The sequence below is a fragment of the Strix aluco genome, chromosome 5, assembly GCF_031877795.1.
Source record: "Strix aluco isolate bStrAlu1 chromosome 5, bStrAlu1.hap1, whole genome shotgun sequence".
NCBI lineage: Eukaryota > Metazoa > Chordata > Aves > Strigiformes > Strigidae > Strix > Strix aluco.
Genome location: NC_133935.1, coordinates 30,337,975 through 30,398,922, shown reverse-complemented (window position 1 = coordinate 30,398,922; position 60,948 = coordinate 30,337,975). Strand labels below are relative to the sequence as shown.

At 50.0% G+C, this 60,948-nt stretch overlaps 1 protein-coding gene and 1 long non-coding RNA gene across 2 annotated transcripts; both read left to right on the top strand.

The window, feature by feature from the left end:
* Positions 1 to 1,260: 1,260 nt before the first annotated feature.
* LOC141923747 (uncharacterized) lies at positions 1,261 to 51,513 on the top strand. The gene is made up of 3 exons (XR_012623394.1): positions 1,261 to 1,759; positions 18,368 to 18,548; positions 51,339 to 51,513. It is a non-coding gene; the product is annotated as an uncharacterized LOC141923747 (long non-coding RNA).
* Positions 51,514 to 51,639: 126 nt separating this feature from the next.
* Positions 51,640 to 54,668, top strand: ELFN2 (extracellular leucine rich repeat and fibronectin type III domain containing 2). The gene has a single exon (XM_074826578.1). It carries the CDS (start codon positions 51,978 to 51,980, stop codon positions 54,402 to 54,404), a length of 2,427 nt encoding a protein of 808 aa, XP_074682679.1. The 5' UTR covers positions 51,640 to 51,977; the 3' UTR covers positions 54,405 to 54,668.
* Positions 54,669 to 60,948: the final 6,280 nt, after the last annotated feature.

The following is a 60,948-nucleotide window of genomic DNA, read 5'->3' as shown; positions in this document are numbered from 1 at the left end:
TCTGCAAGTGGAGGTTTCAGAGCATTTCCGTTTGTTCTTGCAACCTCTATGCGTGCCCATGTGAAGGACAGTCAGCTGGTACAAGAACATGTGGGTGTGAATGGGTCATGAGTAAATGTAGGTGTTGGGGCAGGTTTCTAACATCAGAGTGGCCAGGGACCAGGACAGCCTCTGATCAGGGAGCAAATAGTCTCACAGCACCAGGATGGACCTTGAGACATTTCTGAGCAAGAATATATGATGTGGTTGCCTGGAATAGCAGGAGACCGGATTCAACATCCCAGGAAGCCAGCTCCCATCCAATGTCCTACGTTCCTAAGTTTCTTGGCAGCTGTTGCATGTGAGACAGGCAGTCCTTCCAGAGCTGCAGTGAGTGCGAGGGATGCATCGTGTCCCTTTAGTCGTGGTCTGTGCATCCACATGTCTGTGCAGGGATTATTAATGTCTAGCTCTCATGTGTGTGTGTGCTTTCTGTGAAGGGGCTGGGGAGGAACTTCTGAAGAGTCACCGTGTTTGGTAAGGTGGTTTCCTAGCAGGTATTGCCTGTGTGGAATATCTGGGGGCTGAGCTGTGGCTGGCTCCCCAGCACCTGGTGCACATGGATGTTTGTTTCTGACTGTGGGCATCACTCCATCAGCAATGACATGTGTGGCTTTGGGCATAGGGAGGTGGAAGATCTTGCAGGAAACTGTTGCATGTACATGAGGGTATGTAGTTACAGGTGATTTCTGAGGAGATGTTGTATTTCTGTGTGTGGCGATTTGAGGAGGTGTGTGAAAGACAGTCTCCCCAGAGCAGCTGCATGCGTGTGTTTGTATGTGGATGAAAGGTTTCCCCCATCTCCTGTTGCATTTTTATGTGTCAATTTTCTTAGCAAATACTGCAGGGGCATGTATCAAGGTGTAGTTTCCCATGGCTATTGCACATACCTGTGTCAGTAGGTGTATAGCTGTTCCATGTATACGTGTGTGTGTAACTCCTCAGGAGCTGTTGCTTGTACCTGTATCGTTCCTAGAAGCTGTTGTATTTTCATGTAGGTGACTTGCTTTCTGAGAAGCTGTAGCGTGTGTGTGTGTGTGTGTGTGTGTGTGTGATTCCCCAGCAGCTGTTGCTTGTGTGTGTTCCTGGGAAGCTGTTGTATGTTGTGTGTAGCTCTTCAGCAGCTCTTGTAAGGAAATTGTGTGCGTGTGTGCTGTTGCCCAGCAGCTGTTGCATGCGTGCTCATGTCTCCGGTGGAGGCCCACCCCTTTCCGCCTGCACCGGAGCCGTGGCTGTGCAGGCAAGGAGAGCTCGGAGCTGGCTCCATGAGAGAGGGACCTTTGCCTGTCACAGCCTTCCCAGCTGGGAGAAGCAGTGCCGGCTCTGGTCCCAGAGCCCTATCAGCCGAGCCTGTGGTGAATTAATCACTTGCGTTTTAAATGCCACTACAGCCCTTTCTGCCTTCTTCCCCCAGTGATGCGGATGCGGCGAAGGCAGCAAATCCTCCGGCTGTGCGTGCCCTCCCTGGACTGCTGCTCCGTCCCCGCCTGGCGTGCTCGCGTGTGTGCGTGGCTGGGAGCGCTGCCTAGGTGCAGCCGGGAATGAGACAGCTGTGGGGCAGGGGACAGCACAGCTCCAAAGGGTGACACAAGGTGGGGGATACCCCCCCCCACCATCTGCAGGGCTGCAAGTTGCTTGAAGACAGGGGTCTTTTGTGCCTCCACTTCGTCTCTGTCATGCCCCATATGGAAGCTGGGAGCAGTCACCCCTCCAGAAGCAGGTATGTGTGCGTGTGTGGTGTGTCTGCGACACATTTTTGTGTGCAGTCCTTGTGCAGCTGCCTCGCGTGTCCTCGGCTCCCTGTTGTCATCTGTGTCGCCTCTCAGAAAAGCAGCTGAGATTGGAGGGGGAGGACCGAGGTGGGGAGAAGGGCAGGATGGATGGATTGCCTTTCTCCTCCAGCCCGTGCATGCACTCCCTTGGGGGGGGATGTCTCTGATCTGAGGATGAAGGCAAGGGGTGAGTGCAAGGGAGATGGGGAAGTGGAGGGGTGGGGGCGTAAGATGGGGTGATGAGAGGGAGAGAGGCTTGGAGACAGGTCTCCCTTTAAGTGTGTGTGTGTGTGTGTGTACATGCACTTGCTTAGGATCAGGATGCTGAACAGGTCCAGGGCTGGCTGCACGCAGCTGGGTTTGGCTGGTCTGCTTCTATTCAGACCTTGCAAGAAGAGGGGATACATGTACATGTATGTATACATATGTATGTGTCTTTGTGTGAGTATACATATATATGTATAGGTATAGCTATAGGTATATGTACATACCCCCACACATACATACATACAGATAGACATATATGTATATTGCCTGCAGTTATGGGAGAGAGAAGGAGACAGCCTCATCCCACAGCCCCCTGCTCCCTGCCTCTTTGCAAACTTTGTTGGGAAGCCTTTGCAGACAGTGATGTGTGTGTCTGTGTGTGTGTGTGTGTATGTGCGTGTGTGTGTGTCTGTGTGGTGTGTGAACATTCGCCTGGTTTGGATGCAGGGGAGTGAGTAAATCTCTGCTCTGCTTTTACACTGCTCTGCTGGGAGACTGACTGGCTGCAGAAAAGTCATTGCGTGGTGTCTGTCGGGTGTGTGAGTTTGCGTGTGTGGTGGTGGGAGCTGGATATTTATGTAGGGGCCCAGGACAGCTACTCGAATGCATATGTACTTGTATATGCATTGCTTGCAGGGTGTCTGCATGCCCATTTGTTCCACCAGAGAAAGCATGCCCACATTTTTATACATAAGGATCCTCCTGCTTTGGGGCATGGGATGGGGGGAGGAGAAGCTGAATTAATGAATGGGAGCAAGAGGAGGGGGAAGGAGGAGGCATGGGGGTGGGGGAGAGACGAACAGACGCATCCTATTCTCATCCCAGGACAGGCAGGAGTGTACAGCTGCTGCTGTTCCCATTCCAGAGCTTGGATCTGGCTGGGGAAAGGCAGCATAAATCTGCTAATGCTGCAGCAGGCAGCATATTCAGGAGCTGCTGTGTGTAATGCCCTCTTGTGTGTGTGCTGGTGTGGCTCCCCCCCTACCTCTGCGTGCATGCATGTGAGCACACATGTGTGTATTGCATGTAGGTATGTGTGGGGAGGCAGGGGTGGCTATGCAGAAACAATATGCTTACAAACATCCTTGCAAGCACCCAGGGAAGGAGGTGTTGGCGATGGGGAGGAGAGCATCACTTGTGCACTGCGGGCGCGTGCATCTTGCAGCCGTGCACAGCCCGCGGTCCATTGGCACCCACTCTGGACTCACGCAAGCGTCTGCTGCTGAGGGCTGGTGTGTGCACACAAAGTAGGGGCACATGTGCAGGCCAGACTTAGGAGCTGCTTCCTCTCCTTTTCCCCTAAAGGCTGGAGAGCACAACCCTTCTCCCCACCCTGGAAGTAGGGAGCTACAAACCAAGCTATGAAGCACAGAGAGGATTGCTGAGATTGGAGGCGGGGGATGTGTGTGTGTGTAGGGTAAAGATTATGTAGGGAGCGGGGAGGGTCCGTGTCCCTGGAAGGGGCCTAGGGAACTGGGGAGCCTGGCTGCATTGCATGCTGCAAGCCAAGGAATTTGTCATGCACCGGGAGGTGGGAGGGAGTGGGAGTGTATGTGATGTGGGGGAGCTGGGGTGGAGGGGGAGAAAGGGGGCTATACCTGGGTATGAGGGGATTTCTGGTGACATGGATCCCCACCCTGCCTGGTCCCCACAAACACTGTCACTCCTGGGTCCCGGGAAGCGCAGCCTGACAGCATCACTAATATAATATTCAAAGAAAGATTCATTTGCATGGAGCATGCATTATTAATATATTTAAATACAGCCCCCCTCTCCCCTCCCTGCGCTGTGCAGACTGTACCAGCAGCAGTGAGGAAGCTGCCTATGCGGTGCTGGGGGTGAGAAACAGCCACTTTATTCCCACTGATTTCCTGAGCCTAGAAACCTTTCCCATCCTCCAGCCCCTTCCTCACCTGCCACCCTCCTCACCCCATTATTTTCCTTTGGAAAGTGGCTGGCTTTCAGGACATTCAACCCACAAGCATGCAGATTTGTTGTTATGAAGCAAGCTACTTTCATTGCTCTTCCCTTGTCAAAAACTACAACACCAAGGGAAGAATTGTGGATGTGTGGCCTTTCCCTTTCTTCACCCAGCCCCAGGCAAAGTGGGTATTTGGGAATATGCTGTCTGATCCCCTGTGCCAGTGCAAAGCTAAGCTGTGGAGCAGAAGCTGCTAGGAGGGTAGAGAGGGCATTTGGGAAAGGGGGCCATACAGAGGTATAGTTTTTGCTGGGGGGTGGCTTGTGGTTAAAATCAGAAAGGTAAAAACCACAGGCAGTAGGGGAAGGCAGGAGGGAGGCAAGCATAGCTGTGATGATGTCCATGATGTTTGTTCCTACCTGGGCCATGTCAGAAGCCAGATGCAGCTCCAGGCAGAGTGCAGCTGCCTTATCTGACCCTGTTGAAGAGTGGTGGAGAGCACTGCTCAACTGGGAGAAAAGCTAGTAGTCACATCAGGGCCTGTTGAAACCTCCCAAAGCTGTCAACAGCTGTGTCAGAAAATATCAGCACATTTGCTGAGAGAGAGGGAGACGCAGCTGCTCTCTCCTTTATCCCAAATACTGTGTTTTTTCCCTCGGTCCCCTATAAGTGCAGGCCTGGGCTAAGTTGTTTCTTTTATTAGTGTGAGGGAGGGCAGAGAACATGCAGGGAACATCTCTGTCCTCACACTCTTGTGAGCTGATAAGAGGCACCCTGCTCTGGGAAAGGGATGTGATGTCCCCCAAACACACTTGCAGCTGTCACCCGTGCTTGGGCACCAGAGTAGGACAGGAGCAGCTTAGGTGGAGCACAAATGTGCTCCATGGAAATATCCCCTTTTCTGGGAACAGAGGAGCTTTTGCTTTTCTCCTCCATGGAGGAGCAGAGCTGTTCTGCACAGTGAGGGATCCCAGGCTGCCAGTAGTAAAGCTGGAGCTTCCCTGGTAGCACTGTGGGTTCTGCTGGTGGGGATTGTCCAGGCTGGTCCCGATGCTGAGTTACAGGCAGGTGCTTGGGCTCTCTTCAGGGTTCTGTAGGGGCAGATCTCAGTGCCTCCCAATGCCTTTCTGTGTGGGAAGAGGGGTGAAGGAGGACGGGGGGTTGAGCCACTGGAGGGAGGCAGGCTGAATGCATGGGAGCCACCTCCCGTGCTGGGTGGGGGTGAGGTCCTCTTTATGGACTGGAAGCGGAGACTACAAAGCTCAGGTTGAGGACCAAAGGGCTATGACCCACCTTTCTCTCTGCTGGGTCAGGATGGGTTTCCTGCAGCTGTGAACTAGATGAAGGCTGTATTTAAAGCCCCAGATGAGTCAACCTTGGCACTTTGGAGGTGACAATGATTGTGGGACTGCTGTTGTGTTTGCTTCAGTGGTGAGATGGTCTGGCAGCAGTTACAGCTTCACTTTAGCAGACCTGCTTTTGTGCCCTGGCTTTCCTGTGCTCCCCAGCTGGTATTAGTTTTGTGGCTTGCTTTGCTGTCCCCTGACCTTCTCTTTAAGGGATTATAGCAGTTCTTTGGGTCTTCTGGGAGCTCAGGGGTACCTAGTCATTGCCTGAGATGAACTGCTTTCCTCACAGACAGGACTGACCAAATAATTTTCTGTCACTGAGGAGAAATGACCTCATTTGCTCAACACTCGTAAGCCAAGAGGACACCCAGTTCCAGCTGACTGCTGAGGTACAGAAGGAGGGAAGGGCAGTTGTCACTCTTTCCACAGCATTATAAGGGGTGGGAAACAAGCCATTAGGAGCCAGGTTGAGGTGAATGACTTGGTGGGTTTGGTCTCTAGATGCTGCCTCTTGCAGGGAGTCTTTAAGGTTCCCAGGCAGCCCTGGTTTGGGTAGACACAGTGGCTACATGGTGCCTTATAGCATAACACCAGATGCCATGGAGATAGGCACAGGATCAAAACCCTGTAGGAGAATCTGTCTTGCTGTTGAAGGTGAGGCCTATCCATCCTCCTGTGCTGACCCAGCTGATGTGCTGGGGCTGTTCCTTCCCATTTGCAGTCACCCTGGGGAACACATCTCCAGATTTTCAGCCCTTTAGCGTAGAATTTTGTTCCAGGAGACGCTTTGGGGAGCTGATGGTGCATCATGAATTTCACAGAGGTGAGACTTGTCTGGGGTCCAAGAACACATGTTCTTCCCTACCCAGCAGAGACACCCACACACAAGGTTAGCGCTTGTCTGGTTTTGGTAAGCGGTAGGGGAAGGACTGTTTGCAAGAAACTGTAGGTGCTTTTGACTCCTCTGGATGTCAGTTAGTCTGATAGTGGAGAGATGGAGAAAATGTTGTTGTGAGGAAGGATCATCAATAACATGACTTGGAGAGAGGGTCACAGAGTAGCAGGAGAGATCCCCAGCTCTGCCACAACTGGCCTGTGGGGAAGTCCCTTCCTTCCCCTCTATACTCCTCAGCACTCACCTCACTTCTGAATGGCTTGGGTGATAAGATAATCACCATCGAAGGTGCTATAGATGTGCAGACTGTGTCTCAGGATGGTGTACAGGCTACCAGTTGCCTGAAGGCAAGGTGTCATATGTTTGTATTCATTCTTTCCATGGTTCATGCGCTCAATCTGTAGACCAGATGGGTCAGAGCTGCCTGTGTATTTTTAGGTTACTATGAGGACTCCATGAGCTATGCTTCCTCTGGGAACATTGGTTTATGCATGAGAACATGTATGTTTGTGAACAGGGAGATAACCGTTTTCTGCTAGGCTTTGTCTGTCTTATGTCAGGTCACATCTGTGCATGCACAAAATCTGTTTGCACATGTATGTCATTCCATCCTCAGCTTCACCTGTATTATCCATGTATATGTGCTCCTGTGTGCATTTGTATATGTGCCTGTGTGTGATGCAGGCAATTGTATGTGGGTTTATTTGTGGAGTGAGCATATATGTATGTGTGTGTACATGCACCTTTTCCATCTCTTCTCGAGGTGTGTGAGTAAGTAAGTGTTCATAATTGGGTGCCATGTTCAGCTGGAGGACATCCTTCCTGCCTGTCCACGTATCTTCTTCTCCCCACCTTCCATGAAGCTGCTTCTTCATGAAGAAGAAGCTGCTGAGAGGTCCTGTGCTTTAAGAGATAGTCTTGAGTTGTATTACCTAGTGCTCCATGTATGAAATGAGTTAGCTTTCCTGACATCTTTGCACTCAAGTACATCAAGAAACATCCAGGCCCTATTCATGTTATTTCCAAGGCTGTAGTGAGACCAGTCTGGAAAACCTGGCATTCAAACCCGGGTGCTACGCTAGCTGAAGGAGGGTGATAAATTGGAGGCAATTCAGAGAAGAGCAACAAAAATGATGAAAGGGCTGGAGGGACTTATTTATGAGGAAAGATTAAAAGAACTAAATATGTAGAGCTTGGCTAAATGATGATATGATAACAGTTTACAAGTATTTGAGGACTGTAAACACCAAGGAAAAGAAGAGATTATTTAAGGTGGCAAAAGATGGGCAAAGTCAGAGGTATGGGATGAAGCTGAGCAAAAAAGGAGAATATTGGGGTGGCTCTGAGGATACATGGAAGCTTCCTGGTGTGAATGCTCAAACCTACTATGAAATAGTCTGGCAGGTTTATGGAGATGCAGTTGCTTGCAAAGAGGAAACACCTGGTGGTGGAGGGGACAAGCTAGACTTGGCCAGTGGGGGAGGTGGAGTGATCTGCAAGATTTTTTCTTCATATGCAGCATTTCCAGGAAAATTCTGAGAGATGTTTGATTGTCTTTCACTTTTCATTGATTCCTGCTCTGGTGGCTGGGGAGAACCAATAGACACTGTTGCTGAAGGACCAGTGAGGTGGTACAGGAGGAATGAGTAAACAGAGTCTGATGGTGGTGGAGGACATTATTCCCTCCATCTCTCCATCCTCTCTGGCTGGAGAGGTAGTCTAGTAATCAGTCCTGTAGGAAGTGTCTGTCCATGAAAAGGGGTTTTGCCACAACAACTTTCTACGAAGGTACAGGCTGAACCTACCAAAGTGAGCGTTTCCCTCTTTCCAGACAAAGATGGCCTGAGGACAGTGGGCTCAGGAGAATCAGACTTCCCTCCTCTGAATTCCTCGTCACAGATGGTACAGAACTGGGACAACAAGGTCAGAAGGATTAACACCCCTCCTTTTTTTCCCCATTGCACTCATAGGCCAGGAAAATTGAGTCAGATCATAATAAAAGGATTAGTGTGGAGAGGCTGCCGTAAATAGTGTGATAGATAGGTCAGGGAAATGGAATGGAATTCAAGGGGGTTGGCCCTGTTACACATGATCTGCTGAAAAGGCTCTGTGTTTATCAACAGAGAAAGGGGATTTGGTCTTAAAAATTCTGTAACAAGGCATTGAGGGGGTTAGCACTCAAGAACAGATGTTATTCCCAGCAAGGATCTGTACTAGGATGACTGGTTTAAATGACCTCAGACCTCCTTCCAGCTTTAGGGCAGAGGGAAAAAAAATCCTTCTTGATATGAGCTCTGTTGTTTGCTCCCTTGTCCATCCATCTCCAATATAATTTAATGCATCAAAATAATTTTGTTATATAGCTACTATTTGACTCTGATTTCTGGGTCAGCCTGGCTATGGAAAGCCACAGGAATATAAGAAGGACCCTACTGAGCCAGGTCTGAGAATCCTTCCAGTCCAGTATCTCCAACAGTGGCTGAAAGAGGAAAGAGTATAAAGACAGGACAAGTGTGTAGGAGTACTTCCTCTGAACACTCTTTTAGCTTCCAGTGTTGTGAGGCTGAGGGACCTCGTGCTAGAAGATTGGTTGTACACTTCATAGGTGTCTGTGAATTGTTTCTTCCCTGGATTTGTCCAGCCAATTTTTGAAGTCAGGTAGAGGCATCCACAAAATCTCATGGTAAGAAGTTCTGCAGCCTAAACACACAGTGTGCAATGCAAGACCTCCTGTCATTTGTCTTGAACCTGTTCCTTTCTGGTTTAATTTCCTGACCCTTAATTCTTGGGTAGGAAGAGACAGTTAACACCTGTCTCCTCTACCCTTCCTCTGTCATCCATGGTTTTATAGACCTGTCTCATTTTATTGTCTCTATTGTCACTTTTCCAGTAGCCCTTCACCTTTCATCTTTCTGCATCTATCAGCTGCCTTTTTCTTGGCTACAGCAGTGTAGCTTTGTAGTGACAGAAGGACATGGGGCATTGCTAGGTAGGAAGTAGCATTGCAGAGATGAGTTGTGCCAGATCCCACACAGGTGAAGACTGTAGTGGCATGGTCTAGGAGTAGTTGAAGAAGCTGGGAAAAAACTGTGAAACCAGTTGAGGGTGCCCTTGGCCATCAAGACAGGACTGAACAGGGTCCTAGGAGGCTTGAAAAGTATGAAGGGGAATTTTGAAGTGGAGCTCGGGATGTGGGGATAGCTTGTGTGAGCATGGGCAGTGTTGGTCAGCACAGGCAGGAGTTGGGACTGGTCAATACACAGCAAGTGAGGGAATTGAAAGGCCAGAAGTGAAGGAGATCTGATTTGGGCTCTGACTGAAGTATGTTCAGATAAGTAGATTGATGGTGGGACAGTCTGTTGACACAAGGGTCTTGGGAAAATATGGCTTGGATATTCTGCTGGTGTGATGGGCAGTGGAGGAGAGTGGGAGAAGGTAAGAGGACACGGACTTCCTATGAGGAGTCTCTCAGGCCTCAGCACAGGACAGGGACATCTTGACCAACTTGAAAGAGATACCCAGGAGTCAGGTCCCAGGTCAGCACCAGACTCTTCTATGGCAGATTGAGAGATTTAGTGACAAAAACCTTGCTGAAATTAAGATTTTCTCGCTAGCTGAGACCCTCAGCCAGGTGGTGGAGAAAAGATGAATGAAAATGAAACATCAGCCATCTTGTGAGTGGTCTTCAAACAGAATAGGTTCAGAGGGAGGAAATGGGCTCATGCCAGGATGAAAAAGGCCCTGGTGGAGGTGCAACAGCCTTGCAGTATTGGAGGGTACAGGGAAAGAGAAAGGTGATCTCAGTAGCCCTTATGACATTTCCTACAGAGGAAAACTGTTTCGAGTAACCTTTGAATTGAGGGCTATAGGGGACTCAGGTGAATGATGGAAAGTCTGATTGGATGCTGTCAAATGTGACCTGGGCCAGGACAGGCAGTAGGGAGAGTGAGGGACACTACTGTCAGCAAGGGAAGTAGATGAAGGGAGAGGTTTGGTGTGAAGGAAGGGGCAGAAGGCCTGAACAACATCGGAAGGAGAAACAGTGGTGGTGAGATCTCTGTAGCAGCCCTTTATACCTCTAGACTTCAGTTTCTGCTCCCCACTGGGTGCCTCTCACAGAGCAAGGAGCTCTTTTCCAGTCCCAGCAGCCTCTTCCCAGCCTGGTCACACCACGGGACAGTGCAGCTGCCTCGCTCTTCCTTACAGACCAAGGAAGGTGGTGGGACATGTTGTATCACACTATGTGTGTATAAAGCTTTTCTGCCAGTAGTCAAGTGTGGAGATGGAGAGGGAGAAGGTATTTTTTTCTGCCTCCCCTCTCACTTTCTGTCCTTTCCTATCTTCTGTCTCCTCCCCCATGCTGGTTGTAACCTTTCTTCCCTTCCCTGTCTGCTCACCTAACACCAGCTGCATCCTTTTCCTTTAATCCATGCGATGGATCAGTGACAGACCCCCACTGTAATTTTTTAAATCAAAGCCTTTTATCTTGAATTGAGCAAGGTCAGGGGAAGCTTCTTAAGGCATCGATTGTATTTTCTATCTCTGCCTTAGAGCAACTTAAAGGATGGCTCAACAGGATTAGCAGAAAGCGCAAGATTGGACAAATGGATTTGGCAGGGGCTGGCTGGTGGGCCTGGGGGAGTGGGAGCTTGCTGTGCTGGAAACTGGGAGAGCTGGGCTCTGCTCAGGGCCTGCATCACTGCCTGCTGCCCACTGTGCCTCTGGGCACGTGAAGGCAGCTGGGCTGATGCTGATCACGGTCCTGACACTGCCAGGGGAGAGAGCAGTCAGCCTGCAGCACTGCTCTTTGCTAAGCAAGGCTACTTAGTGCTGGCCGGGTGCTTTAGGGGCAAGGCACGGGGGATTGCTCTGTGCTTCAGGGATCATTGCCCCCAGCACAAGCCTCTCTGCAAAGCCTAGAGGGACATGCTGATCTCAACGGAGTGCTCACAGCTGGAATAGCATGGGTCAGGCCTCAGGAGCAAGCCAGGATGCCATTCCCTGCGGTTGCAGGTCCTTATGGCAAGATTCCCACTCCTTTCCCAGCCTGCTGGGTGCTGCTGGAGGTGTGAATTAGCAGTCCAGAGGCGCTGTCATTAGACTCTGCTTCCTTGGCTTGGTTTCTTCTGTTTCCTTCCTCCCCTGTTTTGTCTTATGGTCTTGCAAGTGCATGTTTTAGAAGAAAGTGTCAGGCTTGTGGGGTGACAGAAGGGCAGCAGGCCATATGTGAGCTCTCCTTGCACGGCCTGGCTGGCACGCTGTGCAGCCTCAACCAGTTTGTGGTCCTTGCCTACCCAGCGCCTCCCTGTACCTGGCAGCACCAGATCTCCCCTCCTCTCACCTGGGGGGTCTCCTCCCTGGGGACAGGTTGGTTCTGCCTGGGGTGGGAGAGGGTCTGCACCAGGCTGCTCCTGCACTTGTGATGACCAAGCTGATATGACCCATGCACCCAGCCACCATGCTGTCCCAAGAGGGAGCCATCCCTTCCCCACCATACAGTGTATCTGCACCAAGCAGGAGCCCCAGTCCATTTGTTCTCTGATCCCACAGGTGACTGCTTCCCTCCAGCACCTGAACCCCCTCTGTCCTGTACTGTGTTCTCAGTGTGCTGGAGCTCAGTTATCACAAAGGAGACTCATGAGGAGCATCTTCGCCAGGTGCAGACAGCTACTACAGCCTGTTCCCCATCAGGCAGACACCCCCTCCTTGCACGTGGTATTCAAGGGCATATGCCCATTGTGTTATCCTATGTGCACACATACGGCAGTGTGAATTGAGTGTTCAAGGGAATAGAGATTCACAAAACCTTGGCCTTGCTCTCCCAAGCCTCACAGAAAGATGGGATGGCTGGAATAGCCAGGGACATGGCTGCTCCTCCCCAGCGCAAGGATTCCCTCACAGGACTTGCCACACCATCATCTTCTCATTAGCAGCCCTTCTTCTCCTGAGCAGATGAAGGGTCTCTCTGGGATCCCGTTTCCTCTCCACTGTCCTCCTGCACCAGCCTAGCCTCATGTCACAGGGCTTGTCTTTGGTCTGGGGCGTCCCAGCTCCTCAGCGTGTGCTGCTCACGGGAAAAGCTCACGCCATTTCCGCATAGAAGAGGATTTGCATGCATGGTGGGGGAGAGACAGCCTGGCCTGTTTATTCTTAATGCTCCGTATTATCTCCATTAATATTGCCACCTCTGCCTCACATGCTAATTAAGGCTCGAGATTGTTAATGTAATAGGGAATGTGGGCAGAGACCACACAAGACTGGCTGAATTAAGTTAACCTTATGGACTGTTAATGGATCTCCTGGAGGGGCATTTCTGCCTAATGAGAATCCAGCTTGAATGGTAATCAGAGGCTCGCTCTCCGCATGCCCAGCAGAGCCGGGAAAGCTGGCAAGGCTGCAGGGCAGGATGCGGGAAAGGCATTGGCAGGAGCTGCTCATGACGCTGAGGAGGGAAGAGAAGGGTGCAGGGCTGGAGGGAAAGACCTCGAGGTGAGGGAAGAATTGGGCTGAGTGGAGTAGTGATGCTGGTGGTGATGCAGAGGGGAGAACCCCAAATGGGCACTGAGGCTGGCCCCATGCTTTTTGTGGTGGGCATTTAAATATTAACTCAAAGGGCTATTCTTCCTGGTCGTGATTGCCAGCAGTGAAAAGGTAACTGTGTTAGCTGTGAGCAGGGCTCCTCTCTAGGGAAAAAACCATGGGAATCTCCTGGCCTGGATCCTGGAGACCTGCACGGTGGGTCATGGCTGCTGCTACCCGGCAGATCAGGGAGCCAGACTTTCCCAGCCTGTCTTGTTGTACAGTGTGGGGAAAATGTCAGGGAAGGGGTCTGGCACTGAACATTCTTATGTGTAAAGAGTACACTGCCTTGCTGGTGAGCAACAAGGTGAAAGGCTGGATCTCTGTTTAGAAGAAACCTGGGGACAAATTAAAGAGGGCAAAATTGAGCTTAGAGGCTAGGCTTTCAGTGTATAGGGTTGGGTGAAGTTTGGTGGTATCACAGATTCAGGATTGCAGTTGAGGCAAACAGATGAAGCTTAAGTGTTAGGCTGCATGTTCAAGGCAAAACTGTATGATCCTGGGCCTGGATGAAACTGGGTCTTTCTGGGAGCCCATGAAGTGTCCCAGGGAAAGTGTGCATATTTTCACATCTGGCTCCTGTGTGCTAGTTTTGCCCTCCAGAGGGAATAGGTGCGGAGTGGGATATAGGGCAAAAGCAAAGCCTGAAATGGAGGCCAGTTGTTTGCATTTCAATTTGGGGAGTTGAGTAATATAGATCAGCCCCAGAACAAACATGTAGAGCTCAGGGTAGGGTGTTTGGGAGGAAGGTAGTGATCTGCAGAATTGGTTAAAGGAATAAAGAAATGGCTTTGGGGTTTACTTCTTGCTCAAGTCCCACTGCCCCAGGAGGTGCTCCAAGTGGGCAGGCTCTGCGCTTCAGATCCTAGCCTGGAGGTTACTCAGTAGTTGTGGGATCTGGCCGAAAGTTTAGCCTTCTGATGTGGGAGCAATGACGGAGGAGCTAAGATGCGTTGCTTTGACTCCAGAGGTGTGAGATTGAGCTGTGTTGGCTGCAATTTATGTGAAAGGTTTCTTACACCAAACCCAGCTGTGGGTGATTCTCTCTGGGGAATTGAAAGTCAGGCAGGTACCACTGCAGCTGCAGGAGGAACCTCTATATTCCTGGATATAAGGACTGCTGTCTCCTAGCTCTGTTACCTTGAGCTGCCTTACCTGACCTGTGTCAGCTTTAGATGGCCCATGGCTTGGATGAGTCTGGCTTGTAGTGCTCAGGGTTTGGGGTTGGAGGTTTGTGGGTTTCGGTGAAAGTTTGTGGGTTTGTGATGCAGTTCCTTGGGGTTGGAAATGGGTGACAAGGACATGGAAAGGGAATAGGTCCAGTTCAGGTTGCCCAGCAAGGTTTTTCTTCACTTTCTGGCTCTTGGTACAGGAAGACACCAGGGAACTGCAAGGAAAGGAGTTCCCTTGCTGTGTGTTGGTGTGTGGGAGTTGGTTCCCAGGGCAGAGTACACTGCTGCCAGTGACTGAGGGGAACTGAGGGAAGGTGAGGAAGGAAAAGCAGAGACTGGGAGAGGCAGTGCAGGAGCCAGATGGACTGCTCCACCCAGAGAGGGATCTCCTCCCTGCAAACCTCTACGCACCCCGGGGTGCATGCAGCACATGCACACTTACCATAGTTTTGTGCTGTACTCATAACATTGCTTTCACAGGATGCTCACTCTGCAGGTGTGCAGTAGCACACTGGCGTTTCACAGGGGTGTAAATGCTGCCACACACACACAAGACAAACCACAGAGGACACATCACTCCCTATGACACCTCACAAATACATCGATGTTTTCAGCAAAAAAACAGATTCGCACACATATGCATTATTCACCCTATAGTACAGCACGTGGATGCACACACATACACATACACAATCCATACATCACTACCTGGAGTCCACTGCCCACAGCAGGCACATGCACTCCACCAACACACAGGTGTTCACCAGAGGCCATGCATTCCTGCACACCCATGTGCACACATGACACCATGTTGTCCATGTTGCCCCCTTTCAGCATTATCCCATGCACATGGACTCACTCACAGCAACACTAACAGATACACATGTTTTTGTGTCTTCCAGGTCTCCTTGCTTGCCATCTCAAAGCTGGCATGTGAAGGTGAGGCAAAACACATCCCTTTCAGATGAACAAGATGAACACCACACCGACGTACATGGGCAAACACACATATGCATCTCCCTTGGCTCCTGGTTGCCTTGCTTTTGCTCTCCCTTTTCCTTTGTTTAGCTAGTCATGGTGCAATTTCCATGCCCCTGAAGCACAAGGCAGATGGTTTGGAGGTCAGTTTAGGATGATGCTTCCCTTTTCCACACTTCTCTTCAGCTGCTTAGCTCAGTACTAAGTATCTCAGAGATGAAGATCTTCCTTGCATATCCACACACGACACTTCTGTGTTGCCTCTCAGCACCTATTAGAAATCCTAAGTCCAAAAGCCTCTTTAAATTGCCCTCATGACCATACTTTAACCCAAGTAGCACTTCAGGCCGTGGTGGCTTTTCTGGGTTTGGCAGCATCTGTTAGCTTTGACCAAATGAGGCAACTCCATCTCTACTCTGCTCTGTACATGTGCCTTGCTGAGGCCCAAAAGACTCTCTCACTTGTCCCCTTTCAACCTGCATTATTCATCTCCTGTAATGCACAATGGATGTTTGTGAGAAGAGACATGCATAGTGCTGAGGAACAGACGTCCCCAGCAAGCTGAAATTGTCTGGGTGCATGGGCCAAGTTTAGCTGAGAGAGAGGAAATTTTTACTCCTTCAAAGCACTTCTGAAAAGTGAGTGGTGGTGGCAGTGATGGAGGTAGAGGGGAAGAGGGGGTGGCTTGGAGGGGTTGAGGTGGTGGGGGGGGATTCCCCACGTTTCTTCTGGCTCTTCTTGTGCTGCCGCACAAACATGCACGTGGTGCATGCGTGGGAAGGTGGGAACGCTCTGGGGGAAGGTGTGAAGTAGGTGGCTTTGGGGAGTGGAGAGTTTGCATGCCTGAGTAACGGTGAGGAAGTTGTACTTGCATGCACTGGGAAGGGGGCTGGGGGGTGTTTGGTGAAAAACTGTGGAAGCAGGGTGCCAGGGCACGTGATGGGGGGGGGGGGGGGGGGGGGCGGGCAGGGAGTTCCTGGAAGAGGCTATTGCAATGTATGCTTTGTTGACTTAAACTGAGGTGTGTCTGTGCTTGCTTGGAGCCCATGCCCGTCCAATAGCACAGAACAAGAGCTTGCAGGACAACCTCCATTTTCCCTTCATGTGGCTAGGGCTAGACCCAACTACAATCCCTGCGTTGCCTGTGTCCAAGCTGCCACTATGCCAGCTCCTTCATGTCTGTGGGCTCTTTGTTTTATACCTGTGACAGTACCCACTGCTCCAGTGATCCCAGTACAGCCATGGACCCTGCACCACATGCAGGGGTTGCACCCAAACCCAGCTGCTCTTCCCCCTGCTAGAAACCCCATGTTTTCCCATGCCTCTCTCATTTCCCGGGGGCACACAGGTACACATGCTTGCCCTGATGACGAACTCTGATCAGTCTCCATCATTGCTAGCAGTATCATGCTGTGATGCTACTGAGCTTGTTAAACAAGCCTGGCAGAGTTCTTGTCCTGGTGTCCCTGGTGCCGGGCAGATCTGCCATCCTTTCCTTGCCCCTTCTTACCCACCTCGTGCATATCCTTGTCTCTCCGGGGGCTTGGGGGAAGCTGGCACCTTCCTGGCCAAATCTCTGCTTCCCATAAGGGTTTATGTACTTCTTCACCATGCTTAGGTTTAGCAGTCATGTCCCCTGATGCCACTGTCAGCCAGTTTCAGAGCACTTGGGGATGGTGGGACCTTGCACTCTTCTTTGCATGCAAATTATGCACATCTAACACCAGAAGAAAGGAGGAAAGGAGAAGGGATCAGTGTGGAAGCTTTTACAGGTTTTCTGCTCCCAGAGACTTTGCCCCGAGGAGCTGCAACACGTGTCAGTGGACAGATACGTGGTCTTTGCTGGGAGATGGTAGAATGGGCGGAACTAGAAAAAGTGCAAAAAAAGAGAAGATCTCAGCGGTGGTGGCAGCTTAAGCAGAGTTGGTGTGGCAGTGGTATGTGTGTGTGTATGTGCACGCATGCAGGTGCACAGAATAATATAGCTGTCTCCAAAGTGACTTCCAGCTTCATAACTTTCAAGGATGTCATTTTTCTGGGTGAGTGATGCTGGCTGTCTGTGTTTCATGTGTAGTTTGTGTTTGTCTGCCTGTGTTGGATGTTGATGAGTATTTGTGTTTTCCATGTGACAGAATATGGCTGGTGTTTGATGATGCTGGGGCTAGCGTTTAGGATCCAGAAGGATAGTATGCCACTGTGTGGGCTGAGTTAGGTAGGTAACAGTATCTGATGCGATCAGTTTGTATGCTGCAGGCAATTCCTAAGCATAGTATATTCGTGTGGGATATGCAGCCAGTGGTGCTTTGCTTGACTTTTATGCTCCTAATTGTTTTATGAAGATGTTTTATGTGCTTTTATTTTCTTACAGATGTGTGTGTTGTGAAGTGCTGGTGTGCTGTTTGCACTGATATAGATGTGCGTGTGTGACACTTTTTCTGATGTGGAGGTGGGCTTATTAAATGATGTGCATTTGTGCAGTGGCAGTTACATATAAGCAGTCAGGAGTTTGTGTGTGGTAGGTATATTCAGATATTCAGAATGCATTTGTGCAGTGGTCAGTATTCACTGTGTTTTTATATTTATATAATATTTTTGCTGTGTACTCATATGAGTGGTGGAACAGGCTGGGTGGAGTTGATGTGTCTGTGTTATGGTCGTCTGAAATAACACATATGCATGTTAATACAGCTGTACAACCTCATAGGGGCAGGATGTATGTGAAGAAGAGATGCACCTCACCCTTTGGGGGGACTCTGAGTTTTTAGGGAATGTATGCAGGGTTGTACGTGGGGCTATGAAAAGGCTGGTGAGTGTGTGCGTGTGTGTGTGTGTGCGTGTGTGTACAGCACGTGAGTAGCAGTTTGAGTGTGAACAGCATACTTGCAGGGGGGTCTGCCCAGGTGATGTGAGAAAGGGCTGGGAGGTGGCATGTCTGCGTGTGTGCGGCCGCATGTGTAAGCACACTTCACCTTCTCCTGGTGTGGCTCCATCAGCACCTCACCCTACACTGGGCCAGGTGCTGTCTCCCTCCTCAGTGGGACAGCTAGGCTCTTAGGATACAGGCTATCCTCTTTCCATCCTTTAAATCTCTTTCCATCCGTCTGTCCGTCTGCTCTGCTGCCCGTGTCCAGTTGTCTGTTCCCATAATCACCAATATGCCCTGACTAGTTCACACCCCACACTGCCTGTGGACTCCGCAGCTGTGCATCTCTCCGTCCCTCCCACACACACACACATTCACACACACACACACACCCCCACCCCTTGGATCTTCATCTGTGGTATATTCAGTTGCCATTGGAAACCTAAGAAAGAAGTGAATCTACCCTCCAAGTCTTAAGCTGGTGGGTTTTTTTTCCTTTTTTTTTCCCTCCCCTTTCCTCCTCTCCTCACAGAAAGCGAAGTCGTTCGCAATGAATCCATGGCAGCTTCGATCGAGCGGTGAGCTGGAGCACCTACTCACAGGCCACTCCTTGATGTGACTGAAGAGAGGCCTTTACCAGCACTCACTGAGGAGAACGGAGCCCTGGATTTACCTCCTGCACACCCAGACACCCCCAGCACAGGCACTGCGAGGTAAGCCAACCTCGGCACCTATGTCTGTGTGCCTCTCTCCATCCCTCCCTCCCTCTCGTTGCTTGTTCCCCAGAGGTGCGAGGGAGGGGAAAGGCAGGGGTTTCTGCTATGCTATGAACAAAATCCAGGCTTTCATCAGCTCCCCGCCCCGTAATGGAGACCTGCTCCCTCCCCTCCGACCCCCTTTCCTTGCAGCGCTGCATGTGTGTGCAGGGAGGGGTTGCTCGTAGAGCAGCAGGGAGAAGCACTGCGGGTCCCCTGCACGCAGTCCTGAGTGCGTTCCCCTCCTTTCCCATCCCTCCCTTGGCACACACCTGTCTGCTCTTCTCCCTACAGCATTTTCCTCCCCCTCTCCTGTTTCCTTGGAGAAGGGGCAGCTGGGCTGACGCTGCTGCAGCAGGCTGATTTGGCCAGCAACATGGCTGGGCTCTGTGGCCCTGGCCTGGGTTCCCTCAGAGGTGCAGCTTGCAGCAGAGCAGGAGTGGGCATCATGCTACCGAGAGTATGGCATGTGGGGGGGTGTGTTCCCCTCCCTCCTCATCTCACAGATATTTTGTGTATCCCGATTCCCCACGGAGGGTGCTGGCCTCCATTTCCTAGCCAGGTACCTCCTCTGCATACCCAGCCCAGCCTGGCACAGATTTTGGGGTGATGGGTATGCTCTTTGTCACTGCTTATCTGCTGTCCCCTGGTGCTCCTGCCCGGCTGGAAGGGATGTTTTCCTGCTGGAGACAGTGTGTTTCATAAGCTGGGAACGCCACGTGCCCTGCACAGGCAGCGAAGGGGGCCCTGTGCTGAACCTGACCCATTTCGGGGTGCAAAGCTCTTGGGAGGACCTGAAAGGGCCTCCCACTGCCTGGGGCTGCCCTCGGTGCCCCTTTCTCCAGCTCCTCTCCAGGGAAGGCAGAAAGATCAGTTGCACTATTTCCATGCCATGTCTCTGTGCTGCTGGAGCTGCTGCTGCGGCGTGGGGATGGGAGGGGAGCGGGGAGCAGCTGTTTCTTCCATCGCCTGGGCAGGCCCAGATGTGCTGCTGGCCCTCGAGAAGCATGGACATGCTGGGAGGTGCCTTTCCCCAGAACAAGATCCTAAAGCAATGAGCTGCTGGCAAGGCAGTGGGCAGAGGGCATCCTCAGAGGAGCAGATTTTAGAGGGGAGGTTTGGGGGTTCACACCTGCCAGGCTGTGGTTTCAGGCTCTGCACTGACTCTGTCAGATGCCAGGGTTTTCTGAGTCAGATTTTGGGGCTGCTGTGTTTCTCTGAGGGGAAGGGGCTGGCATGTTCTGTGCTGCTGTGCAGCCCTGGCAGTGGTGCTGCTGTGGTGTCCCCTGAAGGAGGTGATGGGTGCTCCCCTCCTGCCGAGGTCCCATCTGGTGATGCCAGCAAGGAGGGGGCATCTTCCAGTGCATCTCCCTGCTGCCACCGCAGGACCTGCTGTCAGCCATCCCTGGCTGCAGTTCCTCAAAGTCCCCTCTCCAACTACCCCGACACCTACCCTTCCACCCAAACTGCTGCCTTCAACTTCTGTCTGGTGGTGTCAGCTGTTTTTCTTCCTCTTTTGGGGTATCCCTGAGTCCTTCTTTTCCCTCTTTCAACAGCACTCCTTCCTCACTCCCTCTCCATCACTTCCCCTCCCTCGTGACCCCTCGGTGCACGCCATGCTGGGCAGGAGCAGCTTTGAGCAGCTTGAGGAAGGGCTGATGTTTCCTGGTAGGATCATTTCTGAATGCTGCTGCCAGCTGACAATAATGTGACGTGATCTTTTCTCCTGTGGTTCACACCCTTCGGTGCGTGCGTGTGTGTGTGTGTTGTGGGTGATAGAGTGACCGTAGTGTTGTTGGTGTGTCACTCTTCCTCTTGGCCAGGGCCCAGCAGGGAGTGTGACCATGCAGTCGCATTTGGTTTCGTTCTTGGGTAGTTTGCAGAAAGCAAGCTCTTCCCAGATGGAGCCTCTGAAACCATTTGGCATTGGTTAAACTCCTCCGCCCTCTCAGGACATGGCTTTGGCACTGGCTCAGGGTGGACAAGACAATAAATCCAGCTCTAGGGAGCTTGGGAGCTTGGTACTAGGTCAAAACTGCTGCGGCTACATGTTAGAAAATGCTGATCCACTACGGACTCACTCTGCTGCTTCAGACTTGTTTAGAAAACAATGTTGGCTTAACTCTGTACTGGCAAGGTTTATGTTGCATTGGGTATTATCTGTCTGCACAACTCTAGCTTGATGCTGGCTCGAGTGTTGTTTGTCCTTCCACATCTGGCATGCACTCCGGATCGTGTGTGCTCTGGCTAATTTGACAGATGCAATTGCACGTTGCAGCCAGCCTGGTTCAGTCCCTCCTGTCAGGCAAGCCAGTTTGAAAGAGAGTTGAATTACAGTCTTAGCAGGGAGCAAGCCAGGTCCCATACCAGGCAGCTGCCCTCCCCTTTCAGGATTTACAACAGCCTTGGTCTCCCAGGTGCCCTGAGAAGTGATGCACGGCAAGGCAGAAATACAGCTCTCTGTAGTTCCATCTCTTCTTGCACCACCCCAGGTCCAAGGAGATCCTATAGAGACAAGTGGCTGGTGACCACCTCTCTGCCTGGCTCTTCCCAAGGCCTTTTGAGTGGTGTCTCACCCACTGCCCTGGAGAGCGTGTGTGCGGGGATGAGAGGGTGATGCCAGCTGGGAGGAGGGAAGGCATCAGCCAAAGGGGAAGGGGAGGGAAGTGTTATCTCAGCGGGGGATGTTGCTCTCCACCCCACAGCCCCATGATCAGTGCATGGGGCCCGGGAGAGGTGTTATTGTTCCTCATAGGATCATGTTGGCAGAAATGCGGTTACACCATGGGTGAGAGCCGAGACAGACCCATTGGTGGTCACTTGGGACAGAGCATGAATGCAAGCCCTTACTGCTACGCTGCAGTGACTTTTTGTAGATCTGTCAGTCAGGTGTTTGTGTTGCTGAGGGAGGTAGTTTTATTTGCTGGGGAGAAACGGGCAGGAAGGTGGTGAGGGGTGGTTCATCTCATGCTTGTGTATGGATGTGTGCAAGTCTCTGGTGATAAGGAGGAGCATTTGCTGACCAGGTTTTGCAGTCTGAAGCCGGCTTTAAAGCCCAGCAAGATAAGCTTTTGGGGGTTGAAGCCAAGAGATGACACTGCCTGCAAAACCTTGTTGCCAAGGTCTCCTGAATTCTAATCTCAGCAAGGTCTCTCACTGGTCACCTCACTGTGCCTCAGTTTCCCCTACCTTTATATGAAGCAGGCTGTAACCACAAACACTGCGGGAGAGGAGGTGGATGGGGAGAGGGGATGTAAAGGCATGCTTACAGTTTGCATGGTGTTTCAGGCTGCACAGAGGGATGCTGTGGGGAAGTAGAGGTGCAGTCTGTGGACTCTACTGGCATGGCTGCATGCTGACCTTCGCAGGGGGCTGGATGCTGGAGGAGAATCCATAATGACTGGGATGCTGTGTGCCAGGGCCGAGGCAGTGATTGACTCAAGCCTCTGTTTGTTTGGGAAGAGAAAGGGAGTTTGTGGCTTGTCACTTGGGAAACAGAGTGGGGATTCAGTGGTGGAGGGCAGGCTTCTTGGCTGGACCTTCCCGAGCAGCCACGCTGCGTGTCTGTGTGTGTGTCAGGGAAGCAAAGGGGACCCTGGTACAGGCCATGACTGGCGGATGGCCATCCCCAGCCCTCGTCACTTCACCTCCCCCTTTCACCCTCTGCACTGCCACTGCTGAGTGGCCGAGGACAGCCCTGACATGCACACACATGACAGACCCGTGCGCATGAGGAGAGGAAGCAGAGTAAAAGCCTTGCTAGAAGAGCAGCTGGATGGGATTTGTGCTACTTTCCTGCCCGGCTTAGCCCGCGTGCGGTAGCACAAGATCTGTGCGGGTGTCCATGCTGCTGCATCCCAGCCCAAGAACGCACCTTCAGCAGGATTGTGCCTGGTGTGTAGGGCCAGGTCACAGGCTGGGGTGTCATGTTGGGCTAACCTGGGGATGAAGAAGACCTCTTCCTCCCCTGAGTTCCTCCCCTGTCTCATCCCTGCTGTGCTTCTTCAGGTGTGAGCCCTGCCTGATTTCTTGGAGGTGGAGACCTGCAGTCAGTGGAGGGAGGTGTCACAGAGGGAAAGGGGATTGTGAAGCACATAGGGGTATGGAGGGGATGGAGACACTAAGAAAGAGGGAAGACCTGAGAGAGAAAGGGAAGAAACAGCAAAAGAAGAGAGGGGTGGAGAGGGAGTCAGGAAGAGAGCAACATGTCCCTGCTGTGACAATGTGGTGTGGAAGTCTCTTATGTAGTTATTACAGGCTAGAGTTCGACCTGACCATGTTTGTACTGGGCACAGATGTGGTCTGAAAAGCTGTGACAGGAGGATCAGCTTTGCACAGGGGGACTGCTCATCTCCCATCCACCTGCTTAACCCAGGGAATAACCAGTCTGAGATTCCCTTCTCCTGCTCTGAGCTGTCTTCTGTGCATGTTCCTCTGCTCCTGATATGGAGGAAGGAGCATGGCTGAGAAACCCCTCCCCATGTCCTCTGTCCTCCTGGCCCTGGCCTTGTGGAGCCAGAGGAGGTGAGTGTGCTGCCCAGCACTGCTGGGAATTGCCTTGCTCTATACTGGAGGCATGCTGGTGAGGTCTTAGGGGGAGCCACAGACTTGTCTTTAGACTGCTCCCTAGAAATACTTATGGCCACGTTACCTCACATAGGCAATGTCTACAGGAAATGAATTCAACATGCTGCATGGGGCAGAATTTTCTCTACAATTGCCCCATCAATATGTCCCATAAGAACTGAATAGCAGCAATTAGATAAGAGGGATTTATGGAAGTTTCTCTTACTCTTTTATGAAATATATTTGAGTACGTATTTGTCAGGTAAGGTAGGTATGGCCGGTCTGTCACAAGGTAGGTAGATTTCATACAGATGTTCTGAGTGTCAGTTTCCAGAAGCTCGAATGCCAGCATTGGCTTGCAGACAGGCTTGCAGGTGAGCATGTACCCACAGCCAATGTGTTCACTGTGACACACACCTGTGGGTGCTTCTAGCCCATCTTGAGCTTCCTCCCTCTCCCCTTGTTGTAGAAACAATAGGCCATGTGGCTTGAAGTCAGTGGCCTATCAGGGCTATCAGGTTGTGACCTCATCTGAACTCCCATGCTTTTTAAAGCCAGCCAGCACGGTGAGAGCTATCGAGAACCAGCCTGGCACAAAGAGAGAAACACTCATATAATGGGGCTACTTATTTCAGTTCCCCAGCATTTCCCATTACATTTCATGTCTTGGGCTGATTCAGTTGAACGGCAATCAATGGAGCTAACAGCCCAGCATTGTTCTGTTCACCTTCTGATTTACTTCTTTTCATCCTCGCTGGGTTTCATCTCCTCCCAGGTTCATGCATCCCCCAGCACTGAGGTCACTTTCTTTTTATTGCACCTGTGGCTGTATATAATCAAGCTAGTTCCTTTCCTGCCCTGAATCTTCTGGGGTCAAGATGGAAATCACTGTTCAGCAAGAGACCCAAACAAATGAGCAAAACTAGCCTGGTCGGTCAGAACAGGGTGGAAGTTATCCAAGAAAACGCACACTGATCAATTCCAGTCACCTCCTGTGTTTAAAGTGACTCAGTATCTCCATTTTTAGGATGTTGCTGGGGAGCTGAATTGTCTTATGATTTTTCTTGTACCAGCTATCCCTACCAACGGTGTTTGTGAGATTCTCTTCCCATATCTGCTTAGATGAGGAACTGTTGGAAACCATGCTGGTAGAATAATGGGTGCTGGGACAAAGCCAATCATAAAAAACCCCTCCAAAACCCACTGGAAAAAACACAAAACCTCCCCCCTTTCCCCGAACAATAAGTTATCAAGTCCAGATGGTTAAATCTGAGAGTTTGGAAGGAGCTTAAGTGATTGAGTTGCTAACAAAAATATACGATCTCTTGTGAAAAAAAAAAGCTACTGATTTGGGGAATTGGAGAAGACCAAATGTTGTACCTATATTTAAAAAAAGGCTTCAGTGATGATCCGGGGAATTAAAGATCAGTAAGCTTTGCATCTGTATCTGGTAAACTGATGGGAATGATAATTTAAAAGCAATGCTTGAAGACATCTAGAAGATTGTGGTCTGATAGGGCCTAACCAGCACAGGTTCAGCAGAAGAAAACTGTATCTTGCTAATCTCCTACAACTCTGAATGTGTCAATAAAGCTGTGGATAAAGGACAACCAATTGATGTAATGTATTTAGACTTCCAAAAGGCTTTTGAAAGATCCTGCACAAGAGCTACTAAAGAAGCTAAGTAGTCAGTGAGCGACAAAATATTGACGTAGATCAAAAACTGAGTAGGAGACTGAAAGAATGAGGGGATTAAACAGTCAAGTTTCACCATGGCAAAAGGTTAATGTGGCCTCCAGGTTCTCTTCTAAATCCCATGTGATTTACTGTATTGTTTAATGACCTGGAAAGGTGGGAGGAGAGATATGCCATATGAAAATTTGCACATGAGACAAAGTTATTAAGTTGACTGTGGCCAGAAAGGGCTGTGAGAAATGCTGGGGAAAGAGAGCTAAGGTAAATGAATGTGCTGTGCTCTGGTGAACAAAACTCAGTATTGCTATGTTCAAAGTAATGTGTAGGGCAGACTCGCAACACTTTAGATAGCCCCAAAGGTCCTGAATGAAGGGTATCAGCCAAATGAAAGTGTGGGCAGACATCAGGGAGCTCTTTGCAGAATTCTGCCCTGTTTTATGCTGCCCTCAAGCAGGCAAAGTAGCTGTTTGACTGCAGAGACAGTGGGTAGAGAGTACTCTGGAAGAGCTGCAAGGCTCTTGGTATGCCTGCAGTGCCACTTCATTTGGAATTGCACTCCTAACTGGGGTCAGCCTGTTTCTGAAGGGATGCTGGAGAATCAAAGGGGCTCTGAGGTGAGACAGAAAGCCTGTGAACACCCTCAAGTGAAGAGATGGAGGTGACAGGGGCTGCTGGTTTCAGACAGCGGACTGGGAGCAGATGTTGAAAAAAAATAAAATTATGACACTTATGAGTACATCTGTTCTTTCTTTCCTCATCACACAGGAGAGAGGCAATGCACAGTAAAATTAAAATGCATGGGATTCAGGTTCACAAGGTTGGACTGTTGAGCTCTAAGTCATGAGATTTTGTCAGGACCGAGAATTTAGAAAGGTTCATAGTGGGCTTGTGTATTTTTGTGGAGAGCAAGAATACACAAAAGAGCTTTAACTAAGGATGAGCCCAGTTTTAGAGCCTGAACCTTCAGGTTCAGTCTTCACAGCCTATATTAACTTGTAACTCATAGCAGCAAATAAGAAAATGAAGATAGGAGCACATTGTCCCTCATCTGTCTGCTTTGAGGTTTTTCCACCTTTTCCCCCAAAAAATCTGGTGATGACTTTCAGGAGAGTCAGCGTGGACATCTCTCTGATCTGGAATGGTTGTTCCCCAGCATGCACCTTACCTTAGGTGCTAGGACATAAACAGTGATATTCTGTTCATGTCCCAACTCCTCCTATCATCACATGTGTTCAGGAGCATCCTCAAGCTCCAGAAAGAATGAGGTCAGATTCTCTCCTAAGATAAACTGGCATAATCGTGTTGAAGTCAATAGTAAGAAGCAGGGTTTTCAGCCTCTGAGTTTGAACTCAGTTCCAGTGAAAACCAAAAAACACACACACACACATACAAAAAAATGCAAAACTACCTAAACTCTTGAAATTGCCTGAGATCAGAAACCTAACCTGGAAAGTTCCCAGACATTTCTGGGAGATTGCCCATGCTTCCACCTCCTACCTGAGCTATGGATGCGGGAATCAGCACCAGGATAAAACGGTATCACAGCCTTTCCATTTGACAGGCCAAGCTGGAGCCCAGAATTAAAAATCTGTTGGGGCTGAAGAGAGATAGAAACGCTGAAACCTATCTGATTATTTCCTCCTCTCTTCAGTGTAAGGAGCTGAGTCTATAAACACCTCTTCCCTGTCCTACTGCATTCCCTACGCAGGAGCACAGTCCCAGTTCTTGGGGTTTTTTAACTGAATATATGATATAGGGTGCTGAAATCATTAACAGCTTGGCTAACTGAGCCTGTTCACAGAGTTTGATTTCTAGCTATTTGTGTGTAGCACACACAAATCTCAGACTCCTCATATGTATGTCTTCTTCCTGGGCAGCCCACGAGGTGTGAGTGGAGTGACTCCTTGTGCAGGGAAATGTTTTTAAGCCAGTAAAACAAACACTAAGGATCATTGCCACATGCTGCTCTTTGCTGGATCTCTGAGCTCTTTTGTATTCTTAGAGCTGTGGTTTGTTTTGGTGGGTATTTTGGAGCCACACCCACTGAAGCTGATAGGGACAGAGTGGGAGCAGCTGGGCTCATGTCCCAGTTCCGAGAGACCTGGGGTCAATATCACACCTTTCCATGGGGTTAAAAGCTCCTGTATGGCCAGAGGGAACTTTGGCAGTGTTTCAAAGCTGACATCATCACAGCCCCTGCAGACCTCTGGGGTGGAAGCGACATCTCCAGCAGCTCTCCTGGAATCCAGGAGCTGGGGACTGTGGGGGCTGAGAGATGCTGACGTCACCCCTGCTGCATGCCAGCAACCCCAAGGCTTCAGAGATGGTTTGATCACCACTACTCTATTATAGCACCTAAAAAAACCTCCAGGATCGGAACATGATTGCATCTCTCTGCTCTAGTACAGCAACCAATGAACCTCCGGGACCAAAGGATAAATGCACCATCTCTTGAGTATTATGGCATTTAGAAACCTCACTCACTGACTCACAGCTGTCTTTCCCCCTCCACCACCACCACCTGCAACTTGTTTCAGCATCCAGCCACCTTCTCTACTGAGGTATAGCTGGATAATCCCTGTGCTTTTATATCATCTGGCTGTGTGCAGCACTAAGATGAGACCACAATACCTTTTCACTTCTTGTGGTAGCAGGGACATCAGTGTTGTGATGCATTTGCTAGCCCTTTGGTCTATGAGTGCAGCAAGGGACTACTGCAATAGACCATTTCCACTCATAATACAGCATCTGTGAATCTCTGGAACTGCTCTGCTGTGGCAGATGATCTGCTCTTGACTATTACAGGGTGGGGGCTCTTCTCACATTGTTATGGATGTTTCAGAAGACAGCTCAGGACCTGGTAACGGTCATGTTGTATCAGCACCTGGAGCTTACAGACAGAAAGGGGGATAATTTGAATGTCTGGTCAGTGATCCTGGCATTTAGAAAGCACAAATTAATTTCTCAGACACCCTAGAGAGGTGGAGTTCTGTCATGTTTCAAACCTGACTTGTAGATTCTGGGGAAAATCCTAAAAGCTTTTGGTAATAGAGGTTTTAGTGAGTTTAATGCCAATGGAATTAAAAGTCTCTAGGCACTCATCGTGAATGGATTTACATCAGGGAGATTAGAAAAGGGAAAACATTATTGGTGTCCAGGGAACTCAGGAGAGCAGCTGTCAGCTGATTTAGATGGAAAGTTCCCCAGAGGGCAGGTGCCCGGACAGCCAGGCAGCACATGCATGCACACCCTGCGGGCTCAGCTTGCATGCTCATGGGCTGGGGACACGTCCCAGGGCCAGCTGTGAGTCACATCACATGTGAACTCTCACAACAGGATGTTTGCATTAGCCAGTTTTATGGACATATCAAACGTGAGTGAAAGCAGCGATGGTCTCTCCATTTCGTCTGGCATACTCTTACTCAAAGACCCATATGCCTCACCAAAGTGCTCCTGGCCTTTCCAGGCATATTCATTACCATCCACTCCTACGAGGAGCGTGGAGGAGGAAAACCTGTTCTCATTCCTGACTCCAGGGACACCCCACACTGGAAAGATTGCAGAACAGTCTCTTCCTTCACGGATGGGCCTTTTACTGCCCCCTTTCTTCCCACCAGAAATGCACCTGGCATATAGCTATTGAGTGTAACTATAAATTGCAGTTAAAGGGGAGACTGGGCAAGATCCTCATTTTGTGAGGTTTAGTAAATTCATAGGCACCATGTCCAAATCATGAAATCCACTGGCTTCAACTTGTCTGGGAGAGTAACTTGGGGAGCCATCACTGCATATTGGCCAGGTTCTGCTCCTTTTTCCAAAGACTCAGTGCTTGTCACTGCTGGAGAAAGCACGCTGGGCCCTTGCCTGTGCTATTAGATAAGAAAGGCATGATCCTGAGGGTTTGGCCTTTCTTGGACTTCCTTACCGGGTTGGTTTGCTGAGGCTGTGCTCTTTGCTGAGGGATCATAGAGGCAATAGAAGAAAAGACACCAGGGAGAGTGAGAAGGATTTTGGTCTTAAGTGCATGAGCTCTCAGGAAGGCTCTGAGAGCTGATTTTTCTGCTGTCCCTCTTGTTATTTCTCTCCAAAGTCCTCATCACTTGTTGGTGCATCTTGTTGAGAGCAGAGATCAGGGTTAATTCACCCTGGCTTTCTTCTTAAGTGGGACATAATCAAGCTGAGGACTCAATTCAAATCCTGCTTCAAAGATCTTTATCTCCTCTGAAGTCTAGGAGAGCTGGCTGGGAGATCAGACTTTGCTAAAGCAGAGACATCCAGGGGAGATGGGCAGGAGGGAGAGCAAGATGCCTTGCTAGGGCAGGGAGTTAATGACCTGACTTTATCACCTTAGTGCTCAGAAGTATCACCTCTCCCAGCACACCAAGAGTTACTCTTGCTTTGTAGGGTAAAGATAATCCCCTGTCCACAACATCCAGCAGAGAAATGGGCTTCCTGCCATCCCCTTTCTTCCTGTTGGCTTTGGGGGTCTGGGTGGAAGGGGAAGGCTGCTGGAGTGGTTGACAGTGCCATCAAAACAAGGTAACTGGTACTGAGTACCAGGAGAAGGGCAGGCACATGTCTCTGATGTCCCTCCCAGTGAGTGGGTAGATGCCATCAGGGGGTCCACACAGGAGGAGGACGAGGAGATGGGAGAGAGGAAAGAGGTTGAGCAGTCTCAGTGTCTCCCCAGGGGGACCCTCTTGTGCTGGTAGGAGGTGGTGGGAGTGCGGGGAGACAGGGAGGAAAGGCGGGGAGGGGGGAGGCTCTGCTGGCAGGCTGGCACCCCACAAAGCGCCAGGGTGCAAGCGGGCACTGTAGCAGACAGTGGGCTCTCATTCATCAGCTGGGAGATGCAGCTAAGATAGAAGAGGGGCTTTTTAAAGTAAAGCACAGGAAGCAAAAATATTAATATGGTGATTGGAGACACTGCAATGCGTGGTGAGAGATCAGCAGTAATGTCTGGGCAGGGACTGGAGCTACCCATGGAGGTGACGGCCTAACCTCTGCTGAGGATATACTTGTCCTGCAAATGTATTGCATCTGAGCTGCAGGGCACACAGGCATCTGCCTTTGTACGGGTACACAGCAAGACTGGGGCACACTTCTGAGCAGGCTGCATTGGCACTGACAGAACCTATGTATCTCAGCAAAGGAAGCCACTCCAGAAATGGCTTTGCAACTGGCACTGCAAAAACTTTTTTGTCCTTCCTGCATCCTGGATGAGAGTGCTTCTATCCCACCATTGTCTTTCTTGAGGCACCTCTGTTTCTGTCGGTCTATCCATAGGCGCAAAGAGAACATTGGTGCAGGTGCTGGCTGTTGTAACAAGCTCATTCAGGCAGGATGTGTTCACCCCCTGTAAACAGTAGTCATTGTCTATTCCCAGACAGAACTGTGCTTCTGGGGGACATCTAGCACAACTAACTCATCTTGACAACTAGCAGCAACTTTCAGGCTGCTTTCACTGTTTGTGGAGTCACCTCAGCCCTCAGGCACAAGATGTACACTTGCTGCTGCAGGAGAGAGGGACTTGTTCTTTCTGTGAGTGGTGTGTCCCTGGCAAGTGCTGGTCTGTGGCTAACATGTTCATTGCTGACAGGGCAGCTATCAAAGCTGTAGCAGTAGCAACGGGTAAGGCAACCTGTGCTGATATGAGCTTCCTTAGCAGACGTTAGATGGGAGAAGCAGGTTCTTCAGCTCAGTAGGACTGCTGAGAGCATGTGGGCTTTGCAGCTGTAAGGATGCTATGAAGTTGTCAGCCGCAAAAGACTGTGGTCTTCAGGCCTTGACTTAGATGAGGACAAGTTCATGGACACACAATGGGGCATGCTCACCGCTTTGTTTGAGACGGGAAAAGTTATTTGAGGGCAGCCCCCAGAATTTTCAGGACCTGTCAGTTGCTTTCTGGTGCTGAGGAAATATAACATTTTCCTGTTGGGACTGACTAGCAGAGATTCAAAGACCTCTCATTTGCATGATTAACAGTGTTTAGGCTCACTGTTTTTTCAGGAACTGTCCTGTGCGTAAAACTTATCCTTACCACAGAGCACTGGGCTGAAGAGAGTATAGTGGAAGGAAGGAGGCCAAGTCCACCTTTGATTTGTTGGAAGATTACATTGCCTGCAAATCCATGTGGACATCAACATGGTTTATTTTATCTGCACCATGATGGCATGTTACATTCTCACAACATGTGGGAGAGTGAGAAGGAGCAGACTTTCCATGGGGAGCTGCCTCTGGGCATTGCTATTTTTTACTTCATCCTTGGACTTGGTGAGCCTGGTAGTGTTGCAGGGTGACATGTATGAGGAAACCTGACACCAAGCTGGAGGACCCGTGAGGCTATATCATGATGTAGCCGACAAAGTGAGCTGCTTGCTGTTGCTTTGATGTGATCATATGACAGTTTGATGCTTTATTCAAAGCACTGGTTACAACTTCCTTACTCTTCTTTCCCAAGCACTTCGAGGCCAACCAATGTATTAATAAATTAGAAGGATTAAAATAAACAGTGCTTTGAAAATCATTAGGCATCCCAAATGCCTGGAAACAAACAGCAGTTGAAGTAAAAATACAAAATGCAAATAGGCTAAGAACTGGGCCATAAAATATTGTAGCCTAGCCCTGGGGCAGCTCTGAAAAGAAAAAATGTGTTTATTCCCTTGTCTCTTTGGGTTGGGACAGATGAAGTAGTACTTGGGGTACTGTGAATAAGGAACGGTCCCTGCCCCAGTTCCTGCAGTGGTATGGAGCCTGCCTCACCTGTGGCTTTATTGGCTGCAGAACAGGGTTGTGGGGAGATGAGGCCACAAGCACCAGCCACGGGGCTGGAGCCAAGGCAAGATCTGAAGGCTGCAGACTGGAGACCATCAGGGTGAGCAGCTGTCCTAAGCAGCTCCTTCTGCTGCTCTTGGTCCTGACCCTCACCCTCCAGGCACTGCATACCCAATTCTCTGCTCCTCTCAGCTCATTGCCTTTCTTATTCCAAGTCCAGGTCCTCCTTCATGCTCTGAAGATCCAGGGACTGACACAACCAATTCACACAGCATCCATTTCATTTTTCCTCGGTGGTACCAAAGCTGGTCCCCCAGCATTGGTGAGCACATGAGCAGAAATTCTGGCTGCTGCCAGGGCAATGAGAGACCATGTTACTCAATGACCTTTCATCTTTCTGCATCCTGGTCGGGGTGATGTATTTATTGTTGTGAACTGCCTTTTTTTTTGTCAGTTTGTGCCACCTCACAGACACACTGCAACAGCACTGTCCCAATGAGGAAACAGTCCCCGAGGACATCAGAAGGGGTAGAAACAGTGGATGAGAGTGTGGCTGATGATCTGATTGCTATGATGGTTTGGGTAGTGTTTATAGGGGGATTACTTGAAATGGAGAATGTTTGAGAAATGCATCAGAGCAACACACACATCTTTAATGTGTTTAAAAAACAGTCAGGTACTGCTTAAGAAGTGAAGTAATGAGGGCAATCATTTTCAGCTCTGTAACTGTAGGATGATTTTAGGCCAGAGAAGTGCTAAGGAATCACAACTGGCTGATGCTCCCAGCCCATCAGGGAACAGGGAGATCCAGTTTTCTGGGCAGTTGTTGGAGGTCCCGTGTTGGTGAAGGAGATATTCAAGGCCTGTGGACTGAGCAGTCTATCCGTACTCAAAGAAGAGCGTGTATTCGTGAGGAGGAGGAGGGGTTCAGCTGTGAGAAGTCTGCCTGATTCAGGAATTGCCCAGACCATCTTGAGTTTCTCTTGCGTGACAGACTTCTCAAGCATCACTGGCCAGGGAGAAAGCAGACAGTAAGAGAAAGCTGGCCTAGGAAAAGGCAGAGCTTGTCTTGTAATTGAATACTTTTCTCTGCCTGGTCGGCATGCTGTGAGTGGCAGGCATCGTGAGGCCAAGTGCCTGCCACTGCCAAGGGACTCTTCCCCTCCACACAGCCACAGGGATTTCTAATCCAAGCTGGGTAGGACAATGCTGTCATGTTAGTAATGGTATAACTCTCTTAGCAGTCTACCGGTATGACAGAGTCACAAAGAGAACAGTGTAGGCTGAATATGCACTCATGCTTGCTAAGCCTGTAATCCCAGCTTTGATTTTCTCTCCTTCTCTTTTGATTTTTTTTTTAAATAATCAGTTCAAACTTAATAAGAGTGATTCACTAGTTGCCTGTTTATCTATCTTGGAACAGTGTCCAATTTGGATTGCATAGGTCAGAAGGAATGGGGTGGAGAAGGAAGAACTCAAAGAGGGAAGGAGAGGCTGGAGAGTGTCCCTGTTTCCTCTCTCCATGGAAACTAAGGCTGTGAATCTTGGCTGTTATTTCCACCATGGTCAGAAGAGGTTGGTGATCAGCTCTGTTCTCCAATTTAATTTAGATCTTTTGTGGCTTTCTTAGTAAAGGTTCAGCAGTTGTTAGCAGCTGATGGGAAGTGTTTGGTGGTCTGTGGGATGGAAGGCACATGAGTGCCCTGGACTGTGCCATGGTTGTTACACTTGCATGAGACAAGAGTCAGTGATGGAGCTAAGCCCTTCCAAGGCTGTGTCTTGCAATTGCATCTGAGACTGAGTCTGTACCTCCCTGAAGCTGATCTCTTTTCTCTGCAGATTCTAGCAGAACCCAAATGTTCCTCAGCCCAGACAACTGCAAGACGTGCTGTGGGTCTAATTCCAGCACCATAATGTGTCTTTGCATCCAAAGCCTTTTCACTCTGCCTAGAAATCTGACCACCTCTTCTCAGAAACCACTTGGGCTGGGCAGTGAAATTCATGGTTGGGCAGTAGTAAGAAGGTAGACAGGGAATCACTGGAAATGTATGTGAAGACTTTTGCCCAAGAGCTGATGTTAAGAACTGCCTTGCACTGCTCTCCTTGCCCTGGGCAGTCCCTGGCCTGAGTCACACCTCAGCCAGTCTCACCCCAGGTGCTTTTCCTAGGGTGAGCCTCCTCCCTCTTTGTCTCCAGCTGTAGGCATAGCCCTGCTGAACCGCTTTGGGTTGAAGGTGGCCGTGTTTTTGGCTGGGTGACACTGAACATGGGAGACATGGAGCAGGTCATCTGGAATAAATGGTTAAGTGTGGCCGGTACATAGGATGATAGTGAACAGGAGAGGGCAGAAAGATCAGAAAAACTAAAGATCTGGACAGCTGTGAAGTAAATTAAAGGACTACTGAACAGTGAGTTCAGCTAGCCTTCTGCTTCACCTTGGTTAAATAGTGTGTACCCATAGCTCACCGTGGCAGAACTGGTCCTGACTCCCAAACAACTGTGTCCAGGTGACCCATGCGTGGTGCTGAGACAGGCTGGCGTAGAGGAGGCAGCTCCTTCTGAGGCTGAGGGGAGCTGTGGGGCATTCTGTCAGCTTGTGGGGTGGTGAGTGATGGCAGGGAGCATGCTGTCATGCAGGATCAGCGAAGCACTGCTTATCTCTCAAGCTGTCTGCTTCTCTTGCTCTTTGTGAGTCTCTTCTCACTTCTCCTTCTCATGTGCTCATATCACCTCTCTTTTCTTTTCCTCACTTTCTCTCTGTGCTTGGTGCATGGCCCAGTGAATATAATCTGTAGATAACCATCTAGTCTCTCTTTTCTCTTCCTCACCATCTTTCTCACTCATCCTTTCTTTCTGTCTCTCACTAACACTCTGTTGCTCTCTCTGCCAATTTATTCTTCTCTTTCCTCCCACACTCTGTCCCCGTTTAATCAATCTCAGCAGAGGCCTGTTTTCCACCAGAGCTGCTGTTTCATGCTTACTCCCATGGAGGGAGGGTGGGCAGCTGTGCGGTAAAAGTACCAGGTAGAAAGCAGGAGATCTGAGCTGAGAGTCTCTTTGGTGGCCATAGCTGAGTCATGTCACCCATTCTGTGGCTTGGCTCCTTCCCTTCAACACCGGAATGCCACAGCTATGAGTGAATCTGCAATGCTTAGAGGTTGTAGGGCCAAGGTCTGTGAAGCTCCTGAAAGTGGGCTAGAGCTCTTTGGGTGCCTGTGCAGTGCTTGTTTGTCTTTGGTGCCCAGCTAAGCACAGAGCCTTGTGCCCAGACTGACGCATTTGAGCCACATTCTCATCCCTGCCCATTGTCCTATTCCCAAAGTTTGCCCCAGTCTTTCATGAGAAATAACCTCATGGGATGCAGTTGACAAGACTCAGCCATGGAGTTTTGATCTGTGGTGATCCAGAGCTTTATTCCCTGCAAAGCCCTGGAGACTAAGGGCAACTCCTGTTCCTATAGGTGCTACCTTTGCAAACCAATCACACCAAGTCCCTGCGTCTTCCCTTTCAGCTCTTTCTCTTTTTTTCTGCCATGCCACTTGTCCACCTTTGCTTCTTTTCAGCATGGTGTCCCTCCACTTCCACTGGGAGTTTTCCCCTCCCCATGGCAGCACACGCTTCGTCCCGGAGCCTGCCTTGCCTGCTAGCTGTTGAGGGCTCGCCCCGAGCTGCCAGATGCTTGCACCTTCTTAGCTCTCATGGGTAGGAGTTGCTATGGGAGACAGGGAATAAGAAAAAGTGCCTTCCCCAGCAGCACCAGGAGCCAGAAGTCTTCCATTGAGTGGAGAACACCTCCCCCTTGTGCTCCTTCCTCCCCTCAGCCCCCCTTTAGAGAGCACTCTGCAGAAAGCTGCCTTTGAAGCCCCTTAATTAGTGTCCCGCGTGTCCTGAACGGAGCCTTTCATTACCACCAGCAAGAGGCACAAATTGGCATGTGTTTCAGGTTTGGGCTCAGCGCCAGAATTTTGTTCCAGTCCTCTCCCTCCAAACCTCTCCAGCTTCCCCCCTCCTCGGCACACATGCGTGCACACACACACTCACTCTGTCTCACAAAAAAAACACATACACACAAGGGATACTGCCAAAAAAGAGACATCCTCCAGCATCCCAGATTTGAGGGAAAAAAACAAGTGTCAAAGGTTGCTCTGCTCCCTGCCTCCCCCTGGCTTGCTTTTGGCTCTGCTGACCCTTCAGCATAGACAACTGCAGGTTGGGGGTCATTATCAGCCCCAGAGTATCTCTCACAGCCTGTGGATGCACTCAGAGGGTGCTAATTAGTGAGAGAAGGGCTGATTAGGTTAGAAATTAAGTGTTTATTTTATCTTCTTTTTGTGTATGTGTGTAAAAATAGTGGAGCCAGATGGAGTCTCAGGAATGATGGGAGAAAAGGCAGCCAGGAGTCAAAGGAGGGGAATCTGTACCCCATCTCACCTCTCTGGCATGCACAGGGCTCTGGGTGGCCAGGCGCTCTACAAACTCACAGCATTTCTGCAGCACACATGCAGCCACCACACGTACTCTGTGGTTGCCTTGTCCTCGTTGGGATTGAGCTGGACTTCTCTCTGCATAGCGTTCTGTAGAAGCTTTTCATGCCTTCAGAGTCTCTCATCTCCATCACTTCATCTTTTCCAGCTCAACCTTAAACCCTTTGTTTCCCACTGCTAGCCGCAGGCAACAGGTTAGGGGCATCACCACCCTTTCAGTGCCACCCTTTGTCTTGGCAGTGTCTCAGTCCCCATAGAGACATCCCACCTCACAGGGCCTGCCACCCAAGGAAATTCAGTCTCTCTCTGCCATGGACTTTTCCTCTCCATTGTGGAAGTTGCAACACAGGACTCCTGAAGCTGATTTGGAGTCTGATTTCCAGGAACACCAAGGTCTCTATGCCTCAGCAAACCCTGTTCTTGCACTGACATCAGGCCATTTGTCCCCAGCACCCTTGCTAGCTCGGCCTGTTATGGGCTGTGGGATAAGGAAGATCAGATCATGATGTGACTGAAGAGCAACTTTGCCTTGCTATAAGCCTATTCTGTGCTTCCAGCTCTCCAGGGAGCAGCTTTGAGTCTGTGAGGGGCAGCTGAAAAATCATCTTCCTTCCACTTGACCCAAAGGAGATCTCTGGGGCATTGGACATTGAGCCTTTCTCCAAAGACCACAGTTTAGGTTGAGAATACTCAGGTCCCATAATGCTGGAGGAGAGGGAGGGAAAGAGGCTGTACTTTACTCTGCTCTGTAGTTTGCTGTCTGGGGTGGGAATTGTGCTCACAGATTCATACACCGTGTGCTCGCAGGCTCACCACGCTCAGGTGGTGTCACAGTTGGAGGCTGGCATCCAACTGTGACAGGCCAATAAATTGACAGGCCAATTTATGTGACCTGAGGGCTCACTCTGATGTTGGGAATGGAGGGCATCTCTCCCAACTGGGGATATGACTGTTGAGACAAGGCTGAGTTTGTTTTGTTGATCACCTCAGGGGGTAAGAACTAGGCACTATGATGTGCTGGAGGAGTATTTGCAGGGAGGAGTATTTGCTCATGAGCCAATGGGGGGTTTGTGATCCCTTAGCATCATGACTAACTGGGATGTGTGGACCTGATGGCAGAGAAGATTCTCTTGCTGACACAAGCTGGTAGGCCCCAGACTCCTAGTTGTGCCTCAGAGCCCTACTAGAAGGTGTCTGGTGCACAGACACTTTGTTCCTATGAAACAAGAAGTCCGGCTTCTTGAGACAGTGGGAGAGTAGCTAGGGGACCCCAGCTCCAGAGGTGTATGCGTGGTGGGAAGAGAGGACACATGTCTGTGCTGGTATTCCTCAGGTTGTGTGCTGTGAATATGACAGCATGCATGACTGTTCTGCTGTTGCATGAGAGAAGGGCATATTTGTCTGGGTACAATTCAGTCCGATTCCCTTTTCATCGTGACAGTGCTTTTTTACCATGTGGCTCCTGCAAACAGCCGAACAAACAAACACACACATGGGAACCCAAACTCCCTATTACCACCACATTGCAAATGCAGCCTGGTCTGGCCTGTATTTCTCCCGTTGCCACAGCAACGGTAAGCCAGGGAGTAAATCAGAATATCCTCTCTGGTGCTCAACACCCCCATACGGAAAAATAATAGTGGCAGTGTGGAAGGCCTGGTCCATCTCCTTTACCTCTCCTTCCCAACTCCAGTTCAGCAGAGACCCTCTGGAGACCTATCATATGTCTGTCAGAGCTCCAAGGAGATCACAGGCCTCTTCCATAAGGGATGAGGGAACACCATCTTTGCTGTGACCAGCAATCACTGTTATTCCCTGCTCTGGTTGCTGTGTCTCCCATGGTGGGTGTTTAGGTCTGAATCAATGTTCAGTGTTCATGGTCTCAGCTCAGCTGGCTTTTAACAAGATGAGTCCCATCAGCTCCACTAGAGACCAAACAGCATCCAAACCAGGCTTAGCAACCTGCTTCTTGCTTCAGCAAACGCTGCTTACAGCCAGGATATATAGAGCCTTTAGAGAGGAGCAAAGCAACCAAAGCACATTTAGGATCAAGACTCCTGTCCAGCTGAGCTCAGAAACATGCTCGCTTGGACAGCTGCCAAAAGGGCTCCACCAGCTTTGTGTTGGCCTTGGGCACTTCCAAAGTCAGCGATGTGCTTAGGAAAGAGATCTGTCTGCCCAGAAAGAAGAGTCCTTGGGAGGAGAGGAGGGAAGTCTCTCCCTGAAACAGGTGTGGGGCAGTCCCCTGGAAGGAAAGGAGAAGCTGGACTTACATTTTCTACAGTACTTTCTATATACGTCCTAGTCTAGAGATTTCTAGGTGCTACTAAAACCCTGGAGGATGACCTGCATCCCCTTTTCTGCCAGCAGGCGATTATAGTATATCCATCACTTGTACCTCCCCCAGCTCTGGCCTCGGGTGCCTTCATTAGGAATCTCACTGTTTTCTTTGGCTGGATTTCCCCTGAGAATCCGATTTTAAGGCTCCCCAGTGATTGCTAATATGTAAATACATTGTGCTTCAGCATGGCAATGTGATTGCCCTAGTGAATTGGAGTTGTTAACTCTTCAGCAGCTGAAGATCCTCCCCATATCTCCCTGTTGTGAGAGCTGCCTTGTTTCACAGGGATATGGTTGGTGGGAGCCCAGCCTGGCTCTAGGCAGGCTTAAAGATGAGTGTGGATGGGTGGATCCATAGGCCTCCTCATGTTTCTGTAGAGGGGAGGGGAAGAGTCAGGAGCAGCCCAAAGAAAAGGCAAAAAGGGCCATCTGATGATTAAATGCTAGAACACAGCGGCAGTGTAAAAATATACATATTTCACAAGCCTTAATTAACACAGGCAAAGGGAAAAGGAGGAAAAAAAGCCACTTTTTAAAGGTTTCACAGAGACTATAAACTGGCAGCAGAGAAAAAAAACATAATACATGCAAATTAATGGCATAAATTTAAGGTTACTTAACTCCACAAATGTTAACAAGCTCATAAAAAAAAAAAGTTATTCTTTCCCAGTTTCCTGTCACTGTTTGTTTAATTCTCTCTCTCTCTTTTTTTTCCTCTGTTGAGAAGATTATGTTTTCAGTATATTCCTCCTAAATTAATTCTGGCTCTCCCTCTTCCTTCTCCCTCCCTCCCTCCCCTCTGTCTCTGTCTCTCTGTGCCTGCCTCTGTCTGTTTGCCTTCCTTTCCTGCCTATCTATCATATTCTTAATGTCCCCATCATCATAGTATCTAGTCTTGGATACAATACCTTCTCATTTCTCCTCCACTCCCCCCCCCCCCGCCCCGCCTTCTTCTCCCCAGCTCTCAGCCTTCTCCCCTCTTCTTTTTTTTTTTTTTTTTTTTTTTCCTGTAGCAGTCAGTATAACTCCAGCCTGGTAATGCTATACACAACACTGCCAATTTCTAAACATGCATTTTTCCCTGCCACTGGCAGACAAAGAAGGCAAGGAGCAAATTAAGTGGTCTCTGGCTGAACTGCTCATTTATCAACCATTTGAATGGCTGTTTGTTGCTGCAGACTGTATAGCTGGAGGCAGGGGTAAAAGAGTGTGTGGGCAGGCTGTGTTGGTACGCCACAGTCCCACTTTGAAACAGCTGTCACAGTTCTCCCTACACCGTCCCCTTTATTCAAGATTCTGCTCTGTACAATGGTGGATAATAAAGGGCATGGTAGCTCCTTGCTGAGCCCAGGAAGTCATGAGCCCCTGAGGTCATGGTGTCTCTTCTTCTTGCTTTGCTTGCAGATAAAACTAAGTTTAGAAAACTTAGGCAATTGCCAGTTTAGCTCCACCAAAACTCATTTCTCTGGAAAGGGGGCATATGCCTTTTGTTCTGCTTCTTTTAAAGCCATCAAGGACACCCCAAGTTGCATTACTCGTGATGTAACATGTCCTGTCCGTGATGCTATGGTGTTCTGTTCTTAAGCACTTGTTCTCATTGCTTAAAGAGAGGATGGTTAAAAAAAACCCAACTCATTTTGACTTACGGACCAGACTGAGTCATAGGAAGACATCACTGAAAAAAGGGGGTGGATATCATCTTTTCTGGCCATGAGCCATCCCTGGAGCTTTCAAAGTAGCCTGTAAACATTACTGCCAGCTCTGTTTCAATATCAGATACAGCAGCCCTGGCCAATACCTTTTGTCCTCAATGGCCCAATTCGGCATTTCAGAATACTGGAGAGCAGAGGGGGAAGTCAGTGTTTTATTCAACATAGCAATCTCAGGAAAAGGGAGGTGAAATTACAGGCTGGAATCCCTGGGCAGCAGTGAAAATAAGAAAATCCAAACAAGCAAAGGGAAAAAAGGAAAAGTCTAGATTTCTCAAAGCAAGAGGAAGGATGTTAGTGGGTGGGTAACAAAGAGGATAGGAAGAAGAAGCACAGAAGGGGAATCTGTTGTGTTTGGAAGATGTGGGAACCATCAACACAGATGTTGCAGAAGAAAGCAATTGAGAAGCTGAATGAGACTTGCATAGGTTTATAGTTGGGTGCATGCTTAAGTATGTTGCTAAATGGAGACCTGAATGAGTGAGAACAAGAAATAATCATGCGGGAGTCCCCATGCAGTATCAGTCTCTGTCCAGATTGACATCACAGGATTTCCCACTGATTTAAATCATTGCTTTTCCTGGGTAGGAAATGAGTCAGGGTGACTACAGAGCTTAGGGTTTGGCCTATGCAGATTAAGACGAGTAGTAAGGAATAAATAAAATATGACATATGCAAGGGTGACTAAGGACTGGAATTGAAGCAAAGAACAGTGCGAGGAAAGGAATAAGAGCTAGGGTGAGGAATGAGGAGGGGTTGCCAGATGGATTACTTGCTAGGGCTACTTCATGAAGCCTCTGGAGAGAGATTTAGAGGGTTGTGGCATCACTTCCTGGACATGGAGTGTATATTACCTGGGTTAGTGGGTAAGACATTTATGTGCCCCTATTAGCTGAGTATTTTTTCTGTCCTATCAGCTTGGGAACAGTCTGGAGCAAAGTTTGTTTCTCACTGAACATATTTACAGCACCTAGTTAAGCAGAGGCCCAATATCAGTTGCAGCCTCCATGTACTCTGCTACTAACATCATCAAAAGAAGGAGAGCAGCAAATAGGAAGGGAAAAAAGATAGAAATCTGGACTGAGCAAGATCAAAGGAAAGGGTGGGGTGTTTTTTAAATTAAGTTGTCCCCTATTTTTGATTGCTTTATAGCTTGAATTAGCTTTGGCCTACATAATTAAAATGGGAGGATGACAAGGTACCAACAGAGACAATTATTTTGTTGGGTTATTTGCATGGATCATCTGTTTGCCACACGGCTGCTGTAGGAAATGCAACACCATGAGTAGACATATATAATTGTAGAGAGGGGAAATGAATAAATGTGTTTCAAAGAACAAGGAGAATTCTAAATGTCAGCAAAGGGGTATATGACTCACTCATTGGGAAAATACTATTATTGGATACGTAAGTAGGACTGTACAAAGCACTCGAGGAGGGATGCTACTAGAAAAAAGGAGACTTAATAAGTGAAGGTAGCATTTGGATAAGTGACAGTGAATGAATGAAGAGATGTGCTGTAAGTGCCGCAAGCCAACACAGGGCCTGGAGTGAAAGCAGAGGGAGAACGCAGGGTGAGGGTGGTGAAGGATGAAAAGAGAGAGATCATGGACAATGAGGAGGAGCATTACTGGAGACTGCTGAAATACAATGGAATAGATGAATGTTTGTTAAAAGACTCTACTTGGCTTTTGGCAGAATAATGGTGACAAAGTGTTTCTGTTCTACTGAGTCAGGATTAAGGAAATAAATGAGGTGGAACTCCATGGGAGAAGAGGAAATGGCTGTGCTGAGGAGGCAGGAGGAGGCCCAGGACTCAGCTGGAGCTAGCCGCTGCAGAGGTGGCTTAGGCTGCGACGGATGAGTGGTGTGGAGGAATACTGCCTTGTTTTTCAAGAGGGAAAAACAGTGATTTATTGTTAACAGATGATGTATAGATTACAGACACGGTTGAAATGAGGAGTGCAGGATGAAGGCATTTTGCATAAACTCAAGCCAGGCATTGAGAATAATTAACTAACACTCCTGGTACAGGCAACGACAAAGTTGCAGATTTCTTGAGTCCAGAACATGTTGAACTTGAAACCTTTCAGTTTCCAAATCTAGGGCACCATCCCAACAGACCCATCCCACATGTCTGGCTGGTCATCATCCCAGCCTGAAACACTGTGTACTAGCACGTCTGCCCAAGCAGAGGCCGAGGAGTCCAGCCACTTCGGTGAATGGATCAATCCAGTTTGCAGCAGGGGCCAGGGTGTCTTCAGTCCTGGAGGAGATTTCCAGAGCCTTTAGTTTGGGTCCAGCTGGGAGCAACACCAGTTGTTATTTTGGTTTTGAAACCCTGAATTTCCAGCAAGCTGCTTTTTTGGCTGGCTTGCGTTGATTGAGTCGGTAGAGAGACAGATGTAGGTGGATAATGGGGAGAGGGGGTGGTAAGTGGCAGAGCTATTGCCTTAGCGAGAGGGAAGGATGCCGTATAAGTACTGCCAGTCCCCATTCAGTGAGCAAGTGGTGAGTCAGGGGCAGATACTGAGTCAGCAAGAAGGTGGACGGGTAGGTGGGTGGGTAGAGCACCCTGGCTAGCTCAGTACAAACCACTCAGCCACACCGTCGCACTCAGCTCCCCGTGGGAAAGTTGCAGGCAGTGGTTCAAGCTTCTGCATCCTGGTTTCTCCCCTTCCCATGCAATTCCCTGGGCTGTGTTTCTGAGCCAGTGAGGCTTCAGAGAGGGCCCCTGACCATGGTTTCTGGTAGGCACATATTTTTCTGACATGTTTATGATCCTGCTTGCAAACTCTGTCTCTCTACGAGGTGTGGTAAAAAGAAGGGGAATGAAAAGAGCTGATGAAGGTAGAGAGCCCTTCAGCCTGTCTAACCCCAAAGATATTGCTCACGGAGTCAGGGAGCTGGTGAAAGGTAGGAGGGGGGAGAGAGAAAAGAAAGAAAGAAAAAAGAAATGAGGTAGAAATGAGAGAGAGAGAAAATATGTGAGAGATGAAAAGAAATTACCATACAGCAGGATTCTGTTATTCAACCTAATTTTCAAAGGACTGCAGCTGTCGCACTGAGATAATCTGTTAATTATAACAGTCATTGTGTTTTGGCAATGGAAGAAAAAAACAGGCTCTAAACAAGGCAAGGTAGTGGGGAAAAGAGAGGGGAGGCACGGCTGTGTCAAAATGCATGTCAGATGTTAGCTTGAAAAATAGGTGGGCGAGCTGGCCAGGAGGAGGGTCCCTCCCCAGCAGGGCTGAGCTGTGCCATTGCCTGCAGGTGGAGAATGGAAGGAAGGTGGAAGCAGCCATGTGGAAACATAATGTTCTGTCCAGCGTGGGGCTACTCCTCTTGCTGAATCCGGACACGCATTGAGGGGCTGAAGTGTCCCCATTAACATGTGCTTCCAGAACATTTCACTTTTGGGTCACGTGAAAGAGCTTAACCATGGTCCCCTTCACCTTTTCTCTGCTTCTGCTCCCCACCAGATCAGGACTGCATCTGCAGTATTTGAACCACTATCTGTAACAGCTTCTGCTTTTGGTTGACTCTTCATTTGTGGGAAATGTGAGCACAGGGGCTGCCTAGTCTTTTGCTGTCTTGCAGACTAATGATGTGCAGTAACGACACATGACTGTCAGAGACACCCCGGCTGGGAAGGCCACGCAAGGGCAGCCCCTTCTTCTCACTGGAATGGTGGCTTGATCTCTGGAGTTTTCATGCTGGAGTTGTACCAGGGTGGCTGCTTGTCTGACTTGGAGAGAGGTCTCACTGCTGATGAGGGAACCTCTCTCAGATGGCTGCCCAGGGGAAGGTTGGCTGGAAGGTGAGAGCACGTTGAAGGATGCTGGAATGCCAATGCTTGTGCCCTGCAGATGTTTGCAGGCCTGGAGGTATCCTCCACAGGACGACTGGCCACCAGCGCACCTTGTGAAGTGATTTCTACCCTCAGCCAGCCCAGGACCTATGTGATTCCTCAAGCTCTGAGTCCTTCCAGCAGGAGGCAGTAGTGAGCTGTAATGCAAGGACTAACCCCTTCCATGCCCCTTCCCTGCCCTATCTGCAGGGTATCATGTTTGGGGGCACCCCAAACTGGCACCACTGGGTTGCTGGGGGTGTATTTAGCATGCAGAAATACTGGAGGTATGCTTGGTTTGAGTGAGGGCATCTCAAATAGCTTGTGGACCTGCCATTTGCAGACATCCTGGTGAAAGCCAGGAGATGCTGTTGTAGGAAATAGGGCAGCAAGGCCAGCACAGGACAGCAGAGGCATCAGGGGGACCCTGAGGGGATGGGAGTCTTTGCAGTGACATCACATACAACCCAAGAATTTCTCCTGGCCTCATGTCAGACATGCTGCCCTCCCCTGCAGCAGTGCCCCACACACAGAGCCAGTGCTTGCACCTTGCTACCTACGGCAGCTCCCTCCAGTGCACCCAGAGCCCTCACTCCTGGCCTATTACTTGCAGCAGCTCACATGCACACTCATGCAGAGCTGCTGTTCCTGTCCCTTTCACCCTGATAGCTTGCAGAGAGCAGAGGTCATTCCCTGTCTCCTACAGCAACTCCCTCCCATGTGCACATGCACAGAGGCAACCCTCACACCCTGCTCCCTACAGTGATTCACATCGGAGGACACATACAGAAGGAGTGCTCCCACCCCTTTTCCTACAGCCCTTCTCCCATACATACACTCGCACAACCACAGTCGTCTCCCGTGATCCACGCATACCCACGAGCAGCCCACGCTCCCACCCCATTCCCTACGGCGCCTCACACAGAGCCAACACTCCCACCCCTTTCTCCATAGTGGCTGCTTCATGCCAACACACATGCGCACACACATACACTCACAACCAGTGCTTTGCCTGGTTCCCCATGGCTATTCCTCCCCCCACAGGAGTCAGCGCTCATTCTCTGCTTCACAGAGTGATTAACCCACATATGCACCCGGCCTGCACATCCACCCCATCACCTAGAGCAACTCCCCCGCATATACTCCCCCTCCGCCTCGCACCCCTGGAGCCGACACTGCCACCCCTTTCTCTACAGTGACTCACACAAACGCAAGCCCATGCACATGCACAGGCAGAGCCAGCCTTGCTGTTGCACTCCCCAAGGCAGGTCCCTACAGACAGTCACACAGAGCCCACGCTCCCTCCCCATTGCCAACAGGAATTATTTCTAAGCCTTTCCACTGTCTCATGTCTGGGCTCATGGGATGACACCAAGGGGAATGATCTTTCCCAGGCCCCCCTCTTCCCTGGAGGGAGAGCAATAAAGGTGGCTTTATTGCTGCTAATTTTTTTTATGGAACCTGTAATCTCTTGACATTGTCTTCTACCTGGAGAAGGCTGTTCCCTAAGCCTACCCCCATGCACACACTCCTGTGGGCTGCTGCCGCGGGCTGTCTGGGCAGAGCTGGCTTGATGCAAATCCCCCTTAATCTTCAATAATCACATTAATATAAAAGGTAAACATTTCACTTTGGAAAACAAAGGTGGCTCTCTGGCCTGCCAGGGGATCACTGGCATATGAAAGACCTTTCTGCCAGTATTTATCACTCTAAAATAAGATTTACGCTTCTAAAGCTCTCTCTTTTCTTTCATGATTCTGAGCTGCTTCATTTTTCTCCCATGAGCTTTCCCATTCTCTCTTTCTTGCTGCCTAACAAATTAGGCATCTAATTGTTGTGGGGAAGGCGTGATGGGAGTAGGCATTTTATATACAGCATTGTGTTGTTTTTCTTCATAGTTGCTCTTTAAGCTGTTTGGCCTAGCAAAGGTTTGGAGTCAATGTCTGTGCATTTGCTTGAGCCTGGGTGCACGTGTATGGCAGATGGTAATTTCAGGTTAACACCTGAACTCTTTCTGTGCCCTGACACGACCAAAGGGCAGGACTGCAGAGCAGCATGGCCTTGGGGCAGTCCTACAGCCTGTATTTCAGCCCTCTGACATTCCTCTGTGCAGGGCCCCATCATTGCTGGCTGGAATTTGAGCACTGCAGCAGTGTCCTGTGAGAAGCAGCTGAGATCCTGTGTGGTTTTGTGGACTTCCTCACCACAATGTCCTGCTGGGATCCTAGTGCTTTGGGATTCCTTGTCAGGGACAGCTGGAGTCTGGGAGCTGTGAGCTTCCTCCCCAGTCATTGCAAGACCAGCCCAGCTTTCAGAGGGATGATCTTTCTCCCAGCAGGCACTGTGGATTTGTATATGGTGAAACGAACCTGCCCAGAGTGGAATCACGAGACTTCTCTTGCAGCAGCACTCTGCCAAAACTCACAGAGCCTCTAATGTTGAGTGGCCACTCTTTGGCAGGTCCCATTGATATCAGTTCAACCCCTGTAAGGTTTTTTTTTTTTTTTTCCCTTTTAATGTTTCTGTCTAAGCCAGCTCCTCTGTCCTCTAGATTTTTGAAGCTACAGGGCCAATTTCAACAAATGTAATATTGGGATGGATCTCAGAGATACTGAGATCTTATGTGTTTCATGAAAACAGGGGGATAAATTAAAGAGAGAAAGCAAGAGAGAAACCTTCACAGAGCCCCATTAAAGGGAAGAGTGCTGTGTGAGCTCAACCCTTGGTGGACATCAGAGAAGCTCCAGTAGATGACATTATCTCTCTGTCTCTCTCACAAACGCACATAAATGTCTTCCATGTCATAAATCCACAGGTCATCAGGCTTCCTGCTCACTGTTCACTTGGTCCCAAACTTCTCAGAGCTTCTGGAGCACCTCTAGACACAGCCACAGGTTCTTTGCTGCATGACTTGATGGTAACTCCTGCAATAAATGGGAGCATCCCTGAAAGCAGCAGGGCTGGGAGGGAAGGGGCTGCTGTTGTATAAGATGTGCCACACCCATGCTGTGAGCTTCTCCCATGGTACTGTCCTTTCACTATAGCCAGGGACAAAAACAAGGACCACCTCTGGGTGGTGATTTGAAGCAGCTGCAGTGACCAGCTCGGACCAGTGTGTATTACAGAAACTATCCAGCAGGTGTGGAGAGTCTTTTCAAGTAAGGCACCAACTCCCAGTACCAAGTACCCTTGGAAAAGGCCCACTTTTGGAAAGCAGTTAGAGAAATCCTGGAAGGACCTTGAAGCCAGGATGGGGGAGGCAGAGCCCCTTGGAGATGGTGTTTGTGCCCTGAGGCCCTCCAGGAGCAGGCAGCACACTGAGCTGGGAAGAGGGCTGATGCCCAGCTGCAGCACAAAGCGTAAGAAAGCAGAAGGAGCTTTGGCCTCGTTTCAGGGTGTCCCCAGAGGCACCAAGAGTGTTTGGCAGGTTTTTAATACATGCATTTGTAATGTGAGGCTCTTAGCACCGTTTAAGCAATGGTAGAATTAAGTGCTGGTTTTTCCAGTGCACTGGGCCCCAGGAGGACAAGATTGACAAGGTCAGAATTTAGGCCCAAACTGCTGCTGTATGTGGCTTTTCTGGTTGCCTTTTTACACCATGGCCCTTAGGCCCTGTATCCTCTCTCAGCTGTGGTCCTTCCACCCCCTGAGCCCCGAGCTTGTCTCTGTCCCTCATATTATGCCCACGTTTTCAGTGGTTGTATTTTAACCTGCCCTCATACCTGGCCATCTTAGTGACTTGTACTCCTGCATCACCCCCTGTGCCACCTTGATCCCTGAGCCAAATAGGTTGTCTGTGACTATCAGGACATCCAGCTCCTGACTCAGATTTGGGACTCTCCTCCCTCCATTTCATCCTCCCTGCTCTCTCCTCTGAATAGGGGAACCATCCCTGTGGTCTTCTGTTCTTCTGAAAACACTCTGGTGCAAAGAAATGCCAATAACATCGAGGCATACATTAGCAGGGAATAAACCAGAGGGAAATCTTTGGGAGCTCAGAGCTGGTGGTTTGACTTTGTGCCAGCCAAGGAGGGTACAGTGCCCATTCATGGGCACAATGCCACTACTGTTCCTTGAAGCTCTCACATACGTGAGGATGGCTAGGAGCCAAGGAAACATAGTAGGAGCCATCTTGGGTTACACTGAAGAGCATTGGAATCCTTCAGCCAGGTAGGCCCAGCGCATGGGGGTGGTGATCTTGCATCTGCCCTATAAAACAGATCCCATGTCCCACCTTTTCCCCTTGACCATAGCCATAGCCTCCATTCAGACTAGGCACTCCACAACCTGTGCGTCTCCCTTCCTTGGCTCTTCTCTGGGCTGGAGTTGCTTGCCCTTGCTCTCCCTGCCCTCCCTCCATTCCTGTGTCTTCTTGCTTTATTGCCTGAGAAGCAGGGGAGGGAAACAGCCAACTCCACTGTCAGCACCTTTCAGGCCAGCAGAAAGGACAGAGTGTTGCTTCCTTGTGTTTTTGGACTCCAACGCTATCTGAGTTTGTTCGTTTGGCTCTAGACAGTTGAGGGAGGTCATGGTGCTGATTCCCATCCCTGGCGTCCCCTCGCCTGTGAATTGCCAGTGTCAGGGAGCAACTGCTCCCTAAAGGTCTGGTGAAAACTGTGGTGGAGTTGGAGACCGGCACTCCTACGCGTTGCTGCATCAGGGACTGATAGCAGTGGGCTGAGCTGAAATGGTGTCTGGGCCATGAGCAGGGGTGAAGGAGGCCACAGACTGGGCTGGCCTCAGGGCCCTTAAAACCAGTGCAATAGTGGGAAGACAGGAGCTGTTGGGGGAAGAAGGATAGGGTCTGTGTATTTCTTGTATATAGTCACCTTGAGGGCCCAAGGGGATCAATGAGTTTGGCTTGAGGAGTGGCTTGGCCCTTCCTTTGGCCTGTGGCTGAGGCAAATTTGCACAGCCAAGGTGGGAGGTAGACAGGAAACAGGTCTTCCCTGCATGGTCCCATTGTTTTTGACACATAGCAAGGATAAACACCACCTTCATTTCCATCCACCCTCTAACCCAGCCACCTCTTTCCTTGCCAGGCTGCTAGAACATCTCCCCTTCCAAATGCTCTCTGTGCTGTCTGAGTGTAGCTCCCTGAGTGGGATAAGGTGGCTCTCAGTGATTGCTGGGGCTGCTGCAGAGGAACATGGTCCTGGTCTCAGAGTTTCTGCCTGTGCACCATGCACAAGCTACAGCAGGCAATGATGACTTCAGCACAGCATTTGGAGCAGCCTGCCCTACCAGAAGGGGTCAAAACAAGGGGGCTGGGATGTTCCTGTATGCAGTTGGGTATTGTGCAGGGTATTTCGTGAGGTAAGACAGACAGGCCAAAGCATGATGCTGAGAGAAGGATGCTGGCTAAAATCCAGGCTAAACTTTTCACTTCTTGCTCAGGGGCTGCCCCTGGACTCTCCTGGGGTGGCCCTACTTTGGGCACCAATGTGCAAAAAGCACGACAGTATCTGTCACTCTTTAGTTCAGTGGAAGACTGGGCAAAGTGAAGGAGAATTAGAGAGGAAGGTAGAGGGACAGACAGAGATGATGTGGGGAATGGCTGTATCTCTGTATGGAGTCACTTCTGGAGAAGGAGGGACAAGGCAGGGGACTGGTGCTGAGGAATATCAGAAGCCTGTGGGTCCCAACCTGTGGAGAGCCAGATGTGCCTCCTATCTGAGGCATCTGGAGAGACAGTGTCAGGAAATTACTTCTCACTGGATTATAAGGCTGAGAAACAAAGCAACAGACTGTAAAAACCTCTGCCTTCTGCTTCAGTAATGGCTGAAGCAAAGCTGAGGCAGCAGCTGGAGGCCAACGTATGACAACCACATGAGTTTGGTGGCCTCAGATGATGAGCTGTGGGGAACAGAGGCTTTCTCTCTCTTTTCCATTGGTATAGTTCTTCTCCCCCTTCCCTTCTCTATCTTGGCTTTACTTTTTGGATTATTCAATATTTAAGTGTTTCTCTGTGACACTATCTCTGATCCTTTAATCCAGCTGGCCTGGTAATTCCACAGACCCAAATCAGCTCAGATTTCTCCACAGACGTAAGCCTTGTTCCTCAAGGGTTCACTCCTCCTTCATTTATCTTCCTTCATTTTATTTCTGCCCTTTGTGTCTCTGTGCTAGAAATTGGTTCAGCTTCTGCAGCAAAAGCTTCGGCAATATCTTTAGTGAGCAGCCTCCCCCCAGAATAAAAGGGCCAAGAGAGGATCTTTATTTTTCATTAACTAAGAATCCTTTTCTCTGTTTTTTATTGTTTTCTTTCTCCTCAATTTTTTTTTTTTTAAAAAGAGTGCACAATGCCTACATGTTTTGTCTGCTGTATGAAATTATTTCCTCTGCGCTGCCTGAGGACAGCCCTGTCAGGCTCCTGTCTCACCACAGTGAAAGAAGGGTTGAAGCTGTAGCCAGAGGGAAGGGTGCTCCAGGCTGCCCTTCCCAGTCAGAACCAGGAGCTTGCTCAGAGCCCAGAAATACATTGAAACAAATGTCACTTCGCTGCTGATTCCTGCAAGGTGTCCTTTCCCACAAAGGGGCAGTGTTCATAGCTGTGTTCATAGGAGGTGACAAAGTAGGAAGGTAGAAGCTGTGTGCCTCTCTTTGGTGGAGGGTAGGTGGGTGATATGCTGCAGCTCAGGACTTCTGGTCTTGCTGGGTGAGAGACTGGAGTCTTCTATTTGACACGTTGCCTACACCCTGCCCTCCCCAGTATGCTCCAGCCAGGCTGGATCACCTCAACAGACTTGTCCCTGCACCAAGAGGCAGGAGCAATTTTTAGAGCACAAGTGGTTACATGTTGCTTGAATTATTTATCCCTCTTGCATCAAGGAAGAAGGAAACAAACAAAATGTTGGTCTTTTTCAGGGTGGGAGTCTTGTCTGTATTTTACCTGCTTCATGCATTCTGTGTACATAATTTTCAAGCAGCTGAAAATCCGTGGCTTTGGCTGTGCTTGGGGCTTGCCTTTGTTTAGACTAGGAGTTTTGAGCCGTCCACAATAACAGCCTTGTGTTTCCTGCCCTCCCTCCCCTTCCCTTTTTCTCCTACACTGCTGCCTTCCCTCAGGTCCCAGGCTGTGATCATGTTACTTAAGGGAGCCCGGGTACCCTTCTGCATACCCCTGATACGAGATTATACATTGTAAGGGTTTCCTTCTCAAAGGCTTATCAGCATGGCAGGCAATACCACTTCTCTCTTGCTTGCACCCCCTATGATGCTGTCTCTTCCCCATCTCCCTCTTCTCATGAAACCTTGCTGTCTATACTCTTATCTCAAAGACCCCTCCAACTGATGCCTCTTCTTGTGTCCTGTGTGCTTTCTTTTCCAGATTCCAGTGACAGATGGATCTCTCTCGTGCACACTTGCTCTTTCCCTCTCTGTATTTTTGTTTTCGACATGTTTGATCTGAAGCTCTGAAGCTTCTCAGAGGAAACCAGGGAGAGAAGGAAGAGAAGGAGGAGGAACCAAGGGAGCGTGAGCGACAGAGGAGGCATCCCTGCCTTGTTCTTCCAAATCACACCGTGGAGGGGCGGGGGAAGACTAGAGGGGGGGAGGACTTGTTTTGGGGTGGGTTCAGTGTGGGTGGGGGGTGGGTGGGAGGGAGGGAGAAAAGTGGAAAAGGACGGTGAGTCACTCATGAGCATCAAAGAAGATTTGTTATCCTCAGTCTGAATTTTTGTTTAGAAAAGAAGCACAAGGTAGTTCTCTTCCAGACCAATCATCCATGGTCCTGGCTTTAGGCTGTGCTGGAAGCAGATTGCACGTGTTCCCCCTGCTCCATGCTCCTGTCTTGACCCAGAGGGCAAGAAGAAATAATGGTGACAACACCCAATAGGACTGGGGTGCTCATGCCCTTCCATTGCTAAACCCCAGTTACTGCCCCTTTCTCTTCCCTCTGTCCCTTAGTTTCTTTTTACTGTGGTCCTGAGATTCGGGGTTGTTTTTTGTTGGCTTTTTTTGCATCCTGATGAGGGCACCACTACAGACCATGATGTGCCTGGGGTTGTGGGCAGCTGCCCTGCTCTGCTTGTTCTCCCCTGGCACCGTGCGAGGTGACTGCTGGCTGATTGAGGGGGACAAAGGTTATGTGTGGCTGGCCATCTGCAGCCAGAACCAGCCCCCATATGAGACCATCCCCCAGCATATCAACAGCACGGTGCATGACTTGCGTCTGAACGAGAATAAGCTCAAAGTGGTGCTGTACTCCTCCCTCAACCGCTTCGGCAACTTGACTGATTTGAACCTGACCAAGAATGAGATCTCCTATATTGAGGATGGGGCTTTCATGGGCCAGTCAAACCTCCAGGTCTTACAGCTGGGCTACAACAAACTCACCAACCTGACAGAGGGCATGTTGCGGGGCATGGCCCGTCTCCAGTTCCTCTTTGTGCAGCACAACCTAATTGAGCTGGTCACCCCTACTGCCTTCTCTGAGTGCCCCAGCTTGATTAGCATTGACCTGTCATCTAACCGTCTCAGCCGCCTGGAGGGAAACACTTTCACCAGCTTGAGCAATCTGATGGTGTGTGAGCTGGCTGGCAACCCCTTCAACTGTGACTGTAGCCTTTACAGCTTTCTTAACTGGCTGGCGCTCTTCAACAATGTCACCAAGAATTATGACCGGCTCCAGTGTGAGACTCCACGGGAGTTCGCTGGGTACCCACTCCTGGTACCTCGGCCTCACCACAACCGCAATGCCATCACCATCTTCCAGTCCATGTGCAGAGGTGGCACCATCCCCTCCCTCTCCAGGGTCAACCCCACTCCTTATACCCCTGACTCCCAGCGAGACCTGGATGAGGGCTCAGCCATCAGCCCTGGGGACTTCCTCTCGGTTAAGCCTCCAGCCTCCTCCACCACTGACTCCTCCTTCAGTCCCAGCATCAAACTCCATGATGTCACCATCACCTCAGCCATCCTGATGGTAACCATCCCCATGCCCTACAGTAAGATGTATGTCCTGGTCCAATATAATAACAGCTATGTTTCTGACATAGCAACACTAAAGAGCAAGAAGGAATATGTCACAGTCAACAAGTTGAAGGCCCACACTGATTATACTTTCTGTGTGGCCTCCATCCGCAACAACAGGCGCTACAACCACACTTGTCTGACTTTTGCAACCCGGAGCAAAGGCAGGGAGGACCCTATTTCCAGTACTTCCACCACCACCCACTATATCATGACCACCCTGGGTTGCCTCTTTGGGATGGTCATTGTCCTGGGCGTGGTGTACTACTGCCTGCGGAAGCGGAGGATGCAGGAGGAGAAACAGAAGTCCCTCAATGTCAAGAAGACCATTCTGGAAATGCGTTATGGATCAGATATTGATACCAGTACCATGGTCCATCCTTCACAGAAGCTGGGTGAGCCACCAGTCATCCCTGTCTCACGGATGTCCTCCATCCCTTCCATGATTGGGGAGAAGTTGCCCCCATCAAAGTCAATGGAGGCTGGGATGGAGACTCCTAAAGTCACCACTAAAGGCAACTACATTGAGGTGCGGACTGGTGGTGGGGATGGGCTGGAGCGAACCCAGCGGGATGAGGACCTGAGGGAGCTTGACAATGGCCAAGGCTCAGCTGCTGAGATCTCTACTATAGCCAAGGAAGTAGACAAGGTGAACCAGATCATCAACAACTGCATTGATGCCCTCAAGCTGGACACAGCCTCCTTCCTGGGTGGTGGGACTGGCGTTGATTCAGACATGGCCTTTGAGTGCCAGTCCATCCCAGCCAGTTCCTCAGGTGGGCTAGAGCGGCCCAGCTTTCTTTCACCACCCTACAAGGAAAGCTCCCACCACCCTTTGCAACGCCAGCTCAGTGCTGATGCTGCTGTGGCCAGAAAGACCTGCAGTGTCTCCTCTAGTGGCTCCATCAAGAGCGCCAAGGTCTTCAGCTTGGATGTGCCTGACCACCCTCCACTCAGCAAGTCTGACTCCAAATACATTGAAAAGGGCAGCCCACTCAACAGCCCTTTGGATCGTCTTCCCTTGGTGTCCCCGGGCACCATCCACCACTTGGAGGTCAAGCCTTCTTACCATTGCAGTGAGCACCGTCATTCCTTCCCGGCCCTGTACTATGAGGAAAGTGCTGATACCTTGAGCCAGCGGGTGTCATTCCTCAAGCCACTCTCCCGGTCCAAGCGAGACTCCACATACTCCCAGCTCTCCCCCAGACACTACTTCTCAGGCTACTCCTCCAGCCCTGAGTACTCATCAGAGAGCACCCACAAGATCTGGGAGAGATTCCGGCCTTACAAGAAGCACCACAGGGAAGAGGTTTACATGGCAGCTGGGCATGCCCTGCGGAAGAAAGTTCAGTTTGCCAAGGACGAGGATCTGCATGACATCCTGGATTACTGGAAAGGAGTCTCTGCTCAGCAGAAGCTGTGACTCTCCCTCACTCTTTCCAAGGAAACAATACAAAACAAGACACCCCCCCAACAACCAGAAAAAAAAATGCCACTTGACTGTGAAAAATAAACCAACAACAAAATACTCCTGACAAATACAAAACTGACAAAATTGTTTCTTAAAGTTTACAACAACAACAGAAAACTCTCACACACACAGACACACACAGACACACACACACCCTGAATTGTCTCTACTGTGTTATGGGGACCATTGTTCTGCCTGCAGATGGTTGGGAGGAGCATTCTGCTCTGACACTGTGGTAACAACACTGGAGTGTGGATGGGTGGGAATGGCCCGGGAGGGGGTGGCAGTGGTGGCAGGGGAAGGGCAGGGGTGGACACTCACTGGACATGAAACTCAGCTGTGAATTATGGCTCTTTTGTTCCTGTTGAGGGCTGGTTTTCCTTTTGGGTGGGAGGGGAGGACTTTAGTTTAGAAAGCATCTCTGCCACCTGATACACCTGCTTTTCCAAATCTTCCATCACTAATTTTTCCCTCATTTCCTTTGACAGTGGAGGCTTTTTTCTCTCTCCCATCCCCTTCCAACATAGGTGGGATTTGTTGGAAGAAGTTCTCTCACTTCTTTTCCTTTGCCCTTTCCTACCTTTCTGTTAAGGCTCTCTAGACTTGCACTTTCTGTCTAGATACTTCACGAAGCTCCATCCGCCTCAGAGGAAGGAGAGGAGGTGTGAAGCACTGAGGGAGGTAGGAGGACCTGCCATACAACAGGCACTGTGCCCTTGCTGGTCTTCCTCCTTTCTTTCTCCTGACATGTTGCTGATGAACACCAGCAATTCTGAAGTGATGGGCATTCTCCAGGCCTGCTCAGAGCCAGTTTTCTGCCAGTTGGTGGTGGGGTATGAATGTGCTCTTTGGCATGGCAAGCCAGGTCCTCAAGGAGCAGTGGAGGAAAAGGTAGGAATTTCTGGTCTCCCAGAGGTATAAAGGGTTCCCATCTCTCCATGAGTGTCACAGGTCAGAGGTCCTCCCCACCATACACACCTATGCTCAGTCTGCCCTTGTACAGTAGGTTTGATACTCTCTGTTCATATCTCCCTTACTATGAGGAAGGGACCTGGAGAGGAGCTCAGCAGAACAAGTTCTACAAGAAGCTTCTGCAGCTCTTCCCAACTGACTTGCACCATGGGGTGTGAGATGGGTGGGTGTGCATGAGAAGAGTATCACCCAACCTCATTTGCAGGTGGATGTGAAGAATAGGATTTCTGTCACTCACCTGGCTGGGTTGACAGAAAAGCTACGAAGTGGCTTCCTCTTGAATAGGCCACGGACACTCTGGCATGGATAGGAGACAGCCTAGGGTGATGGTAGGAGCAGAAGAAACAAAAGGGATGTGAGAATGAGGCCTGGACGTAGCCCAAAAGGGATGGCTGCAGAAGAAGCTCCCTTTGTGTGTGCAGCCTATGGATGGCACTGTTCCTTTGAATACTTAGACACCCTCATGAGAGTCAGAGCAACATAGCACCTCCTAAATCCTCCACCTTCTCACACTTAGCTGTGACAAACTTTTCTTAGGGATCCTTTAATGTCTTTGCAAAAACCCAGTTTCACTTGCTAGGTCCCAACCTCTGTCCCTTGGATAGATCTGCCACAGAGCTGGAAATGAGCCTACCGCCCTCTCCATTTCATTCCATTTCTAAGCAGCCCAACAAAGCACAATCTTGGCACTGTCTACCCCAAAGTTTTCTTGTCAGGCAGGGGTGCTGCCTGCTGAGTGCATCTTTATGCAGCACAGTGGGCCTCTTCTCAATGAGCTGCACACCCCAATTCTTGACAATCATTCACCTCTATCAGGAAGAGGCTGAAGGCCTGTGTTGTGTTGGCCTTTCCTAAGTGGTTATTTCCTTTCTGAGGTGCTCCTCAGAAGCCCCAGTATTTTGGGGGACCTGGGAGAAGGATGAGGGTGTAGGAGCTTCTCTGGGAGGGATTTACATGCTGCCTGCAGAGAACCTGCCCGTTATCTGTCAGATAGTAGCACTGCCAGCTGTGAGAGCTGGTTTCTATGCCACAGGTGACATGACTTCATCTTTTGTAAGTGAGGAGCAGCAGTAGGCAGAGCCTGGTGTGTGAAAACCAGAGGGGGGATGCCCAAGGTCTAAACCTGTGGGTTCCTTCCTTGTAGGGATGCTGATGGTAACAATCCTAAGCCAGGTCCTGATCCCATTGCCTCAGCCTCCTTCACTGTCAGCCTGATTCCCCATAGTCAAAGCATCATTTTGCCTTGAATCCAGAGGTATTCATGGGACTCACTCTACACTGTAAGAGCTAGTCCAACCCAGAGAAAGGGGAGTGTGTGTGTATGTATGTGCAGGAGGATGAAGGAGAGTCACATCACTGCTGCCAGTCATCCCTCCATGTTGGGACAGTGCAGCAAATCAAGACAGGTAAATGCTGTGAGAGATGCTTAGGCACAGCAAAGACCTCTCCAGCTACCATGTGGAGCAGACCCAGCGGTCTTCCAGCATGGCAACAATCCAAGCAGGAAAGACTAATGACTGGGTCACAGAACTGGACAGGAAAAGGGGGACACAGGCACGGGGGGAGGGAGTCCTGTTCCTCTCTCCACCTCTTCCCTCCCTGTGCTTCTCTGCTGTATGGTCTTGTAATCAGTTCCATTCAGTCTATACTTCTGGGGGGAGTGTTAACCTGCAATGGTTTATGCTCCCTCCCCCCATCACCCCAATGAGGCAGAAAAGAAAGGTCAGGGATACAGCTATCATCAGGCCCTTCTTTTGCCTGTGGTGGGGGTAAGGCTGGGTAGGAGGGACAAGCCATTTCTCTCCCAACTGTAGCCCCCCACTCCAAACCAGTGGGTGAAGTTTGCACAAGATGGACTGTTCTGAGGGCAAGGAAGGGGAACAAAGTGTCTCACCTTCCTTCCTCCTCCCTTCTTCCTTGTCCTGCTCCCTCCCCAGGGGCGAGGGCTCGCAAAATGATGCCAGCCCTGTTGGAGGAAAGCAGATTTAATGTTCTATTTGCATGATGATTTTACTGTATTTTTCTGAGCAAACACCTGTTGTGTATGTGCCAGTTTGTTGGAATTTAACCTTCTCCCCCAAAGTCTTTCCCGTCCTTGTCCCTGTTTTCCCTGCTCCTTTCATTCATTCCTGATGTGATTTTATGAAAGACTCCTACCAGTTTGGGAGGGAACACACCCCAGAGAGAACCCAACCCAATCGGCCCCATAAAAATCATTCCTCCTTCTTTCCAGTGCCCCTTCCCCTTGCCCCAAATGTGGTCTCTCAGCTGCTTTTCAGGGTCATGTGCGTGAAAGGGGATGTGTTATATACCAAAGGCCTGCTCTTTCTAGTAGTCATCATTTCCCTAATTATTTTGAAACAGGAGTGAGGCCCCTCAAGACAGATCTCATAAGAGAAATGCTCACTACCATCCCTATGCCTCGGTTGCCTTTTCCCCAAAGCTACAAGCAAGGCTATTCTTGGGGAATAAGGAGTGCTTCAGCTGCAGGGAAACCTCTGATATGGTGAAAGATTGATGTGGAGCTGGTTGTAATCACTTAGAAGACCTCCCACCACCTTCCTCATTGATTGCAGGGAGCTCTGCATTAGGTCTGTCCTACTCCTCCTCTCCTGTGGGTGGTCCTGGCAGAGGGCAGGGCATGATGAAACCTTTAAGGCCTCTGTGGCGGGAAAAAGCATGAAGAGCCTGCCTGAAGTTGCTAAGCCCTCTTGGGCTTGGCTTGGCTTTGGCAAAAGTCCTTCACCCCTGCCTTCTCCTAGTGTAAAATGGATCCATGGGGCAGAACCAAGACCAGCCCCTTTCACACTTTATTTATGTGTTGGTGACTCTTGTCAGGGAAAACAGGGGCTTAGTTCACCTCACTGGAAAGTGCAGAGGGTGAGAAATGAGGTTGGGTGTTGACCTTCCCTCTTCCCCCAGGAACAGGCTCAGTGGGGAGCCTGGGCTGGGTTCCTGCACCCAGAATAGTGAAGGTGAGACCCTAGGCATGCTGCTCCTGTGGGGCAGAGCTCTTCCCCACCCCTTGCTGGTGCTGCCCTAGCTTATGCTGCGGTGCCACATTTCCCTCTCCCCAATCTTCCATGCTGAATAAATCCCTCCTGAGGCAGGTGTGAAATATTCATGACTGACAAATGAAGATTTATGTCGGGCTGAGGAGGCCTCTGTGTTTGCAATGCTAATCAGCCTGCCTTCCTGGAGGAGGCTCTGCCAGGCACGACTGGGGGAAGGAGGTGGAGATGCAGGAGGGAAGGGGAAAGGGAGCTGAGGAAGAGAGGAGGGGCAGACACAGCAGGGATGAGGAAGGTGTGGTGTGATCAAGGAATGGGGAGGTAAGGAGGGGAGAGGTAGAGAGAGATGGAGAGGGTGGAGAAGAGGGACAGGTTGGAAAGACCAGGGGAAGAGATGGCCGCACTGGAAAGAATGAGATGGTAAAAGAAGAAAGGGACCAGCAAGAGAAAGGGTAGAATGCAGGGGTGAAGGGTCTCTGAGAGGAGGTGGGGAGTAACTCAGCAGTGCCTGAAGGAAAAAGCTGGACAGAGCTCATGATGAGCTGTGGCCCCTCTCTGTAGGGCAGAACTCAGCACTACAGGGGGGGCAGCTGCTACATGGACAGGAGGTGGACCCAGGGCCCCGAAAGCACATTTGCCATGCTTGTTGCTGACCAGAAAGCTCAGCTGCGTCTGGAAGGACACACAGCCTCCGGAAGCCTGGAGAACATCCCTTCCACCTCCTTCAGCACAAGCTGCACACAAGAGCCTCATGGAGCCGCGTCCTCTCGCTGGAGCCAGCCTGATGCTGTCCCACCATCTGAGCAGGAGAAATCATCTTCAGGGTGGCTTGGTGTGGGAGCGACACTGAGTGCCACCCTCCACTGGGCTACAGGGGTCTCTTGTAGGGCTGGTGGAGCCTGCCCCACTTCAGCTGCCCCCTGCCCACCCTGGGTGAGGCAGGTGGTTTTGGGTCTTTCCTCAAAGAAAGGGCAGAGGGGAGCGTCTGTTGCCTCCGCCCTACACACGCACGCATTCCTGCACCCTGTCCCTCCAGCCGCTTTGGCCTTGTACTGTGAGGAGCGTTCTTGGTCTGCCTCCCCTCGACTTCTCCTGCCACGCGCTGTGGGGAGATGTCTCTATACCTCTCCACGCGCAGTCCCACCAGGGCAACCCTCTGCAGGGCTGCCCCAACCCACTCCCCTGTCCCTGGGTGGAGAGAGGGCAATCTCTGCCCAGCTTCTCCTTCTCCCTCTGGGTGGGCACCTCCTCTCCTCCTTGCCCTGCCAGGAGGTAAATCACCCCTTCTCCCCCTTATGGTCCCCACTCTGTCTGCCCCATCCTTGCGCGTTTGGCTTGGCCTTTGCCTCCCCCATAACTACCACCACCACTGTGAGGCCTTGCTCTTGGGTGGCCTGACCCCACTGCCTGCTCTCCACCTTCCCCAGGGGGAAGAGGAAGAGGCTGTCTGGGTCAGGTCAGACACTCCAGGGCTGGTTCGGCTGGTCCATCCACAAGCACAGCACCTGGGGCGAGGGGGTGGGAAGGGGTGGGCAGCTGCTGGGCACAGAGCCGGGGGTATCAGCCCTTGAATGTAAGGAAGGGCCTGGGAGGCAGCTGCTGGGACTGGCTCCTTGTGGCCTCTTTGGTGTTCCTCCTTCCATAACAACCCTGTGACCCCCCTGGTTGTGTATGGACAAATTTGAGTTGGAGTTATGTTATTTTATTTTTTCTTTTAGATTTTTATTTCTTTCTCTTTATTTTCTTTTTTTTTTCTTTCTTTTCCTGTTTTAAAACTGAATGGCACGAAATAATTTTTCCTCAACTTGGAGATTCCTGTATGGAGAAAATCAATTTCTATATTTGCAATAAATTTCTTATTTAAAAAAAAAAAAACCAAAACAAAACAAAAAAACCCCAAAAAACAACAGACAAAAAATATGAAAAGCTGCTTCTGAGTCCATTTGTCCCAGCCTTGTGTTGTAGAGGAGGTGGGAGGGGAGGGGAGGGAACTGAGAAAGCTGGGGTAGAGCGTGGGAGGAAGATTGTGTATTTTCCCAGGCACCTGGTGATCATCTGCTTCCCCCAAACACAGTTTATCTGCCCTTGGATATTGCCTTGTTTGGACACATCCTCATTTTTATTGAGTCATCAGTTCTGCCATGATACCAGTCCACTCCTGCACTGATGAGCACCCAGTTCATGCCCCATTCTGGGCATGCATACAGCACTGCCTGGGTGTAGGGCAGCACTTCCTCACCCATCACCTACACAACAAATTCTCAGCTGGAATTGAGAGGCATCCTCTGCCCAAGCTCCAGAGCTCTCTGAAGGAAAGGAGTCCAAGCCAGGTGATTTGGCCATGGGTAATGACTGAGAAATCTGTAGCCTAATCCACCAGCAGATATCCTGATCTCAGCTCTTCCTAAGCATCAATATTCAAAGTCAAGAATATTGCCAGCAAATCCATGGCTATTGGTGCATTTACACATATAATTAGGCCAATTTAACAGCCATTCCCTTGCATGTCTTGT

Excerpts from the sequence above, each read along its gene's own strand:
- ELFN2 (XM_074826578.1), top strand. The coding sequence starts at position 51,978 with ATGAGGGCACCACTACAGACCATGATGTGCCTGGGGTTGTGGGCAGCT.